The 60948-nt window shown below is 35.5% G+C and overlaps 5 long non-coding RNA genes and 1 pseudogene across 9 annotated transcripts; 1 reads left to right on the plus strand and 5 right to left on the minus strand.

The window, feature by feature from the left end:
* Positions 1 to 18564: 18564 nt before the first annotated feature.
* On the minus strand, positions 18565 to 21116 carry LOC147477415 (uncharacterized). Its single transcript, XR_015207240.1, has 2 exons — positions 21025 to 21116; positions 18565 to 18843 (listed from the first exon to the last, which is right to left on the minus strand). It is a non-coding gene; the product is annotated as an uncharacterized LOC147477415 (long non-coding RNA).
* Positions 21117 to 21535: 419 nt separating this feature from the next.
* Positions 21536 to 28914, minus strand: LOC147477416 (uncharacterized). The gene is made up of 4 exons (XR_015209357.1): positions 28775 to 28914; positions 27273 to 27357; positions 23996 to 24106; positions 21536 to 21814 (listed from the first exon to the last, which is right to left on the minus strand). It is a non-coding gene; the product is annotated as an uncharacterized LOC147477416 (long non-coding RNA).
* Positions 28915 to 30774: 1860 nt separating this feature from the next.
* On the minus strand, positions 30775 to 34526 carry LOC147477417 (uncharacterized). Its single transcript, XR_015208232.1, has 2 exons — positions 34067 to 34526; positions 30775 to 31063 (listed from the first exon to the last, which is right to left on the minus strand). It is a non-coding gene; the product is annotated as an uncharacterized LOC147477417 (long non-coding RNA).
* Positions 34527 to 34602: 76 nt separating this feature from the next.
* Positions 34603 to 42879, minus strand: LOC147477418 (uncharacterized). Its single transcript, XR_015208231.1, has 5 exons — positions 42684 to 42879; positions 41715 to 41839; positions 41566 to 41632; positions 35918 to 36089; positions 34603 to 35027 (listed from the first exon to the last, which is right to left on the minus strand). It is a non-coding gene; the product is annotated as an uncharacterized LOC147477418 (long non-coding RNA).
* LOC147477419 (uncharacterized) lies at positions 36259 to 41105 on the plus strand. Of its 5 annotated transcripts, none has more exons than XR_015208111.1 (7): positions 36259 to 36445; positions 36731 to 37322; positions 37439 to 37521; positions 38044 to 38339; positions 38516 to 38585; positions 40488 to 40553; positions 40794 to 41105. It is a non-coding gene; the product is annotated as an uncharacterized LOC147477419 (long non-coding RNA). The 5 variants fall into 5 exon arrangements; XR_015208112.1 differs by having other exon boundaries at positions 36260 to 36445; positions 37231 to 37322; XR_015208113.1 differs by having other exon boundaries at positions 36261 to 37322; positions 38044 to 38163; positions 38244 to 38339.
* A 10535-nt stretch (positions 42880 to 53414) lies between the features above and the next one.
* LOC147477420 (secretory carrier-associated membrane protein 1 pseudogene) lies at positions 53415 to 53735 on the minus strand (annotated as a pseudogene).
* Positions 53736 to 60948: the final 7213 nt, after the last annotated feature.

Below are 60948 nucleotides of genomic sequence, written 5' to 3' on the forward strand. Positions count from 1 at the left end.
CAACAACAAGAGATCCAACCCAGCAAACCCTCATACACAAAAAGAGGAATTCTTCAACTTCTTCGGGCGCCAAGTCAAATCTCGAAGAAAAATATATCAACACCATACTTCAAACCAAACATCAACAAGGTGATAGCCATACCCGGCGTCCATACACGCCATTTCCACAAACTCCACCACCACGACACCAATGATTGTTGGAGCTTCAACCTTACCTCCAAGACCTGGTGGAGGAAGGCAAATTAAAGAGTTCTTGCCGGAAGCGTCCGAGGCACAAGCTAGATGCCAAACGCCAAAGAAGCGGGGAAGCGGATCAACTCAACGATCTAAGTTTCCAGGTAGGTCAAGGCACAATAGGAGACAACACTCCTCCAATCAAGATGAGGACAAAGTAATCAACATGATTACAGACACCTCAAACGACGAAACCTCAGCTCGGGAGAAGCGCCAAAAAGTGGGAGCAATTCAAGAAATCTACCACCTCTCACACAAAAGCCGAGATGATCAACCCCAATTAAGAAGACAACGACAATTTCATTCCGCGAAGAGGATCTAGACAAAGGTGTGCCTACCTCACAATGATGCCTTGGTAGTGCATGTCAAAATCAATGGTTGGACCGGTCAAAAGAGTCCTCATCGATCCAGGGATCTCATGCGACATACTATTCTATCAAACATACAAGGACATGTACCTGCGGACTGGTTGATGATAAAGTCCAATGCACCGCTCTATGGGTTCAACGAAGATCAGATACGGATGCCATTGGAGGCGTAATCTACCGATCTCCATTGGCAAAAAAGTGGACATGGTCAAAACTTCAACACGATTGTGATCGATGTCGTCGTCTACCTGAACCATTCTAGGGGCCTTTGTTAGATTCATAAAATCCAAGCAATTCCATCAACCCTACACCAAGTCCTACAATATCCTAGTCCCGGAGGCATCATGGAGCTCAAAAAGCAACCAACTAGAAGCTTACCGATGTAATCGGGGTCGACTACGACCTCACCCAAGCTTGGTCGTCAAAGCCAAGGCCATCCAAAGAGGGGATCCTCAAACATCCAACCCTCGGCGACATCGGAAAAAGCTCAAAGGAAAACAAGCTCAAATAGAACCGGGAGAAAAAAGTCAATTTGGGCCTGGCCAACTAATGACCTAAAATTTGTTTTACGTAGGGGCTGACTTAGACCCTCAAGCTCAAGGAGCAGTTGTCAAATTTCTATCTCTCAATAAAGATGTTTTTGCTTGGTCGATATCGATATGCGAGGAATCGACCCTTAGGTAAACTTGCCCTGAAGTTAAATGTAGATCCAACCATCAAGCCTATCAAACAACGACCTAGGAAGCTAGCACTCAAGTTTCAAAAAAAGCCATCAATGAAGAGATAGAAAAGCTCAAAATGTAGGGATTCATCGAGAGAAGCCGAAGACCACGTGGCGCTTGCCAACATAGTAGTCGTTCCAAATAAGAACGGTCGTCACGGCTCTGCATAGATTTCACTAACGTCAGCAAACACTGCCCAAAAGATAGCTTCCCCCTACCAAGAATCGACATATTGGTAGACCAAACCTGCAACCATGAGCTTTTGTCATTCATGGACGCATATAGTGGGTACAACCAAATACCACTTGCAGAAGAAGATCATGAAAAGACATCCTTCATAACCGAGCAAGGTACGTTCTGCTCTAACGTCCTGCCTTTTCGGCGAACGCGGGCGACCTACAAAAGACTTGTCACCAAAATGTTCAAAAGACTTGCTATGAGACACTATGGAGGTCTACATAGACGACATGGTGGTCAAAAGCAAAAAGGCGGTGATCACATCTCCCACTTACAAGAGGCCTTTGAGCGACTCATGCCAAAACAAAATGAAGCTCAACCCGGTAAAATCGTATTTGGAGTAACCTTAGGGAAATTCTTAGGTTACCTCGTCTCCACAAAAGACATATTGAGGCAAACCTAGAACGGATCTGAGCTCTCCTTGAAATGCGAACCAACCACAAAGCAACAAATCTATAAGTTATCCGGCATGGTTTCATACCAACGGGTTCATCACAAGAGCATCGACAAATGCGACCATTCCCCGCAAATACTCAAAAAATGAGCAACTTTCACTTGGGCCGGATGGGTGCCACAAAGCCTTCACCGACCTGAAAGCCTGTTTATCAACTCCACCCGATCACATCTAAACCCGGAAGAAGGAGAAACACTAAGGCGTACCTTTGCAACTACCGACTTCACAATCACTCGGTTATCTTTATGCGAGCCTAATAAATTGAAAAGCGATCTACTACTTCACCAAAAGGCGTTGGCGGATCTGAGAAAGCACTACTCTACGATAGAAAACAATGCTTTCTCTACTACTCAAATTTCAAAAGTTCGACCTTACTTCCAATCTCACGGCATCAAAGGTCATCACGATGTTCCCATCAAACAAGTATTGAGTTCTAACAACAAGGCGGCCCGCGTGGCCAAATGGGTTGAAGAACTTCGGAGAACATCACATCGAGTTAAGTTCCCGAGCGTCTACATGAAAGGCTAGGTCGTTCTTGATTTCTTGGCAGATTTCCCGATCGAAGACATCAACTAGGAACCCGAGCCAATCACTTCACTCCATCAACAAGCCACCCCAGACACATGGCACCTCCACGTAGATGGCATATGCAATAGCAATGGTAGTGGTCTGGGGGCTGTATTAACTTCACCGAGGAGGAGCCTAGCTACAGAAATCAAATAAAATCGATTTCGCAACGTCCAACAGCGAAGCAGAAGCATTAATCACAGGCCTCCGAATGGCACAACAACTACAACTGTCAAAGCTTAAAGCTTACAGCGATTCCCAGCTAATCGTCAAGCAGATCACCAAGGAATATGTCACGAATGGAGCAAACTTGGCAAAATATGCTCAAGTCATTTATGACATAATTAGCTCGTTCAAAACATTCTCCGTAGACCATATTCCTCGAGAGGACAATCGATATGCAGACAGCTTGGCTTTCCTCGCCTCCAAAACACAAGAGGTATGTCTGACCACAGTCTACATTGACATTCTAGAATGACCTGCTTATCAGAAAGAAAATATCAACAACCTCACAGATTTCCATTACAAATCCGAAGAAGAAATCAATCAATCTTGGATGGGCCCATTCTTCAAGTTCATCTTACATGGTGAGGTCCCATCGAACAAAGCATGCTCGTGCAATACAACTCCGAGCCCCCGAAGATACCACGGTTATCAAAGGAAGACTGTCCATGAATCAATTTGGAGGACCCTCTAAGGTGCATAACTCCAAAGGAGGACAACTCATTTTCGATGAAATCCACAAAGGTGAATATGGCAACCACGCGAGAGCAAGATCAGCGGTTTTTGGCACAAAGCAATTGCCCAAGAGTATTATTGGCGGGCAAAAGGTACATTCTTAAATGCCTCCAATGTCAAACTTTTGTCACAATCATCTAAGTCCATGGGGGAATTGATCAACATAGCGACCCCATGGCGTTCCATGTGGGGGCTAGACATCATTGGACCATTCATCTCATGAAAAGAAATCGGGGCTCAAATATGTCCCTAGCAACCACCAGATTACTTCACCAAGTGGGTTGAAGCAATCTCGCTAGTCCAAGTCATGGAAGTCAACGTAATCAACTTCAATCTGCACTAATATCATCACTAGATTTGAATCTACCCACACCCTAGTCATGTATTAATGAAACACAATTTCTTTGGCATACAAGTCAAGGATTTTCTCTACAAAATGGTGCATCACTTTCGAGCATTTTCTACACCTAGATATGCACAAAGCAATGGCCAGAAGCAAAGGCCACCAACAAGGCCGTCAAAGAAAACCTCCAAAAGAAGTTGGAGAGCAAGAAAACCAATGGCGGAAAGCTTTCGAAAACATTCTATGGGCATACAGAACAACAGCTAGATCGAGTACAAATGAATCTCCTTTCACACTTTGCTTCAAAACGGAAGTAGTGATACCATCAGAACTCACAATCACAACTACACGTTCTAACATTATTGAATCAGGAGTCAATGACAACATCTTGGCAAAAGAAGTTGATCTCCTAGAAGAACATAGAGAAACTGCCACAATATCTCTAGCTTGGTATCACCAAACAATCTAACGTTCTTACAACAAGAAGGTCATCCCAAGATCTTTCCAAGCTGGCGACCAAGTGATAAATGTAAAATGAATAGTTTTACCTACGAATAAGCAATTAAATTCGTCGCAAGTAAAACTAAAACTAAACTTGTGTCTCTAAATTGTTTATCAAAGATTTTTACTCTCGATTCTATCGAAATAGAGTTTTAGTAAAGATTAGTTCCAATCCTAGTTCTTTAGAATTTGCATTTTCCTAAGATTATCAATCTATCCAAAGTTAATGAGAGTTTTACGAAATTTATACTACGATGGAAATTTAACTAACAAGATATGATTTTATACGACTACGGAATACTAAATTGATACTATGATAAAGAATTAGGGGGGATTGATTTCACCTTAACACAACTTAATTTACTAATGAAGAATCGTCAGTAATCGAATTGAATCTGCTTTAGATAACAATTGGTTCTTCCTAATCCCTAGTTGTTCATGGTAATCTCTACCAACTAACATCTAAAACAAACCTAATATCTTTTATATTGAATTTAGAATAGTAACTTCTAACTCTTTTAGATTTCATCCTACCACACATCTAATTATAGGCATGCCAATATCGGGTAATATTCCCAATAATCATCGTAAAATTACATAATAAATTGTGGATCATATAAAAAACCATGCTAAAAGAAATAATACCACCCCTAAACAATTAGGAAGGTGGGATTAACACAAGAATCAACACATAATTTGAGTGGAACCAAATTATATTAAAAAATCAAATTCAAATGCAATTAACTACGAATTCAAAATACGATTAAACGGCCTAAGTAACAAAAATGGAAAGTTTAGTAATCAAGGACGGAAAACCAATACCCCACCCCTAAACAAATTTTTGGCAACGAAGATTAGGAAATTTGTTTTAAATGTGGGTCTTTTAAAGTTAGATTCCCGAAACTTCCTAGATTACTATTTTTATGATTTGAAAAAAAAAATTACTTTTTATGAATAAGTTTTAATATAAGAAAAACGAAAAGCAATAAAGACATAATTCACACCATAGAGGAACATGACTCAAAAATTGAGAAAACATGCAAGAGTGGAAAACGTGAATTATGTTAAACGTGGACTTAGGATTCGGTACTTATAGCCACACACTCTATAGGGAGGGCCCGGTTACCTTAATGGTGCACTTACCAATATATGAAAGTGGAATGTAGCACACCGAAGAATAAAATGAGTCTTTTATAGTCAAATACTCAAGACTTTATCTAACACATATGTATATAATGAACATGTAGTTTACCATATATCAATAACCGAAATAGTTGTAGATCGTTCCATAAATAATGATCACAAGAAACACACCCAAACCATGATCAAACACCATAATTGCCCAAACGGGCTAGCGGGATGAGAGTGAATCTTGATGAATCTAGAACCTAACCTAGCATGCAAAGTCTTCTTTTTCCTCCAACGAAACGGTGGCCAAGTGAATGAGTGTGAAAAAATGGATGGTGGTGGAAGATATGGTGGATTTGGATGAATTTTAGAAATAAGGAATTGAAAAAATGAGAATGTGGGTTTAGCATAAAACTCATTTGTGGCATGAGTTGGTATTATCACACAACTGAAAATGAAAGTGTCGTCGCTCTTTAGGTAGTATTTTTCTTAACAGGAGAGTTTAGAAAATCATGAAGCATAGGAGAAACCACGAAGATCAAGGGTGGAAAGAGGGGAATCGGAAGTTTGGCGCAAAGGTAGTTCTTGATAGGGTGATTCATCACCTTCTCTAAGAAACTCGTCTAATTCCTCATCTAGCTTGGTCACATCAACATTACTATGGTATTCCTCCAGATCTTTGAGAGAAAGTCATCAATCTCATCCTCATCCATAAGATGGGTATCGACTAGTGTAGGGGACGAAAATGTCGAGTCCGAACTTCCAAAGGAAAAGAAATTTAGGCATCGATTATCGAGGAACGCGTGTTGTCGAAATAATCTCGGCCGAAGCTCTCGATCATGCTAACCTCTCTCGGCCATCGATTATCACGGAGTCTTGTTGAATTGTCTTAAAAACATTTACCTCAATAGAAAGATGGCCAAAAGGATAGGACATTAAACCATCGCTGCGGTTTATGAAGCGTGTTGGCGATAGCCAAGAAGGGGCCGTTTTAAAATGATAGGAACAGAGTTAGTGTGACTTCGTGTTTAGGATAAAGTCGGGCCGGGTAGTAAAAATTTTGAACTTTAACTAGCACGTTTTCAACCAAACCCTTAGGATACTTAATAGAACGATCCGCTAATTGCAACGTCATTTTCGTTGGTTGCATCTCTTGTAGACCGATTTGTTTATATAAATAATAAGAGAGTAAGTTAACACTACCCCGTGTCTAATAAGCGGTTGTCGTGGTGATTATCCCCAAGGTGCATTGTGCAATAGGAATCGACCGGGGTCCTTGTACTTAACGATTCCATTATTTTCAGATAGTGTTGGGAACTGTTCAGTTAAAAAGGCATCTTTAGGAATATTTGTCTTATGCCTAGTAGTGCACAACTCTTTAAGAAACTTAGCATGGTGAGGTAACTTTTTATCGCCTCAAGAAAGGAAGGCTTATCGTTAGATTTTTGAAAACTTCCCTAATCTCATCGAAATTCGTATCCTTGGTTAACATTGCTAATCTATGGGGAAATGGTGGTTTCTCTCTATATTTAGCGTATGGATCAACTAGATGTCTAACCTTGGTTTTCTATTTCTTAGGTTGTGGTTTAACCGGGTACCTCTCTGGGGGTAGGATCTTGGTTTCTACTTTGGTATCTAGTTCAATCTCCGTAGGGACTACTTATGGTGTAACTATAGGTATAGTTATATTGTTATCAACCACTCTGCCAAAGCGGAGTGGTGATGGCATTTAGCTCACATCGTTTGCATTTTCCGTACTAGTATTACCGCTTACCTCAAAGGCCGTGGTTTGCTGTTTTAGGATTAGGTATTGCTTAACTCGAAACACACCTTTGGGTTATACTTTCTCTTGTGCTAACTGTTGTAAAAAAAGTGGATGGCTTATAAAATCTGTTGTTGAGATTGCATAAAGGCATTGAAACAATCGGTTGTGGAGGAGTAGTTATTACGGGGTTGTGTGACGTAAACTATGTCACGCTGATTATTAATGGATGGGTTGTGATAGTTATTATTATTAACCGAACGATACCTCTATTAGCATTATAATTATTATTGTTATAATTATTATAATTACCAAACCTTGTCCTTGTCGTGGTGGAGTTTGGTTATAATTGTTTGCTTGCCTAACATTTTGATTATTAAACCACGGAGGTGCAACTTGTTGATTATTTATGACCGAAATTGGGGTTTTGTCGCCAAGGTGCGTTAGGTTCGCTATTATTAATGGAATAAACATTGTCCGGATGTGCGGATGGATGTTCATATACTAGATGACAATAGAGTTCGGGATGCCCGGGACTCAAACGAGAAATTAAATGGAATAAAGTTGACATTCATAACGGGGGTAGGCTTTTGATGAACGAAATAGCTTCTACCTTTTAGTGGGATTCAATTAGAGCTTTAAGCTCGGGGATCGATTTAACATCAAACATCTTGTAGCCTTAATCGTTGAAGAAGAACTAGCGTAGCGGGGATATCGGCACTACCCCCCGCCATTATTACGCTTTGTTTGATCTTCTAAAACTTATAAGCCTCCTCCGAGGCTCCCTTCTTACCGAAACCACCCCATTCATTATGTCAATCACCTCTTTGTGGTGGTGCAACAATCCCTTGAAAAGGCACGAACTAACGTGTCTTTCAGCGAGGTTATAGTGTGGACACTCTATAAGAAGATCGGTGAAAGCGATTCCAAGCCTCTGAAAATGATTCATGAGGATTAAGTCGAAAAGAAATGAATCTTGGAAAGCATTTCATCGGTCTTCAGTGGTGGGTAAAAATGTTCCATAAATAGTTGAACAAGTTTGGCCCTCGAGTCCGAGGAATTAGGCTTTGGGAAGTTAACCAAAGGCCGCCTTATCGGGCTAAAGTGAAAGGAAACACCCTCAGTTTAATTTGTTCAGCACCAACCGTAGGATGGTGGAATGTAGTAAGGACTTGGTCAATCCTACGCATGTGCTGATAAGGCTTTTCATGGTCTAACCCATGAAAAACGGGTAACAAATTAAATATATTTGGGGGGATTCGGAAATCCCCCACTGGGTCTGATAAAACGATGCAAGATTTTGGGCTATCGTTCAAGGCTTTGTAAAAGTCAGAGAGAGGAGACTCTCTTTCTTTAGCCATTATTTTAGGTGTGGTGTGTGGTATATTAGCTAGAGGTGTAGTGAGTGGTATACTAGAAAGGCGTATTTGTTGACAATGTCGGTTGATTACGTTAGGCGTTTTTCTTTGGCCTGACCTTAATCTCATGCAAGGCTAAAACCAATCTTAACTAAACACGACAACACTCCAAACAATCCTGATATACTAGTATCAACCTCTAAGAAGAGATGCGAGGTGTGGAAGAAAGAAGTACTGAATACCCTCCTTGCTTCGGCTTATGAATAACGTCTTGTATCTGGCGTGCTTTCGGTGTGTATAACGAGTTAGAAACACTAAATAACTTGAAGTAATGGAAGTTTGAACTAACCTATGGAAATCGGCGGTTCAGAGTCGAGGGGCCAGTCGGCTCGAGAATCAACCTAGGTAGGGCGCTGGTAGTGTTGAGTCCAACTCGAGCTCCAGCGCGGCCGCACACGGCGCCGAAGTTTTGCCTTGGCAAAGGCGAGTTTTCTTCGGGTAAAACTCAAGTTCCAGCGCGGTCGCGGGGGCACTTGAGTTTTGCCTTGGCAAGGCGCGGGTCGCGCTCAGGTAAAACTCAAGTTCCAGTGCTTAGGTGTGGGGGGGCGCTCGAGTTTTGCCTTAGTAGGGTGTGGGTCGCGCTCCGTGTATTCCTACGAGGAAAAATTCAGTTCTGAAACAAACAACCACAGCTAGAATCAAACAAAGGTGGATGGGTTATAGGATTTTGGAAGACTAACAATACTACAGAAAACAATACTAAAGGGAACTAAGATTGTAGCGGCGCCATTTGATAAAACGTAAAATGATAGTTTTACCCACGAATAAATTATGAAACTTAAACGCAAGTAAAACTAAAACTAGACTTAAAGTCTGAGGGTTTATCAAAGTTTTTTTCTCTCGATTCTATCTAAATAGAGTTGGAGTAAAAGATTCGTTTCCCTCCTAGTTCTTTAATATTCAATGTTTTCTACGACTCCGTGTAATCCTGCGAAGAAAATTTCAGTTCTGAAACGGATAACCACAGTTAGAATCAAACAAGGGTGGGTGCGTTTAATGGGACTTTGGAAAGACTAATTCTACTAACGAAAACAATTCTAAAAAGAACTAAGATGGCAGCGGTGCCATTTGATAAATGTAAAATGAATAGTTTTACCTATGAATAAGCGATTAAATTCATCGCAAGTAAAACTAAAACTAAACTTGTGTCTCTAAATTGTTTATCAAAGATTTTTACTCTCGATTCTATCGAAATAGAGTTTGAGTAAAAGATTCGTTCCACTCCTAGTTCTTTAGAATTCGCGTTTCCTAAGATTATCAATCTATCCAAAGTTAATGAGAGTTTAACGAAATTTATACTACGATGGAAATTTAACTAATAAGATATGATTTTATACGACTACGGAATACTAAATTGATACTATGATAAGGAATTAGGGGGGATTGATTCCACCTTAACTCGACTTAATTTACTAACGAAGAATCGCATTAAGTAATCCTAATTGAATCTGCTTTATAACAATTGGTTCTTCCTAATCCCTAGTTGTTCATGGAAATCTCTACCAACTAACATCTAGCATGTAAAACAATCAAACCCATTCTCATGGTGAACTAATTATTTTCTAGAATGGAATGAGAAATCACAACTATTCTACGCTTAACAAAAATCAAGCTTCATCAAGGCTTCTTCAACCCCCTCTAATAGAGGTTTAGCCTAGAATCATTATGCTATCATTTATATATAAAATTAAGCAAGACATGATATAAAGATTATAACTTTGCTTATTTTTACTAAATGGAAGTCTACTCATGCAAGATTTAATTGAAACTAATAATGATAAATAACTAAATCTATGAATTGAAACTATAATGATTTAATGGAAAATGAAACTAAATTATGAAGAACTAACTAACTTTATTAATCTAATTATGAAATAACAATTGATTCAAATACTAAATGAAAACTAATTAATTAATGGAGTCTAAATCTAGATCTAAAAACTATTCTCTAATGGCTACTTGCTACCTAAACTAAAAATGTTTAAGAGTTAAGTCTTGTGTGTTGAAATGGAGGAGACCAGATCCACATTTTCGTGCATGGGCTGAGAAGCCATATTTTGGGCCGGAAAATCGAGCCCAAAACCCAATTTCTTCAGTCCACAGAGGCCTTTTCACCTGGATTTGACTTCAATAGGCTTTTCGTCCACTTATGATCCTCTGATTGGGTCAAGACTTAGACCATTGGAAAGCTCTTTCCGAGCTGGTCATTTTGACATAAGGTAGGCCCAATTCCGAGGTCTGAGCCCAAAGATACGGTCTTCGGAAGTTCTGCTAACTTTTGTGTTTTGTTTCTGCCCGCATTGACGTTGACTTTTCAGCTTTGACCGGGCTTTACAAACGCTTTTTTTCCTTGAATCTTGGCCTTTAATAACAGAACTTCTTAGCAACCAACCTTTGCTCTTTTATCTCGCCAAAGTGACACATTTCTGTACATAATTGATTTCAATGCCTAAAATACATAAAAACACGTAATCAGCATTAACTCTTATTTATTACTGGCATAATTGGTCTAAAAGTATTATTGTTAAGGGGTTAAAACTACAGTTTTGGGCTCTTATCACCTAGTCCTCAAAAAGACTTTAGCACCAGCCCAAGCTCGACCCAACATGGGAGGCCCCTACATTGTTGACAAAGTTGTTGAAAATGGTGCATATTGGATCAAAACCCAAAATTTCGATGATAGAGGCCCCGACCTTGGAATACTGCTCTCCTCAAAGTGCTTTTATCAATAAGTTTTTTTCTCCAAGTACATAAAGTCAATATGAATGAAATCTCATCAACATTTTGAGTGCAACTATCATTTTGCATTACATAAGCACCTTGCATTTCACACTACGCAGCCGACCTAAAGACATCACAATGTCGCCGGATATCGAAGACGGAGTTCGCGAATCCACTAACAACAACAGCCACGCAGTGGTTAATTTCAATCAATTCAAATCAAGGTCCCCCAAAAGGAACCTAAACCAACCTAACACCAACGCCAGGGTTAGGTATGGTTCAACTGTAATTGCCACTCAAAGACCAATTATCAGACAAATTCAATCTAGGGGACCCCCAAAAGGACCCCAAGTCAACTTACAACCTCACAAAGGGTTTAAGATAGACTCAAATATAATGGCCACTCAAAGGCTAATTATATTAATCAGAAGTTCCCCCAAAAGGAACAAGTCAGGGCATATACCTAAGACAGGACGAAGCCTAGGTACCAACTACGCAAATGCATCAGGTTGTACTCAAACGATCTACGACCTGTGGCAAAAGACGACCTAGCAAAGACAAGCAGTCCATCAAGACTAGTATTACGCAGTATAGGTCGTCAAACAACAAATCAGTCAAAACAAAAGCAATCACATGCATTCTTCAAGCCAACTTCAACAAGTAAGTAATTTAAATTTTTCTAATTACAGAATCGGTTAGATACCGAGGCCCCCAGGTTATCCTGGGAAAACGACCTCAGTATCCCCATCAAAAAATAATATTGTATCAGTATCAAGAACAAATAGCTGTGTAAATATTGTTCAAAGACATCCCAACCCAAGAGCAAGCACAAGACGTTCAGAATCAGTTCACAAAAAAAGATTATCCACATTCAAAGGGTCCAGATCACCGCCCTCTACAACACCAGAGCCGGCAACCTGATCAACAACAACTTTAGAAATATCCAAATCAGAAGCAATAGAAGGAACAGCTGGAGCAACCGGTGGCACAACGACTTGGTCAAATGGCAAATCAGATGGTCTACTAGCATCTACACCAGCATCTGCAGCAGACACTGTTGCAGCCCTATTTTCAATAGACATCTTAAGGCGATCATACTTATCCAAAGCTTCAACATAATCATCCAACAACACGTACACATCGCCACTCTCCACCGTGTCCACCAAGTCGTTATATGCGCCTCTATTTCGTTCAAAGAATCGGGACGCGACCTCTTTGTACTCATCGATTTAACCTCAAGCTTTCGCGGAATCCGAGGCCGGGGTTGCAACAGAGCCACTTTACCACCAAACTGTTGCACTTGATCCCTCAGCCCTGCAACCTCCGTCCTCTCCACTTGCTATTCAGCCACCAGTCTGCTACAAGTTTGCTTGTTGACATCCAGCTCCTTATAGCGGTCGAAGATAGACGTCATATCCTTCAGCTTCCTATATATCGCCAAAACCTAGCAAACAAGATAGCAAATATAGACATTAAAATGGATCAAAATCAACAAGACCAAAAAGGTGCAAGCTCAGAACGGAAGAATACTCACAAAGCACAACGACCATTCCATCTCCATGAAGTTCACGTCCAGGATCTTACCATCCAGCTTGCGCCTATCCTCGGCAAGCGCAATACTCTCCAACAATGCCCCACCAACGAAAGGGGATTTGAAGCTACAGTCACCATTCACAACAAACTTTGGCAACAGACTGTAGGGGTCCTCATATGTAACCAGTCTATCAAGGACATCACTGTCACTCTTCTTACTTGGGTCCGTACTTTCTGACCCTTTGCCCTGCTCAGCAGCAGGCTTAGCCTCACCAACTTTCTCCTTTCCACGGGCCTCAGCCAACCCAGCATCATGAGCCAAATCAATTAGGTTCATCCTCTTCAGAGGAGCCCGACTTGAAGACGAACGACCTTCAAAAGAACCAGGTCGGTCTTCAAACTCAATACGGGCCTTCTTATCCCCCTCCGACTCAACCACTTTGGAACGCGCCTTTTCAGATTAGGCTTCGAAACTCGGTGGGTGCATCACCCTCCCCACCAAAGATCGCCACCTATAGCACCACCAGCATTTCTAGCACCTCGCGATCTCCGGAGGAGAAGCGGTTGATCAAACGATCAGATCACCGGAGAGAAGTGGTTGGACGCAAAGCCTCCCTCCACCCCGACTTAAACGTTGGGGTGCCAAACGATTTGCATCACCCAACCGAGAATGTTGGGATAGCAAACAATTTCGTCACCCAACTCGAACGCCTCTAGAAGGCGTCAACCCTCCGGCCGTCCTCCGGCTCAGAGCGGTGTTTTCAAATAATTCCCCACCGGACTTCCTAGCTCCACGAGCGGGTATCACCAAAGACCTCCACTCCTTTTCACTTCAGAAATAGGTGCTTTCTTATGACTCTCCCTCTCCATGGCAGATTCGAGGCTAGAATCGAGAAAGTTCAACCACTACCTTGCGAGCCCTAGCCTTTTGCTCCAAAATTTCTACGGTTAATTTTCTTCCCTCCATGCCTCTTAAAGTAATGTGCAACCTCCCCAACAAAGCCTCGCTTATCCTCCAAACTCAAACAAGCAAACCTTTCAATAACACCGTTCTTCGTACGAGAAGGGATAGAAACCTCTGCAAAAACAAGCCCAAAATAAATCAGAACGTCCAAATTATAATTCAAAACACACACATTACGACCTACAACCAACGACCTACCACGAGATTGTACAAAACGTATATCAATCTCCAAACCAGGAAGACAATATCTACCCGCAGCCAACAACGGCCTATGACTCCAATCCTCCTTGCTCACCCCCACAATAACAAGAGATTTCCCCTTATAAACATGAAAACTAAAGTTCATAACACCCGACCTCCTAAAAACAAAGTGCTCAATCACATCGTTTAAACAGATGTTGTAGCCCCTGTCATTTAACAAGTCCAACACATGGAGAACCCTCCAACTGTTCCCCATGAGTTGACAGGGGGCTTTCCCCAAAAAGTTTAACACCTCCACAGTAAGACGGGAAAAGGGCAACCTCATCCCAGCCTTCAACTACCCATAACAAACAACTACTCCTCCACCCCAAGGAACGTAGTCGTTAGTATACAAATTTTTCTCCCCCGCCAGACCATACATGACCACCCAACCAAACTCCTTCCTCAAAGTGGCATAACAATTCACCGACTTAGGCTTCTTCTCATCCAATCGCCTCCAACAAGGAAGAAGACGAAGCCCTCATCACCACTACTTAACCCTCTCCTCACTTTCTTCACTTATAGTTCTCTCTCCCATTCATTAACTTCAACCTCACCACTCAAACTATCACTAGTCATAGACATGGCACAATCAAAGAAAGAAAGAAAACTCAAGTTTTAAAGTTGAAAGACAAACCCGATTCAAGAAGGAGGAGATGTTTTTTTCTTCTTTTCTTTCTCTTTTTTTTTTTCTTTCACTCGGATTATTTTTTTTCCTTTGGTTGAAAAGTGAACAAACAAAACGCTTCTACAAGTCAAAAACCCCTCAACTGCCCAAACACCTCGAGACAATCAAAACGTTTCGTGTTCCCAAAACTTAAATCATTACTCGCCTACAAATCGCCGTAACTCCGGGCCCACGAATCCAACCCAACAGTTCCCGCACATTCGCCAACACATAAATTTAAAGCAAACCAGCTGTCAGACACGCGCTTTCAAACTTTACTTTTTAAACCGTTCTTGTTCCACCCAACAGCTGTCCAAAGAACAAATAAAAAGTAAATGGGGCTGTGTAAGTACCCTCCGTTCTACACTACAGAGCACGTGTCCACAAGGTAGGACGTCTTACTTCAGCTCGTCCCACAACATCAGATTGTACCAATGACCCAACACCCAGGTCACTACCAGCAGCAGTTACAGCCATTCATGAAAAGATATCAACTAGTGCAATCCTGAAGCTCAGTCAATGCAGTAATCAAGGAAACATTTACTTTGTTACATCAGAGTAATGGCGAATCATCAAGATAGCATACAAGATGGATCTGCAATCCATAAAGGTTCAAACACACATCTATAAATAGAGAAAGATAAACTACATAAGACTTGATTCAAGTTTATCCCGAGAAACTTGATACATAGGCAACTCTTATCCCAATAAGAGTGCAGTCATTTCCTATCCAACAGATCATCAGGTCGTAGTCCCAAAATAACTAACATCTACAATGCGTGAAAATAACTTTTTGCACGTGTGATCAATTATTGTGCATGATTAATGTTAGTACAATGATAAGTGAGTTGAGAATAATATTTTCATTGAGTCAACCACACCTTTAGAACTCTCCACGTCTCAGGATTTGGTAATGATATATTATGACTTGAGATGTCATGTGATAGGAAAGTATTTATTGAATGTGCCATGAATGACATGTTAGTGTATGATGGGTATTCCTTGAATGTGGCGAGAATGACCCAAGGTATTTATTGAATGTGCTATGAATGACCTAAGATATTGAAGCCCATATATGGATGTGACTCACAAGTTACGAGTTTCCAAGATGTAAATATGTTCCTGGAGCCGATATCCCCGCTTATGACATATGTCTTGTAGTGGTACTCGATGTCAGAGAGGCACACGGGTATGTGTGATTTGGCAAATGTGTGGAGTGCAAATCGTGGAGTAGGAACTAAAGGTGAGGTCAGTAAATAAGTTATTAATAAACAAGATACATTATGGAATTGAATGAACAAAAAGTATGTGAATTTGTGTGATGTTATGGATGTGAAGTGTGACTGTGAATAATATTAGTGAATGTTTGTGATTTTTTTATGTGATTGCTTGAATAATTATAACTTGATATGTTATTACTTAAAATATTAATGACTTGTGATAGTCCGAGATCTATGGTTATGCACACGAAACTTTATAACGAAATGATGTCATATGAATGACTACCCTTGATATAGGTATTATGATAACCGGTATTCCTCGAATATACAGGAATCTAACTAGGTTGTATTAATTAGACTTAAATGTCATAAATGAGGTTTGATTATGAATGGAAATTTGACTGGGTTGAGATAAATCATTTTATTGTGATGTCTAGCTCTGTTTTCTTTGGAGGGTAGGATCTATTAATTTTTTGGCAGGGATGTAAATATCCTACCCTAAGACGACGTGTTGGCTTAAAGGTAAGGTGTATCAAACTCATATTTAATTAGGTTATCATATGTGCATTTAATAAGTGGAATGTAAGTGGTATTTATGTTGTGAGTTATTTTGGAAAGTGGAAATGATGAGTCTTGTTATATGAGATTTTTAGAATTGTATATTGGGGTGAAATATTACTTGGGAAGAAACGCATGCCGTTTTGAAAAAAAAAGAACTAACTTGTCTTCCAAGTTGAAATGATTGAATAGTATATTTCTTTATTTGAAAGGTATGAACGTATTGCTATTTTATATTTAGTTCCGACTCATACCAGCAAATTCAATTTGTCGACCCATGTTTGCTTTGTTTTGCAACGTGGGTGTGTTCTTGAAAACATAGATGGTGGAGTCAAATGGGATGAGGACACGTGATTGGATTTTGCTCTTAGAGTCTTCTAGTTTAAGTTTTCTGAAGTGGAAAGTTTTGATTCGTAACAAATGTAATAGAGTTGGTTAGTTATTTTTTTTATTCGTGAATGAAAAGTTGTTATTTTGATCTAGTTTGATCTCAGATATTTAATATTATGTTTCATAATGGGTTATTAGGATTTCGTTTCATCCTGAGTTTTTAGAAGATTGAATGGGTGACGATTGAGATATTTATATCTTGGATAATTCCCTATTTTAAATTTTCTAAAAATTTGGGGTGTGACACATTATTTCCATAAGAAGAATCCTCGGATTGCAAACTATGACTGAGTTGTTTATCACTATTAGATTATTGGAGATGTAGTGACATCAAGTAGTTGAATAAAATTTTGGTAAAATTTTATCATCATTGATGTGAGTGATGGTATGTCTTCTGTAGTATGAGACCAAAAGTGTTTGATAGAAGTTTTGTGAGAACATTTCTAGCATATGGAAATGTGATTGGAGTTTCAAGTCTTTGGTTTGTTTACATTTGTTCGATATGAACTCTATTTGGATTTAGATTTTCTAACTGGCGCTCACTGAAAGCTATGGATCTGATTGGTAGTAGTTTTGAACGTTTCGTGATTTAATTCGCTGGTTAATTCGGGTAAATTTGGTTATGGTTTTTCCTAGCGTTGTATCCATCTCTTCTTGCTTTTTCCAGTAAGAGATTTTTGAGTAACTTGGTTGATGCAAATTGTCTCTCAATCTCATGTCATTTGGTTTGTCATTTGTTTTTGAGACTCATCTTGTTGGTTCAATTTGATCTTCGTATACTCTAACTCAAATGGAATGGGTTGACACCTAAGCAACCAAAGCGTAGTGCAGGGTGGGTGCGTGAGCTAAGCGTCCAAAGCCCCTTTAGCGCTTATGCTATTATATATTTAACTAGCTTTCGAACCCGTCCTATAAACGGTGCCGTTACAAATAACGTATTTGTTTTGATGAATTGAAAATTTTCTCTAATAATGCAGAGAGTGTAAGTATAGAACTACAGAAAATAACTTAGCATAAAAAAAATACAATTATACATGGTTGCAAAAGACTTAAAGTTGTGTCCGATCGACTCGTTGAGGGTAGTGAACATATTGAAAGGTATGAAGCTCATCCATGGCTATGCAGAATCTGGTGATGAAGATAAATCAACAAAGCAAGTATTTTGAAAGACTTGGGTTTGTGCACTCTTATAGAGAAGCAAACCAAGCCCCGGACTATATGTCTAAGTTAAGTGATTATGAATGTCATGAGATCTGTATTTTTACTCCACCACTAGACACTAGATTGTTTGCTCTCGTGGAGGTGGATAAAATTGGAACATTGTATCAAAAGTTATGTTTTCATTAATAAAAGGTTGGGGTATCCTTAACCCCTAACTTACTACGGGGAGGGGGAGGGGAATACTATGTGGAATCAAGAAATAGCTTAAAATGTCTGGCCTTGAAATGACATGTCATAATTTTTGTGGAATGCTTAAAATAAAACCATACTGTTTGTATGCTCGTATCATTACATTAGATGTGAACTGATTTGGAATTTACTTTTGTGACAAATGGATTAGATAAGTGGAACTAACAATAAATTATATTTCCTTTGAGTAATGGGAAAGCAACAATCATATCCCACAGACATTTTTTTTCTTTTTTTTTTTGGATCAAATGCAATACATTATTCTATAGACCACTGCCAAAAAATTTAAAAAAAAAAGTGATTATCTTATGAAACCCCACCCCAGTAAATGGTGTGCACCTTATTGAGTTATGACAATTTGAATTCCAGCCTGTTGATGTGCAATCAAATAGTTGAAAACATATCATATATATTTGATTTTTTTTTGGAGAAAAGTACCAATCACCAACTGGTATGAATCATTGGAAAATTCCGACTTAAATCAATAACCAAATCAACAATAGAATCGAAGACATTAATCTGAAGTGCACCAATTGTAATGTTCTAATTGATTCCCTTGTGCAATCAAATAGTGCTTGAAACTCTGCATCAAATAGTAGTGTTTGTGATCGAGTGAGTGCGTGATCATCCATTTCTTCATTTTAAGGCAAGCCAAGCTGCTGTAAATCCTGTAATCATGTAAAATATGTATAAGAACTTCAGTCCCATCGAAGAAGACAGCGTATAGATTTAACTATATTCCTGCAATCTAGTTTGAAGATTATTTCTAACATACTTAGCCCATGATAGCAACCTAAACTCCTAAAACAACAAAAACAAATAAGATGAATTGGACATCATATCCAAAATGTTCATCATCAATCATTACAACACAAATGTAACAACGAAGCTTGTGCACATAATTTATAGATCAATCTTCTTTAAGCTTCTATGTAACCATAAAACAAAACAATGTAGGAGGGTATATATAGTAAGTGAAACGAATAAGTAAACTATGAAAATCATATGTAGGATATAGGTTATGTGAGAGCAATTGTTACAACTCACTAAATATGAATCAAATACCGGTTTTTTACTTAAAAAGGAGATTGAGGAAGATCTAACCATCAAGAGTAGTATAGTCATACCACAAGTGCTTACTTGTAATGAAAACCAAAATAAATATATTCAATCCATCCAGTCCAACCAATGATACCATAAGTTAGGGATGTCCAAACGGCAATTTTAACCGGGCCCGAACCTGACTTTTTGGGTTTTGAATGGGTATCGAGTTACCCAAACCCAGACCGATTTTCAGCTGGTCGGGTTCGGAGTCGGGTATTTTGTTGAGAAGTATGACCAAACCCTATCCTAACCCTATATTTTGGGTACCCATCGGGCTCGGGTTCGGGTTTTGGGTAGGATAAAGCCCGGTATAAATGAAGAAAGAAGACAATAATAAACTTTATTTGAAATATATATCTACATTTTATTCCTTCTTCAGCTATCCACCAATCCTTCAAACAAAATAAAACTTCAAATGAATTTGGAAGTAATTATCACCTATACTCGAACATAATTATTTGATATGATTTAAAAATAGATGGACCCGGAATGAACTATAGACACATGATCACGTGCAATTACTGAAAAAATTGGAAATCTCAACATAAATTTTTTCATAATCCAATATATTAAATAACTCATCATTGTAAACATTGATGAGATCATAATCCAAATATTTATCTAACTCATTCTTTTATATGAGATTAGTAGTATGCAATTGAAACCGGATTTGTGGTTCGATTTCGGTCCGAGTTCGATTTTCGGGTTTTAGCCCTTTTAATGGGTTTAGGGCTAAATTATTGAGTTAGGCTCGGTTAGGTCCGGTTTAGAGAGTGTGACCAAACCTTACCCTATGTATTTCAGTTTGGGTTCGGGTTCGGGTTTTGTTAGGTTTGGGCAGGGTTCGGTGCGGGTATTTTGTTCGGGTTTCGGGCAAGATGGACATCCCTACCATAAGTGTCAATTAGTAATCTGTATATATGATGGCTAGTTCGAGGGATCCTAAGGCTTTAAGAATGTACAAATGATGGGATGAGAGAGAGTATAAATTATTTTTTGAATCAAGTTAAAGGCCATGATCAATGTTGTAGCCTGTATGTGTAGAAATTGGGAGGAGAGAAATTAGTGATGCTTTGTTATATGTAAAGGGTAGCCCAGTCTATGTTCTAGTTGAAGAGCCAAGGCTAAATGTTTAATATGGCCTTAAGTTGTGATCGATGGAATCGAGACAAACTACACGATATACAAAACTTCTCTCATTGGATAATATAGATAAAAGATGAATACCTCTCCCCACTATTTGTCAAAGGCATTATCAAGGTGATATACAAACTCTCTCATTGGATATAGATAAAAGATGAGTACCTCTCCCCAAATATGTTGTCAAAGGCGTTATCAAGGGGAGGCGGTGGACTATCCACAAACACCTATACTTTGCCTAAGTGGAGATTCTTATCGATTTTTTTAATTATTACTATAATTTCTATTTAATATAATAAGTTTTAGCAAGTCTCACTTCTCATTGTTTCAGGTTTAAACAAAGCCTTAGAAATAATAATGTATAAGCCTATGAAAGAATCCGACAAAGTAAACTCTTATTATCAGATTTTTCAAGAATACCATAAGTTTAAACTCTAGTTATGGGGACAGATTACAGAGACATTCGAGTAAGATGGAATGACATTGGAGATTATATATAACTAAATGAAAAACGGGTATTTGAAATAACTGAAAACCTTTATCAAAAAAATAATAATTGAAACTACATTAATTAAAATATTTGAAAAATGGGCATTGAAGATTACCTTTAATTGAGAAATGGGTTTGGTAGTTGTTGTTCAACATAAGATGGTGATTATGATGGCGTTTGAAGAGATGGAGCCATGGAGGAGTGCTATGTGGAATCAAGAAATAGCTTAAAATGTCTGGCCTTGAAATGACATGTCATAATTTTTGTGGAATGCTTAAAATAAAACCATACTGTTTGTATGCTCGTATCATTACATTAGATGTGAACTGATTTGGAATTTACTTTTGTGACAAATGGATTAGATACGTGGAACTAACAATAAATTATATTTCCTTTGAGTAATGGGAAAGCAACAATCATATCCCACAGACATTTTTCTTTCTCTTTCCCCCCCCCCCCCCCCCCTCCCTTTTTTTTTGGATCAAATGCAATACATTATTCTATAGACCACTGCCAAAAAATTTAAAAAAAAAAGTGATTATCTTATGAAACCCCACCCCAGTAAATGGTGTGCACCTTATTGAGTTATGACAATTTGAATTCCAGCCTGTTGATGTGCAATCAAATAGTTGAAAACATATCATATATATTTGATTTTTTTTTGGAGAAAAGTACCAATCACCAACTGGTATGAATCATTGGAAAATTCCGACTTAAATCAATAACCAAATCAACAATAGAATCGAAGACATTAATCTGAAGTGCACCAATTGTAATGTTCTAATTGATTCCCTTGTGCAATCAAATAGTGCTTGAAACTCTGCATCAAATAGTAGTGTTTGTGATCGAGTGAGTGCGTGATCATCCATTTCTTCATTTTAAGGCAAGCCAAGCTGCTGTAAATCCTGTAATCATGTAAAATATGTATAAGAACTTCAGTCCCAACGAAGAAGACAGCGTATAGATTTAACTATATTCCTGCAATCTAGTTTGAAGATTATTTCTAACATACTTAGCCCATGATAGCAACCTAAACTCCTAAAACAACAAAACAAATAAGATGAATTGGACATCATATCCAAAATGTTCATCATCAATCATTACAACACAAATGTAACAACGAAGCTTGTGCACATAATTTATAGATCAATCTTCTTTAAGCTTCTATGTAACCATAAAACAAAACAATGTAGGAGGGTATATATAGTAAGTGAAACGAATAAGTAAACTATGAAAATCATATGTAGGATATAGGTTATGTGAGAGCAATTGTTACAACTCACTAAATATGAATCAAATAATCGGGTTTTTACTTAAAAGGAGATTGAGGAAGATCTAACCATCAAGAGTAGTATAGTCATACCACAAGTGCTTACTTGTAATGAAAACCAAAATAAATATATTCAATCCATCCAGTCCAACCAATGATACCATAAGTTAGGGATGTCCAAACGGGTACCCGACCGGGCCCAAACGACTTTTTTTGGGTTTTGAATGGGTATCGAGTTACCCAAACCCAGACCGATTTTCAGCTGGTCGGGTTCGGAGTCGGGTATTTTGTTGAGAAGTATGACCAAACCCTATCCTAACCCTATATTTTGGGTACCCATCGGGCTCGGGTTCGGGTTTTGGGTAGGATAAAGCCCGGTATAAATGAAGAAAGAAGACAATAATAAACTTTATTTGAAATATATATCTACATTTTATTCCTTCTTCAGCTATCCACCAATCCTTCAAACAAAATAAAACTTCAAATGAATTTGGAAGTAATTATCACCTATACTCGAACATAATTATTTGATATGATTTAAAAATAGATGGACCCGGAATGAACTATAGACACATGATCACGTGCAATTACTGAAAAAATTGGAAATCTCAACATAAATTTTTTCATAATCCAATATATTAAATAACTCATCATTGTAAACATTGATGAGATCATAATCCAAATATTTATCTAACTCATTCTTTTATATGAGATTAGTAGTATGCAATTGAAACCGGATTTGTGGTTCGATTTCGGTCCGAGTTCGATTTCGGGTTTTTTAGCCCTTTTAATGGGTTTAGGGCTAAATTATTGAGTTAGGCTCGGGTCGGTCCGGGTTTAGAGAGTGTGACCAAACCTTACCCTATGTATTTCAGTTTGGGTTCGGGTTCGGGTTTTGTTAGGTTTGGGCAGGGTTCGGTGCGGGTATTTTGTTCGGGTTTCGGGCAAGATGGACATCCCTACCATAAGTGTCAATTAGTAATCTGTATATATGATGGCTAGTTCGAGGGATCCTAAGGCTTTAAGAATGTACAAATGATGGGATGAGAGAGAGTATAAATTATTTTTTGAATCAAGTTAAAGGCCATGATCAATGTTGTAGCCTGTATGTGTAGAAATTGGGAGAGAAATTAGTGATGCTTTGTTATATGTAAAGGGTAGCCCAGTCTATGTTCTAGTTGAAGAGCCAAGGCTAAATGTTTAATATGGCCTTAAGTTGTGATCGATGGAATCAGTACAAACTACACGCATATACAAAACTTCTCTCATTGGATAATATAGATAAAAGATGAATACCTCTCCCCAGCTATGCTGTCAAAGGCATTATCAAGGTGATATACAAACTCTCTCATTGGATATAGATAAAAGATGAGTACCTCTCCCCAAATATGTTGTCAAAGGCGTTATCAAGGGGAGGCGGTGGACTATCCACAAACACCTATACTTTGCCTAAGTGGAGATTCTTATCGATTTTTTTAATTATTACTATAATTTCTATTTAATATAATAAGTTTTAGCAAGTCTCACTTCTCATTGTTTCAGGTTTAAACAAAGCCTTAGAAATAATAATGTATAAGCCTATGAAAGAATCCGACAAAGTAAACTCTTATTATCAGATTTTTCAAGAATACCATAAGTTTAAACTCTAGTTATGGGGACAGATTACAGAGACATTCGAGTAAGATGGAATGACATTGGAGATTATATATAACTAAATGAAAAACGGGTATTTGAAATAACTGAAAACCTTTATCAAAAAAATAATAATTGAAACTACATTAATTAAAATATTTGAAAAATGGGCATTGAAGATTACCTTTAATTGAGAAATGGGTTTGGTAGTTGTTGTTCAACATAAGATGGTGATTATGATGGCGTTTGAAGAGATGGAGCCATGGAGGAGTGCTACCTTCATTTGAAGCACCATCTGTTCCAAACATCAAATTCAACTCAAAAGTCAAGCAAGGAGGCATGAAGATAGAGAGAAGGGAGATTCGATGCCTTTCAACGGAGTAACATAAGAAATAAAGAACTAACATATAATTTTTGACTTCATTTGCCGTAGGAGAATATGGGACAACAGAAGCTTATCAAAGGTGATAGACATAATAGAAATAATAGATTAAAGAAGAATGAAGTAACAGAGAAAACTCAAGGCATAATGCAAGCACAAATTTAAGGTTTTAACAAAGCATGTGAATATTCAAAGAACTTCTTGTGAAGAACATAAATTCCCGAAAAAAAAAATCACTTGCATGTACTTGTGAAGAACATAAACCCATGTTCGGACATGCGCCTCAATGGAGATCCTACTTTAACCAATGGCTCTTAGTAATGAACTGACTACTCGTACTATACATGGTGGGGCAAATGGCCATGCCTGGTGGGTTTGATGTAGATGATATGGGCATGGGTTGCGGACAAGCAAGTGAGCAATGAGGAATGAGCTGGTCCATGTTTCTAAGAGGTCAATCCATTTGTCATCCATGATGAGGAACACAACACAAATATTATACCAAGCCCGAAGAAGGTTGTCCAATCAGGAGAAAATTCACTAAACCAAGAACTCTATAAAAACAGTTTGGGTAGTCACATCGAATAAACTAAGAACCATTACAACAACACATTGCAAATGAAAGCATCAAATAATAACTTTTCTGATCCATGCTATACTGTCTCTGCCACATACAACTATATCCCAAAAGAAAACAATACTGGGCAAAATAACCCATATTTGTTAAATGTTAAGTTTTCTATTACTAATTAACGGTAACAATAAAAGCAAGATACATCCACATAATATGGGCATAGCTAGCCAACATTAATAGAATAGATCAATTTTAGCCAGTGAATTCTGCTCAATTCTATAATAGTTGTTCTTCTGACCCGATTCTAGCTAACTCTGATTCTTGGTGTCCTGAGACCTTCAATTTTTCCATTTCCATTCAGGTCTAATTATAGAGTTTAACGGAACAGTAGGAATAGTAAGACCCATTGTTTCTTTCATTACCCTTCATAATAAAAAAATATAACAATATATATACAATCAAGATAGATTGCTATCAATGCTCAAATTACATATAGGAGTTCTCGTCATGTATGCAAGTATATATAATAGTTTTTCCTTTAAAGATTTTGTATTATAGAATGTGTATGCATTAGTCAATTAATTGTAAGATCTAAAGGGAGTTAAGGCACACAAATTTATAAGGCGTGTTTTGCAGGAAAAATAGGTACCTGGGTTTAATTTGTACATCTCGTCATGTCCAAGACACTAAATCAAATAAAAATACTCTATACATGTAGATATAGCTCACTCAAAATAACTAATTTGAATAGCTTCAAAACGTTCAAGTAATTATTATCCGCTCCGAAGGCTTTCGCTTGAAGCTAGTTGTCTCTACTAATTGCTGAATTGTCTTAAAGTTAATTGGGTGTTATGTTAATTATCTCTTTGTAAGGTTCGTCATATATGTTATTTCTTTGTAAGGTTCATCATATCTCGAGAACTACAGATTCTACACCTTACCAACTGTAAAAATTGTAGGAACCGTTATAGTTTTACCGAATGATTTACTACGAACCGCAAAACACCCATGCACAGTGGAATAAGGGGTGTCACGGTTTGGTTAGAAATTTACCTTTAGATCAGCTTCTTGATATCTCTGAGAATCCAATAGCTATTAAAACAGCAACCACCTCGTGATCTTCTGTTGTATTTCTTTCAATAGATTGGACGTTGTGTGGGCAACGATCTACCAACCCCCTTCTTTCTCACAAAGCTAGAACCGATTTTGGATCAATCTTTTCTTGCCTCTCTTTTCAATCCAGATGAATAGTAATTTCGGCCAGGAGAGAAGGGTTTCTATTTATAGGTTACAACAGGGACCATGAGGAAAAATTAGGGTTGGGCCTCCTGACGAGCTTGGGCTTCTCATGTTCACCCAGAACACACGGCCCAAGTCCGTCAACAAATGGCTTATTCCACTAAAGGCCATTGTTGCACTACCGCCCTAATCCCAAATTATGTGTTACGTTTATGGGCTCCATATTATATGCTTGTGGATCTCTCCGTGTTTAAGATATCGAATGTCGTTGATTAAGTCAAGTTACTGACAACTATATCAATCAACTTCTTATGTCCTTGAGTAATACCACTCAACCTCATTGTCATGTCGGAATAAATTCACTTGCAGGGTTTACATGACAATCCTTATGAGCTCCTCAAGGGGACATCATCAACCCGACTTCCTGCGGGTCATGGATTCCTTCTATAATCAACAGTACACCTTACATACAATGTTATTACCCAATCCATCGAGTTTGTTGATTCACAAATGAATCTCACTCATTGATGATTTAAAGTAATGTACAATGCACGTAAGTGCCCGTTATTATATCTGGATTAAGAGGACAAGCATCCATAATAACAGAGGTGTTTATTCTCTTATATAGTCAGTATAAAGATAAATAACCTCACTTGGTCCTGTTCAATACACACAAAGTGTACTAGTATAATCATATAGTCAAGATAGACTAATACCAGATTATACTACAACCTTACCAATGGTTTGTCCAAATCCATTTAGGTTGTGAACGTTTACTTATACTTTATAAGGTACTGATGATATGATCTTCTGTGTGTCACCACACACCATATCATCTACAACATAAAGTATTAGACACATGCATATAACTAATAACATATATAGTATGCATAACATTTGCCTATATGATTCTCATTCAAAATATAAAGAATTAGAGTTAATACAAAAGTAATGCTTTTAATATATAACCCTATCAAAAATAGTAAAAGTGAATCTAGCTAAGAGCACGATGAACAGATGAACAATTATCTCTTGGTCAAAATTTGAGGATATACCGATATAGTTGATTACTTGATTGTTTCATAAACTCAATATTCACACATATTTTACAACAAATATGTTGTTAAATTCCTTGTGGGTTTAGATGTAGTAGTTCATTGTAAGAGTAATACGCTACTTAACATGTTTGGAAGAAGAGCAGGAAAAAAAACAAAGTACAACTTAACATTTGACATTGTACCCAAGTTTTCAATTTAACATTATTACCTTGAGAGCCACCCAACATCTTAAAGGCATTCGCAGATCGTCGGTACAAATTTGGTGACCAACATCTCCTTGCTTTGCTATGAATCTGTGAGTTTGGAGTAGAGGCCATTAAAAATTAAAGATAATCTTCTTCGTCGCCAAACCATGAGGTGATTTCTTCTTCATCAGTATATATTAAAAAAAAAAATCAATTTTTCTCAAAATTGTAAAAAAATGAAAATCTTGAGAGATAATTTTTTTTTGGGTTCTTTCTTGAGTTGAATCCAAAGTAAGTAAGGGGAGAAGAAAGAGTTATAGGCGGGGGAAGAAAGGGGTATTTCTGAGTGTTGTGACTTGAATTGGTTTTAGGGTTTAACTTTAATTTTGGAGAGGAAACCCACAATTTAGTGCATTAGGGGGTTTATTGAGTTTTTTTTAATGTTTTGTTCGATGTAAAGATTTGTTTACTTCCTATTTTTTTCTTAATCCCCTGCTAATGTGGACAACCCCAATGAGCTCCAAAAAGGACTGCTATTTATATTCATTCAATCAATCTATGACGTATTTCTGCATACTTTGGAACCCTTCTTTGTTCATTTGTAAAGCCTCAGAAACTTGGAATGAAATTTGTTTAAGAATATATATTTTTTTAAAAAAGAGAAAAAAAATAAACGGAAGAAAAAATATTAAACCTCACAAATGGAGGTGAAACTACTTGTGGTATATAGACTATAGGAAAAAGCACTATCCACATGAGTTCAGTTTCACTCACCCATCACCACCCAATAGTGTTTTCAGTGTCAACTTCTTTCTACTTATTTTGTTTTGAGAAGCTATGCACACACACTCACTTACCATTAGTAAAGAATGTCAAGAATTTAAATATATTACGATAAGCAATTTCATATAATTATTGAGCACTTAATTACTCTACATTATTGGAATATTTATTAACTAAGGAAGAAATGTTATGAAACTCGAATCATTTGTCCAAACAAATGCCCTAAAGAAGAATCATTGCAACTTAAGAGTATTTACCATATTACATAGTTTCATATCCTATATTGTGTGTAAGAAAATAAATGAAGTTAGCAACTAAAAGAAGTATGTCAAGATTCATTGCCTTTACAGTTGCATATGTCATGTTATTCAAAACGGACCCGTGAACCTACATAGAAATAGCATACATTCTAGGGCCAATAAATAAATGAACTATATAAAAGTCCATGCTAGACATTGATTCAGAGAAATAAACGGCCCTTGCCTTTTGACCATTGCTAATCATAGGTGCCAATGATTAATAATTGACAAAGTGAGCAAGCGTATCAATGCTTCGGTTAATACATGTCAAGACCATCATATCGGATCAACACTATATGAACGTACACATCCATAAATAAAATACCAATAATAAATATAATAGTTCAAGCAATATTTAAGAAAAGACGGAATAAGCAAATTTAGACGGTTGAAAATGTTAAGACTTGCAGTCTCTGTGATTGTGTTGGGAAGATCGTGCTCACCTTTGTATGTGATGATCAGCATGTTTGTGTCCTTTAAAGCTCAAACCACTTGTTTATGTAGATGATAACTTTTCACGCTACTCCACTTGTAATGTGAAGTCTATTCTATAATAGCACAGAAGCCACCTCTATGTAGTAGGAGATGGACACTCTAGGAGTTGGGAATTTCTTCTTCATCTTGGAAACCCTTGCTTGCCACACAAACCCATATAAGTCCTTATAAACTTCTGTGTAACGAACAAATTATTATAGCATAACCAAATCTAACCAAGTACTCTGATACTCCCTCTTGCAATTAGAATTAGACTTATTGGACATTATCTATTTCCCAAAAATATATAGTTCATCAAACTCGATAGACCCATGTTGTTAGAAACTTGTCAAGAAGTACATCCGGTATAAGCCTGCAGCAAAGCATCTCCTATCCAAAGCATAAAAACTAACCTAAGGTGCTACGACATGAACTGAAAGGCATGGAGTACTTTGAACAGTCAATCACTTATTTTTTCAAAAAAGAACCGTCAATTATCCGGTGAATTAAGTAGAATTTTCTCCCCGGAACAACTCTCCGACCTTCTCGTGAAAACGTAAAAGTATTATAAGCTAAAAGAATAAAAAATGCTAAAAGGGCAAACGATTACATACATCCGTATTTTTTGATCCCGCAAGATGTGGTTGAAAAACATGGTCGCAGATGTAATTGTGATTCTCTTTCCATGCACCGCGAAACTTTAAATGAATTAAACTATTCTCTTTCCTGTAAACCTTGGTGAGATAATCCATTCTCTATACAGGTAACCTAAAAGTATCTATTGAGCTAAAATATAGTGTTGGGCGATTACATCAAGTTATAGGCGTTGGCCTAAGTGTGCAGGTCTTGGATTATTCAAACTTTATCCTTTTTCTTTTTTTTTTATTGATTCTAAAGATTCTCATTAGAATTGGGTAAATGACTAAAGCTAATTAAGACACAACCTTGGTCGACTTTCTTTCAAACTTTTAACTCACTGAAGGGGTGAGTGAGTGAATCATGAGTGATGAGTTATTGTCGGCCTAATCACAGACTTACTTTTTAACATAGAGGCTATATCGCAACGTGCTTAATATTTATGCCGACTGTCCTTCATATGAAACAGATTGAGGATATATCTTGAATTTCCTACAAATTAAATGTCAAACGGATCGAGGATATATCTTGAATTTCCTACAAATGTTGTGGGTGACTAAGAGCAGTAGATGCAGACGTGCATTTACTTTCAATTCCGCCCTCTTGTAAGGATTATCACCAAAATTTGAAGGTGAAGAAGGTGGCAGTCTTGAGACTTTAAGAAAGTTGTCTGTGATAGGGAAGAAGGTGATATTTTCATACGTTCACCTGCTTGGTTTGGTACCTTATATATACTTGATGTAAATTCAGTATTATATAATGATAGCAGTAATAAATCTAGAATAAATGAAAGAACAAAGTATCTAATTTAAGTTGAGCACATGCATTCAAATATCAATAAATTGAAAGAGAAACAATTATAAAAAAAATGCAAGAGAACCATAGGGTAACTAAGGTGTAAATCTTGTCATGGGACAAAATATATATTTTAAGGAGTTCTAGGTATATCCTGAAAATATCATAAAAAATTGGGCATAGTAAATTTTTAAAAAATGCATGGGTATTAAAAATTAGGAATTCCTTGTCATTAACCTTTACAAATCAAATATTCAGCCACTTAGTAAGAAAGGAAGATGAGAATGTCTACGGGACGTATAGACATATTAAGGCTCTTTTGACTCTCCATATGAACTTCAATTAATCCCACCTCTCATCATCGATCGCAAAGCATTCATATTGTTCCTATAAGTTGTAAATAGAAAACCAAAGCTTGTAGGATACTTGAATCGACCTGAATTCTCATAAGATTAAGAAGTGGAAGTATTGCATGTGACTCAGATGCCATTGTTGGTAGTAGCAATGAACCTTCTGAGACTAAACAGAGAGACAGAGACAGAGGAATTGATGTGGATTTGATACATGTTAAGAACATGCGGTCTCTGTCACTACTACTATTAAAGTATCATTAGATGATTGATCAAAATGTTTCAATCACTAAGCCTGACATCCAGTGTGTTGATTTATATAAACAATAAATTTTATCATCCAGCTACATCTTAAAAGAAGAAGGTGACACACAGACACACAAAAAAATCTTCTCGAGTGTAAATTTAAAAGAACAAGATACATTAGCATTGTGGTCCTGCATTGTGGTCACAATGCAATACTTGTGATTCGATCATCTGCACACGATAGTTAATGTTACAAACAATACCGCCAAATTAAAGGAAGGATAGCTTAACTAAATAAGGCAATAACAATAATTAAATTTTAAGGCAAATTGCAGATCCATGCACACAACAGGGAAGGGATTGGTTACACTAATACCAAATGAATATATGCATACACGAACATGCACATACACAAACACCACACCTTATTGACATTTGTACAAACATATTTCGATCATCAAAATAAGTCTATGAATATGATGACCAAAAAGAAAAGGAAAAGTCATAACAATGCAATTATATAAAAGTATATAACAATACAAAACAAAATAAGTTTATGAATATGATGAACAAAAAAAAAAATCATAACAATTAAACACAGAAGCACTATAATCATTAGAATTGAATTGGAGGTTTGGAGGTTACTTGTTATCTTAGGAAGAATACTTGAGAAGAGTTGAAAAGAGTTTGTAGAAGAGTTGGTAGAAGAGTTGAACTTGACGATGGAGTGAAGAAAAGGAAAAAAGGGTTGGGAAGTTTTGGCTAGCAGGAAAGTGCGTGAAGCTGGCGTGAAGAAAAAGGACAAAAAGGGTCTGCAAATTTTGGGCGCAAGAAAGTGTTGTGTTTTTTTTAGGCAAGAAAGTGTTTAGGACTCTTAAAGCATTAGCAGGAAAGTGTTTTAAGTTAATAAGACTCTCAAAATATTAGCACAAATCCCGATAAAATCAAGGCTAGTAGTTAAGCCTTTATAATTTTTCATTCTTTTCAGTTTGGACAGTGCACATACATGCACAAAAGATTACATTATATGAACTAAAAATGCAAAAGAATTATTGTGAAAACACATGAATCAAAACTATTGTAGCTGGAATAAGATTGTTGAATTGATAATTGTAACAATGAAAATTTCAAAATTGAATACCTTTAGAAAGCCTAAAAATATCTATCCCATAAAAATTCAGCCTTCAACCAACAAATCATAACACCGTCTATAATAACATATAAGTCACTAAATAGAAAATTGAGTATGAAACAATTGTAAAGGCGATGGAGAATGAGACCAAACCATTAAAAAGAAAGGCTACAATAAGGTTTTGTAGGGTTTAAGATTGTAGGATAAGATACAATTACTTTTTATCACTAACGTCATGGTATCATCTGGGTGAAGAATTGAGTCATCGGCTTCTTCTTCTTCATCATAGTATTTTTTTTGGAGAGAGAGAGAGAGAGGGTTTGGGGAGTCGGCTTTAGGGGGTTTGCGTTTTTAACGATGTTTAAACTTTTTTAAAAAAATGCTCGAAAAATAGAGCAAAAAGGGTAGAGCTATAATATATATCTAATGATACTATCCAATTTCATAAGGCTCAACTACACAACTAAAACACTGTTAGATTAGATTTACCTGTAGGTAGTGGCTTGGTTTTTTGGAGAACAACAAAGGAAGAATGAATTACGATGTTGAAACATATACCCAATTGTAAATTGGTTCTAAACATTCTAGTGTTACGTGCTTGGTGAAACTCCTAAGAAGAATATGATGTTAAAATGGAAGGAACTAAAATTACTTGAGAAAGATAACTCAAAATTAAGTGGGCATATTGCGTGCATACTATTCTAGTAGCTCAGAATGTAAAAGTATTGAATATCCTTTTATTCTTTCTCTATATACATATGCAATATACTTCCACAATTTATACAACACTCAGTAATAAAAGAACCTGTCAATTCTGTTGTGATGCAAGTTCAAACCTATTAACAAATGCAATCATGAAAAAAAAAACTATCAAAGAAGAGAAAACCCGCGACCAAAAACTCAAAATAGGAAAATATAAATAAATAATAAAAAAAAAAAACTTGCTTTCAAAAGTATACAATATAAGAAGGGGGAAAAAATCACCATTGAAGTTTTTTTTTTTTTTTTTTTTTTGGCATAGTAAGCTTCTTCTAGCGCCTTGGTTTTAAAGACTAAACAAAGAAAAAAACAATCAATATATTCGAATCAATCCAGACATAACCAAATTTATGAAAGAACAAATAAAATCTCAATAGATATGGTAATTAATTGACTACCACTGATTGATAGATGATCCAAACTACATATTAATATGAGGTGCAAGAAGCATATTTGGAAATCAAGCTTTAACTATCGAATACGCAGTAGAATTAAAGATGAAAATTGGAGAAGCAATATGCCCTAGAATTATTACGTACATCTCAAGTTAGTAAACCATACCTTTATTTTTATTTATTTTTCTCTCTATGCAAAACCCAATTCAATCCAATTAACATTCAAAAACCCTTTTGAGATAATTTGGTGGGGTTATACACGAGTCGAACCGGGCATTTGGTAAGTGAGAGGAGAAGAAAAGGTTATGGACCGGGGAAGAAAGGGGTTTTTGAATGTTGCGACAATTGGTTATTATTTGGGTTTAAGTGTTTAACTTTTCAGGTCTACTTAAACTATACAATCTGAAATTATTAGTATGATGCATGTAATAGGTGTGAAAATTATGAAATGGTATTTAAGTTGTGAAACGTAATTTAGAAAGCCATCAGGTTGGTTTCTCATGATAACATGACATGAAGTCTAGCTTAAGTCTGCATACCCTACCATTTGGAGTAACCATAGGATTAGTGCTAAGCTTTTAAAATTGTAAGTGTAAGTTCCCCATTATATTTGGCGCTACACAATCTTACATAAGTCATTATCTAACACTTAAGTAACACCGATTGTCTGCATCTAAGATTATAATTACATATATGATGCACAACCTATATATATATATATATATATATATATATATATATATATATATATATATATATATATATATATATATATATATATATATATATATATATATATATATATATATATATATTTTTCTATCACACAAATTAAGTAAAAACATAAAAGCTCCTTAAGTAAATTCTTTATTAAATCCAGCTATCTTTATTAAAAGCTACCGAGTGTTTCTCAATACTAACTAATTCTTGTGAAAGAGGACTACATACCAATGCTCCAAGAACTAGAAGTCCATCCATAATCAGCGTATCTTCTAGGGTAATCACCGCCTTACCCCATAGAAACACTAATATCAGAACACCAATTAATATTCCAGTAGCCCCAAAATCATCCAATCTGCCCTTGGTCCATGCATAATTTGGAACTCATAATTGCATCGATACCAAGTTACTTCCATATAAAGGAATCTCCATAGATCACAGATAGGGGTGTTTTGATTTGTTGAATTTTGGAAGAATAAGAGATGGATGGAAGATGAGAGAGAGAGGTTGGGAGGTCGGAGCGTACGAAGGATTTTTCGTTTTTCTTTTGTACTTTTTACTTTTGACGAAGGGTTTAGTTATTTCCTACTTTGATAAAATATATAAAGTACACATTGAAAGGAATTGGGTTATATCTAAAGTAGAATAAAGCAGCGCATACCATATGTTCTATTAAACAATTGTGTCCACATACCAGTTACAGTGGTCACAATGTCCTAACCTTGTCATTTGCTCATTACACCATTATCTAGATGAAAATCATAACAAAAAGAAATGAATAATAAATCTAAACTAAGGAACATCAAGCATGTAAAAATTCAAAAGTGTGATTCTTTAGAACAAAATTAACCAACAAAAGGACAGAGATTGGAAAATTTCGTTTACGCAAATACCAAACTCAACGTCAAATAAACATGATATATCCTCTGATTTAATGTTTAAACATGGCTTCTCACAGAAATAATTGTAGCAGACCATAACCTGATTTCAGGGCACCTTTCACCATATATGCGAAGAACTTAACATATAGGAAATGCATTGGAAGCATTGCTAACTCACCACCATTGATGTTGAATATGTGAGATCGATAAGAAGTAGTCCCCCTGTTTGTGGTTGCAAACTGTAATTGTTAGGAAGCTTCAAAGCTTTCACAGGTGATATCGATCGAGCTGGTTGCATTCATATGTCACTACAAAGAGTTGTTCCTCAGAGTTCTCAATCATCTTTAGACACCCATGAATCATTTGAGGAAACCATTATGAGTTGCTATTGATTTCCCAATCTTGCCATCATATCAGTGAGCTTAAAGAAAACACTTGCATATATAGCGGAGTTGCAAAAGAAAAAGTGCACATTCAAAGCATGCTATGTAAAAGCTCATGGTTGAAGTGTTGTTGCTCAATTCTCAACCCCATAAAATTGGTACCAAAATAATAGTAAGAAGAATTTAAATCATATGTGAAGGCCCAAAATCTTCACAGTGGTATTTTTTTTTTTTCTTTATCTGTTGGTGCTTATCCTTTATCATTTCTATGTCCAGGAGCTTCATTCCCCCATTTTTCAAAGTACGTGGTGGCATGCTATGAAAGGCCTATAAAACAAAGTTATCTCCCATGCCATGTGTCCCTTTCCTTTAATCTGTTTTCACCAAATTAGATCATAAGCCTCTTCTGGAAGTCCCCCACCAAGGAATCAAATATTAAGGTAGACAATTACATGCCTCACATTTAGTATAACTTTTCAATATTATGCACTAAATCATTGAATGGAGGCAATACTATATACTTAACCAAATATTATAAGTACTTAAGTAGTTCTTACAAAATTTCAAGACTAAATTAAAAAACAACACATCATGTCCAAATAACATCATGAGATATCCGATAATGTCAAATTTGCGAGAAGCATTAGAGACCTAAAACCACATTCTTCATGTACCTTTCTATGGTCCAATAACATCAAAGACACATTAACACCACATCAACGATTCTCTTATAACAAAAATCTTTATAAATCGCAAACACAACAATGCTTAAACTCACATGAAAATAATTAATAAACAACGTGGTAAATCATTACCTCGGGTTGGTTTTTAACAAAATCCAAAAATCGAGTTCGGAACTCTTTGCTCAAGTTAGAATATCCACCTCCTATTTTCCCTTTCCCATTACTTTCCACCGCATCAATCAGCAACATAACCTCAATATCAGACTTGGTGCAACACCTAAGCTCATCAACCACATTAACCCCACTACACCATAAGGGCCATTTTCTAACGAAGCAAAAATTTCATTTGTAACACATATATCTGTTAGTACCTTTCTAACGGACATAACTGTTAGGTTCTCTGGTATCCGTTAGTATAATTCCATTTTTTGTTCCAATTATTATTACAAAATAGTTTTAATGTTAGGTGACAATTATGTCCATTAGGAAACAACTAAAAAAAACATCCATATGGGGTATACATGGAACTAACGGAAAATATTACAATTAAATAAAACAGTTTTGCACTTTTGCCCGATGATTTCCCATGCTCGTCTCTCTCAAGTGTTCAAGCCTCCATCCTCTGTCAAACCTTCGCGGACGAAGATGGAAATGAACCAAGTATGATTTCTCTCTCAATCTCTTGATCTATTTTCTTTCTCTTCTACCCAAACCCTAGCTAGCGAATTTCCAATTTTTTTTGTTTTCATTGTGCTCCAAATTAGATTTATTTAATTGTCTTCCTGATGAATTTGGCGAAATTATGTTTTGTGTGGAAATTGTAACATTGGAATTTAAATTCGTGCTCCCATTGGGGATATTTCGTTGGTTTGGGATTTGGTTGTCTAATAAAATATCAAATGAATTTCTTTATTAATTTAATAGTTTTCCTTGTTTTTTTTTCAGTGAAATCCATCTTCAGATATGGGTTGGTTTATACCCTGTTCATCTTGTTTTTTTTTTGTGAAGTGAAAAGCTTCGGGGACATTGAACCATTACTGTATTGCTAAATAGCTCAACAAAAAAGTGTAGTAGTACTTATGGAAACATTTTCAGATTCTCGAGAGCAACTCTTTGGAGTCTGTTATGATTGAAAAGGTTGATAATGATTTTTAATAATGGTCTTATCGTGTTTATCAAAGGGTTTTCAGTGTGTGCTTTCTACTTAAGAACATATACACTATAGTTGATAAGTTTCATTCTGCTTAGATGATTCACGCTTAATGCCTTTTTCAGCATGCTTTCTGAATATTTTTGTCCCCATCCTTGAACCATGAAGTGATCTACAAGACTATTCTGCTACTTTAGCCTTGCCTTTTTCTGAGCAATCACCTTGGCCAATTAATTATTATTCCGCTTATTCTTAATAGTGTTATTGTGATTATGAAATGGTCTATACTAAGTAGGCAAGGAATTCAAGACAAATTGGATGAGAAAGTTATCATCATATATAGTCTGTTCAATGGGGTTTCCTTAAAGCCCTGAAATTGAAATTAAGGTATTTTACAATCTCTTCATTTTGATTATTTTATATGCACCAACGATAAGTTGTTGATGGCCGTCCTTTTACTGGTTATTGTCTGCTTTTAATGGGGTTGTTTGTAATCTTTGCAGGTTATGAACACTAGTTCCTTTTATTGATTGCAGTTTTGGTTATTGTGGGATGCTTCGTAGTTTGAGGTGCTTTACTGATAAAGGTAGATATTTGTGTATAAATGATTTCTTTCTATGAATTGAAATTTGCACTTCAATTTTGTAATTTGGAACCAATGTTGTTAAACAATAAATTTTGTCTATACCTATTCCGTACAAGATTACAAGGTACATTATTTTCTTAAGATACTTGTAAACTATTTGCCAACCGTATGAACCGAGAGATGTATAGTGATTGTAGGTGAGAAGACTAGAGCGTACTTTTGACAAGAGTGATTCTCCTTCCTTTAGGCTTTAGAAAGCAACTTCTTCTTCTCCAGAGCAAAATTTTCTAATCCTTATGTCAAAGGAATCCAAATTGCGGGTGATTACATAAATAGAAGAAGCAATAAAATGTTTTGTAAAATGTCTGGCTTCTTTTGTCTAAGCAGTAATTTATGTCGTTGTCATTACCATATAGGCTGGAAAAAAAATTGTCTTAAAGGTTTACTTTTCTATTTATATATTATTTTTTTTTCCGTGATACTCATTACCTGCATTGAAGTTTTCTCTTCATTATGGAGTAGGCGATCTATCATGAAGCTTTCACACATATGGAGGCTTAGAAAAAATTTGTTCAGATTGATCAGAACGATTTGTTTCCTTATCTCCTTGTCAATATTGGCTTTGGTGTCAGTATTATCAAGGTACAATGCACATCGTTATCGCGGTTTGATCTATAATCCAAGAGACATAGTATACTTGTCAACCTTGAGCTGCTTTTTAGGTGGATGGAGATGGAAACTATGAGAGAATCAGTGGAACAAATGTTGGGGGGTGGTACTTATTGGGGACTAGGGAGGCTTTTAACGAAATGCAAGAGGTACTTCTCTTATTGGTTCCTTTAAACTCTCAATTTATTTTTATTTTATTTTTTCAATTTTCTTCTTTAAATGCAGTTCTAGATTTATTTACTTTCTTTGATAAGTTAAAGAACATTTTTCTCTAAGATCTTCACATCCATATCTTGTTCTAACTTGATGAATTGCTGGAGTGGAGTCAACGGGGAGACAATAGGGAAGTAGACATGCTTGTTGGAGACGTCTATGGCGGCCTGGACTATTCCTAGGTATATGTACTTTCTGTTTCCAATCCTAGTCTCACTTTATTGTTTTCTTAACTTAAAATGATATTTATATATAGGTAAAATTGTAATTTTGACTTTAGTAACCCATTATGTTAGAGTGCTACCTACTTTAGAGTCTTGCTAAGGGGGTTAAATATTGATAACTCTTTTGTTCAATAGATGAAAAAAATATACCATACAGTGAAAAACTGAGAAAAAAGTGAGTTGGGGTCAAAGTTAGATAAGAAACGCGTTGAAAAATTGAACAACATAAACTTCTTTTTTGTGAAAACTTGAGTGGGAATTGATATGCTTATGGTTCCAGTTCAAAGTTTGCGTTTTTTTATCCGAGTTTCTTATAGTATCCAATTATTAGGAAATCAGGAACATTTAGAAGCCGAAGTGAACAAGGTTCCATCACCAAGCCCAAGACCGCGACACTGTATGGGCTGAGAGGCTGGAGGGATGACCTACGCCAACGAGACGTCAGAAATTCTAGTCCCAAGTTCTTTTTCCTCTTTGGAAGGGAAACTGGTTTTGTTCTTCCATTGAAAGTGGAATCACTTGCACTATAAAGCAGTCTAAAAATGTGAGAACTCTTCAGATCCAGCCTGTGTAGGTACAACACTTAGGTGCCACACTTTCAGTTTATGCTCCTATTCCAGGAAAACTTGTTGAAAGACTGTTTGGGTTGCTAAGATACTTAAATAGGACAGACATTTATCTGCCTGACATTTATCTAGTATTTAAATAGGACAGATATTTATCTTGGTGTATCAAGTTCTGGTCCTAGTATTACCTGCTGGCTAATTCTAGGTGTTGATGTCATTTCTCAGTTTGAATTAATATGATACTAATGAAATAGTCAGCATAGGTGGTGTGAAATAGCTTGCTGCGCTCTTAAGACTTAAATAGCAATTCCGAATAATCCAATGCAGTTGACAAGGTTTTCAAATGTCAAAATCAGATTTTAGAACATAGTTCAAGTGAAGATAGAGGTTCTGGAAGAACATAGATTACCACTCCTTTTCAATTTATTTGATTTTTTCAATTGGGAAGAGTTGGTAAAAGACTTAATTTAATACAAATAACAATCCCATGTATTATACTTATATCATCTTGCTATGAATTCCTTTTCCTGGATATGCTACGGTCTGTTCTAATAGAATATTGAAATGATGAGTGACTTCATGTGATAGATTGCCTACTTGAATGCGCTTAGATTTGGACTGAAGAGGATATTCTTTGGAGGATTTTTTATAAGGGGGCATGCTTATACCATGGACACCAGGTTATGTCAAACAATGAGGAAGTGGATGTCATTAAGGGGATAAAAGTTTTTGAGTTGTAGGTAATCATATGGCTAAAGAAGCAATTTGTTTGTGTACTTATGTTTTTTTTTTTTTCCACTTCTATTTAGTAATATTTCAAGTTGCTCATCTGTTAAGGGACATGTTTATTATAAATTTAGTTTGTTCCTTATTAAATGTCAACATAAGCATATAAGGCCCAACAGGGGATATATAAGTCCATACTGAACTTATGAGCTATACACGAGGCATAGTTATTGATTTGTGCTTTTCTATCTCAAAGATTATATCTTGTGTTCATCTTGTAAGTTGTTAAAGCGCTTGATACATTAGTTGATGAATGAGAAGCAATACTTTTGTTGCAAATTTGTTAAATACTTAACACTTTCTAGTTGTGTTATGATGCCTTAATTTTTCTTTTGCATTATGCCATTAATTGTTAATTCGAAATTTAAGTTCATTGGAGAGAATGTTAAGGAAATATATGACAAAATGCTTAAGTTAGTTGAAGGGGAATATTCACCTCATAATAGTGAGGTCATGGTTACTTGAAAAAGTATGCTAATCGAGATGTCATTGCACTTTTTTTTGCCAGATTTTATGGAAGGCATGGAGATTTGTGAGCTAAATTCCTCTAATTGACTATGGTATGCTTCTCAAGGTATATATCACTATCTTTTGCTTTATTTATGTAATAGTTAGATTATCACTTTTATTTTCTTAATAGTATCATGCACCATTTTCTTCTTAAACCTAGTACAACATTCATCATCTTTTAAGGTTGGCTTCATGTCTATATGTGATGTATTGTTATAAATGACAAATTATGTGAGAGCCACTTTCTATTAAATGACGAGTTAGACTTGCTTGTTAAGTGTTTTATACTATTGTGTGTATGTAGGTCTTGTGGAATCAGCTTCTAATGGAATTACATGCAACAATCGATATGAAATTCTCGTTTTGGGAATCTCTGAGTTATATTCAAGCATTGTACTACTTACCATTTGCTAGTTGTTTTTTGTACAATTTGGTATAGCCTGTGGATGAATATAATGTTTTGGTTAAATACATGAGTTTTTGGATGAATAAAATACACTAGAAGTATTGTTTGAAGTTCATCGTTGAGGTTGTAGTATATATATTTGTTAAATTATTTGAATGGTAGAGTTGGTGTAATTTGTGGATGAATATAAGTGGTTTTAAATTGTTATTATTTGGTTGATTTTTATTTATTTTTTATAAAAGTTGTCTGTTTCGTAAGATTTAGTAGAGTGTATAGTGGATGCCAACCCAAAGTCACGTGGAGTACTAACTGTTTCTTGTAGGGGGTACAAGTATCCCCAAAATTAAAACTGATTTTTTTTAAAATATATCGACCATTAGTAACGGATATTTCCGTTACAAATAATAGTTAAGTAAATAGCACGTCTATTACTAACAGATATATCCGTTAGAAATGACAAATTTAATCGGGCCACCAACAGTTGGCTATCTGCTACAAAGAATTTTAGTAACGGATATAACTATCACTAAAATTATTATCAGTGACAATTATATCCGTTACTAAATTTGGCATAAGTGAGAGTGACACCCCAGAGCTAACAGATATAACCGTTAGTAAAAATATAAGTAACGGATATACCCGTTCGTAAACGCCTTTTCTGGTGTAGTGCCCTCTTCAATTCAATAGCCCGAGGTAAAATGTACTTCATTTGTGCTAAATGTTTATAACTAAACCTCCTAAAACAAAATACATAATCACAATCAAAATCAAAATTTTATCTATGCCCATTGAAAATTATAAAAAACCAAACTAAAATACATGTCTAATAATGATCCAACACCCGGGCAAATGTTAATGAAGTTCCTCATATCAATGTGCCCTTCAGCTTGAACAACCGATACGTTAATTGCTTATCATCAAAGAATTTAGCTAGTAACTCAAACCTGTAAAGAAAATAAAACAAAGCCCATATCAAATACATAACCAAAAAAAATAACCAAATAGTAATTTTAACTAAAAAAACAAAAAGATGGAAGTTTTTAGGAAGTTTGATTAAACTTCTGGGCATCTTCTTTTCCTAAGATTTCCGTATGGTGTGCTTGATTAGATGAAATCGAGTGGTGGGGATTCATTGTTGGATTTATTGAGCTCTTAAGCTGCTTGGTTATAAAGTTGGATAGTGTAACACATTGAGTTACACATAGACTCTAACACAGACCAATGGGAACCAACCTAGAGGCCTTATTATAACAAATTTGAAGAAAAGGGTATTTGCAAAAATGGCCTTACGCAATAAGAAACATCAAGACTGGTCTTGATTAGTAGGTGGAGGAGAAGTGTGATGATGATGAGCTGGTGAAGGAAGTGGATTAGATACTTTAATGAACCAACCAAGTGCAAAAAAAGGACACCCCAGCTAGAATAGTAGTACCCCAAGCATGAGAATACCATTTACTATATTGTCTTACTTCAAACCTCCATTGTTCTCTAAGTGTTGCTGCATCTGGTATTTCTGCTTCTCGTGGGTTTGGGAAATGGGTCTTTTGACCCGGATACGATGAACCCAGTTTATTTACAACGTTGTTGTTGTTTTGGTTTTTTGAGTCAAGTGGGTTTGAGTTTTGAGGTTGGTTCGCCATCTTTGGTTTTCTTCTCTGTTTCTGCTAACTCTAGTTTTAACTTGTAGAGTGTATACACAAAGTTCGGTAAGTTTGCTAGTTTTAACAGTCGGCCAAGTACACAATTGACTATGGAATATAAGCATATCAAGAAATAAAAGATGTTTACCTTTGAAGAAGGCATGAAGAAGATGCAAGATGAGGTTCGATTTTCTCATTGGCTCCACCACCGAGTAGTTTGACTTTGCCGAAAGAAATCCGAATCTGAGAAGCGATATAGCGAGTTAAATTGATGTTTGGGGTTCGCGGAGAGAGAGAAGAGAAACGTATTTTTAAGAATTGGCAGAGATATCTCTGTTTCGGAGAAAACTAACAGAGGGAAGAGATGGAGTAAACCCAAAAGATAGTTTCCGGTTTAGTGTTTTGTTCGCCCTGTGAAACTGTGAAAGTTTTATTTTCGCTTTAGTCTCCTGATTTCTCGTAATCCCCCTGGGACGTGGACACCCTTAGAGCTCTCCAAAAAAGACTGCTATTATATATGGGGATACACCCACGCAACCTTTAGCCACACATTATGGGCACAGTGAATCCGGCCTTTCATCTGCTGCAATCCAACGGATGTGACCAAAATTTGACCGAAGCAATCATGAGTTCTAAATCACGAAATATGAGAGGGTATTTTAGGAACAAAATTTGACCGAAGCCAAAATAGAATTTATGCTCCAAATAGAATCGTGATTGCTCTCTCCTCTCTCTTACTCTCTTCTGAGAAATTGAAAACAAAATTTTGCAAAGTGCAATCTATAAAGGAGGTTCAATTGGTATTTTGGGTCTTAAAGGTAAATGCTTAACTTTTCTGTAATTTGCCTACTACACTTTAATGACAACTGGCGAGCACTTCCCCGACTGACGATAGAGAGATGAAGAAGCTCCATGGGGTTGATCTAAAGGGCGTAGTCCCTCATTTCGAGTCATTAAGTTAGCCACACGCATGAGCTGCCTCCCTCATATCCTTATGTTTATGTTTATGAATCATGGGCTATATATAATAAGGCGGCATGCACTCATCACGTAATATATGGTGAATAGCGACAAAGACACTTCGGGACTATAGAGAGCGCCCGAAAAGCAAATCCGAAGACTAACTAGCTCTTATTGGTGGTCCTTTCAATGCCTCCCCGCAACTATTATAGTCATAGAGCCTCCTTTCATGTGGTTCGGCCCTCCGGTAAACATCTAGCTAGAGAGACTTCTAATGAAAGATTTTCTCTCTCCTATGTGGCACTCTAATATGAGAGTTAGTTTTTTCTATTTCTTATGTGGCACTCTAATATGAAAAATAATCTTTTCTAATAACCTACAATCTCATATATATAGAACCTCTTTGGAGAGTTTGAGTGCATTTATAATTCTTATATTTTGAGAGCTTGAGTGTATTTCCAATTCTTATATATTTTATCAAATAAAAAAAATAGCTAAAAAATATGTGATTTGTAAAAGGTAATTTCCTCTTACGAATCAAACACTTTTAGTGTTCCAATTCTTATATATTTGATCAAATAAAAAATAATTGCTAAAAAATACGTGATTTGTAGAAACTAATTCTCTATTACAAATCATACAATTTTAGTGTTTATGATAAAGCACCGACTTATTTCGAATATATCCTTAACACGGCCTCACAAAATATATAATAGAAAATGGAAAAAAAAATTAAAAAAAAATAACGGCAAAGCAATAATGACAAATATTTTAAAAAATACATAATACTAAATGAAACTAACATAAAAAAACAATTAATGGGGAACCGAAAACTGGATGCAAATGCATCGAACTAACCTCAAATAATATTTAACGGGAAATCGAAAACTGAATGCAAATGCAAGCATTAAACTAATCTTAAAAATTAATTAATAGAAAATTGGAATATGGATACAACTGTATTAAACTAACATCAAAGAATAATTAACGGAAAATCAAAATTTGGATGCAAATACATCAAACTAAGATAAAAAAATAATTGTCGGAAAATCAGAAACTGGATGGAAATGCATTGAGCTAACCCTCAAAGATTAAATTAATGGGAAATCGAAAACTAGATGCAACTGCATTGAACTAACTTCAAAGAAAAATTAATTATAAATTGGAAACATGATGCAAAATCGTTGAACTAATCTTAAAAAAATAATTAACGAAAAATCGAAACCGGATGCAATTGAATTGAACTAATCTCAAAAAATAAATTGGATGCAAATACATTAAACTAACTTCAAGAAATTATTAACGGTAAATCGAAAACTGGATGCAAATTCATTGAACTAACCTCAAACAATAATTAACGAGAAATCGGAGACTAGATGCAAATGCAACTTTATCAAATAATAAATGAGAAATCGAAAACTGGATGCAAATGCATTAAACTAATCTCACAGAATAATTAACGGGAAATCAGAAACTAGATGCAAATGCATTGAACTTACCTCAAAGAACAATTAACAGGAAATTGGAAATTAGATGCAAATGTATTGAATTAACCAAAAAGAATAATCAACGAGAAATCATAAACTAACTGGATGTAACTGCATAGAACTAATCTCAAAAAATAAATAATGGGAATTGGAAATTGGATGCAACTGTATTGAACTAACCTCAAAATATAAATAACGAAAAATTAGAAACTAGAAGCAAATGCATTGAACTAACCGGCTTCAAAACATAGTTGGGTTATATGTTGTGGGAATGTCTCGATAAGTATAATTTTGTATTTAAAATGATGTTTATCTTATCTCTTTCCGTATGATTGGGAACTCCTTGCTATTCAAGTAGCTTCAATATATATGAACTTCACCTTATTAAGCAATCTTACAAAACTTCAATCAAACTTCTATTATTAAACAACAAAATGAAGTTGAAGGGTTTTATCAAAGGTGAGTTATTTTTTTTTAATAGAGAGTGAGGTTTTCACGTTATAAGAAATTTGGTTGAGTGGTCAATATAATATTAATATATAATAGTTCTGCATATTTGCAAATATTTTTAAGAATAATTAATATAGCAACACCCATTCGTAGATAATCTTTGAAGATTCCACATAGTGAGTCAATGCATAATTTAAAGAATAATTAATGGGAAATCAGGAACTGGATAATCTTCGATGATCCCACATAGTAAATCAAACATAATTTATTTTTTATGTCATGTTTGCAAGGACACTACTGAGATGGATCAAGAGAAATTGGTATTACATACATTAGATAATTAAAAGGAAATCGAAACTGGATTCAAATACATAACTGAGCTCAAAAAGTAATTAACGGGAAATCAGAAATTTTATGCAAATGCAATAAACTAAACTCAAAAAGTAATTAACTAGAAATCGGAAACTGGATGCAATTGCATTAAACAACCGTCAGATAATAACTAATAGGAAATTATAAATTGGATGCAAATCCTTAAAAAATATTTAATGGGAAATCGGAAACGGTATGCAAATACATCAAACAAACCTCAAATAATTAATTAATGGGAAACCAAAAACTGGATGCAAATGCATTAAACTAAATTCAAAAAATAATTAATGAAAAATCAAAAACCGAATGCAACTGCATTGAACTAACCTCATAGAATAATTGGTGGGAAATCAGAAACTAAATGCAAATGTATTGAAATAATCTCAAAGGATAATTAACGGGAAATAAAAAAATCATATATAATTGCATTGAGCTAACCTCAAAGCATAAATAATCAGAAACTAGATGCAAATGTATTGAACTAACCTTAGAGAGTTATTAACGGAAAATCAGAAACTAGATCCAAATGTAATGAACTAATCTCAAAGACTAATTAACGAAACATTAAAAAATGGATGAAACTGCACTGAACTAACCTAAATGAATAATTAACGGAAAATTATAATTTGATGTAACTGCATTGAACTAACCTCAAAAAATAATTAACGGTAAATTGAAAACTTGATGCAAATGCATTAAACTAACCTCAAAGAACAATTAACATAAAATCGGAAATTGGATGCAACTGCATTGAACTAACCTCTAAGAACAATTAATGAAAAACTAAAAACTAGATGCAACTGCATTAAACTAAAATTAGGGATTAACTAACAGGAAATCAGAAATTGGATGCAAATACATTAAAATAACCTAAAAAAAATAGTTACCTGGAAATCGGAAGTCGGATGTAACCAAGGCCCAAAATATCGATATCGATGAATATATCGGTGTACCCAAAAACCGATATATATCGGATATATCTATTTTTTTGGTAACCAGTCCAAACTATTTAAAATATCGAAAATATCAGATATATCGAAAATATATTGGAAATATCGGATTTATATTAAAAAATGGTCAAAAAGTCAACCGATATATATCGTAAATATCGGATATATCGATTATATCGACGATATAAAGTTTTATATCGGAAATTCCAATATATATTGGAAAAAAATAGTTCTATATTTAGTGGATATATGTCGGAAATATCGATATCGGTGACTAAAATACCGATATATATCATCGATATATCGGATATATCGACAATATTTTGGTCCATGGATGTAACTACATCGCACTGACCTCAAAGCATAAATATCCGCTTTTTTAGCCTTCTCACATGAGTAATTATGAGTAATTAGGAACCCAAAAACGAAAGTGAGTTTATAAAAAACAGGACTCTTTACATGTATGCAAACCGTATAGAAATTATAAACTATCGAAATAACCTAGAAAAATAATTAACGTGAAATCTGGCCGGATGCGGATGTATTGAACTAACCTCAAAAAGAGTAATTAATGGGAGATTGAAACACGGATGCAAATGCAATGAACTAATCTCAAATACTAATTAACGAAACATCAAAAACTGAATGCAACTATACTGAATTAACCTTAATGAATAACTAACGGGAAATCATAAAGTGGATGCAATTGCACTCAACTAATCTCAAACAATAACTAACGGGAAATCGGAAACTTGATGCAACTGCATTAAACTAACCTCAAAGAATAATTAATGAGAAATTTGAAACTGGATGCAACGTACTACATTAAACTAAACTGAAAGAATAATTAATGGAAAATCAGAAACTTGATGTAAATGCATTGAACTAATAACCCTAAAATATTTTTGTATTATATGTAGGGGGAATAAATGCCTCGACAAATACAGTTTTTCATTTTAAGTAGTGTTTATCACAATTCTTTTATTGTGATTGGAAATGTCTTGCTATTCAAGTAGCTTCAATATTATCTTCACCACATTGGGCATTCTCACAAAACTTCAATCAAACTTCTATTGTTAAACCTAACAATAAAAAGAAGTCGATGAATTTTATCAAGGTTTGATGTTTCCATTTTATAGAGAGTGGTGCAAGAAATTTAAATGAGTAATTAATATAATTTTCATATCTCATAACTATGTATAGTTGCTAATATTTTTTAGAATAATTTAATATAATGACACCCGTTCGTAGGACACGTTCATGTGATAAATCTTTTCAAGTGGGAGTAGTATATTCTTCGAGGATATGAAAACAATCAATCTATTTTAGTGATTTGTACACATTAGTACGTAAGCCGAACGGTGATGATTTACCACTAAATCACCATAAATCTAATAAAATTATTATACAAACTAAGCTAGATCGAGTTTAAGATAATTCCATTTGAAAATTACGGATTAATATCCTAAACCACAAAGTGAAAAGGCTATCTCAATTTGATCCATTAGTTTCCAAGTACTTATGCACCATAATCGCTACTCATTAACGTATTTCGGTTTATTTTCAATAAAAATATATTATGATTTGAAAATTTTCCGCTAAATCACCATAAATCTAAGAAAACTATTATACAAGCTAGATCGAGTTTAAGATAATTCTATTTGAAAATTATGGATTAATATCCTAAACCACAAAGTGAAAAGGCTATCTCAATTTGATCTCTTAGTTTCCAAGTACTTATGCACCATAATCACTGCTCATTAACGTATTTCAGTTTATTTTCAATAAAAATATATTCTGATTCGAAAATTTGCCGCTAAATCACCATAAATATAAGAAAACTATTATACAAACTAGATCGAGTTTAAGATAATTTTATTTGAAAATTATGGATTAATATCCTAAACCACAAAGTGAATAGGCTATCTCAATTTGATTCCTTAGTTTCCAAGTACTTATGCACCATAATCGATGCTCATTAACGTATTTCGGTTTATTTTCAATAAAAATATATTCTGATTCGAAAATTTGTGTGAGACATTTTGTAAAGCCTTTTCAGTACACAAAATATTTAATAGATCCCGAGCGTATGCCCGGGTCCAAAATCTAGTTAATGGACTAATATTGAGAGCAGAGATTTTAGCATTTCTTCTTTTGAGTGAAATTTGGAAATTTGAGGAGTTGGGGACGAAGTTAAGGGATTTGGGTTTTGAGGGGAGAGCTTGAAATTGAAAGTGGTCGTTTGGTTGGAGTGGAAGTGAAGAGGTTTTAGCAGTGACCGCCATTTTCTGTTGGGTTTATGGTTAAGGTTTAACGGTTGGAAAGATAAAACTTCATTTCCTCTTCATTTGAATATTAAACTTTTTTGGTATGGGCCTGGGCATGTGCGTGCATGAAATTATTTTGGTTTTCTTCCTAGCTACACAATATTTTCTTCTGGCGTGATCCAACAGTATTATATGGTTGAAGAGTTGTAGCTCTAATTTTATATGGTCTTTAATTTCTTATTCATATTTTCAGAATTGAAGAAAGGTGCACCACTTTTGAAGTGTAGACGACTCTCTCTCCAAAATATGGACGACTCCATATTGATTGATGAAGTTGGAGAGCAGGAAGAATATGGTTCGGGTGAGCAACTAATGTTTCATTTTATTTTCGATTTCTACCAACGAATTTAATACTGTATTATTGTACTGTGTTAGTTTTTTTTTTGGTAATTGATGTGGACATATTTATTTACAGTACCCGAGCCTTATACGGCATGTTCTTCCTCTGTTCAACCTCCGGAGTTTGAACTCGAAGTGGAAATTGTGAAGCCACCATGTTTGGGAATGTGTTTTGAAACTCTTGAGGCTGCAAAACAATTCTATATAGATTACGGAAAATTGTTTGGATTTAGTCCCGTAATTCGAAGCTCGGAAAAATCATATTCTCGTTCGGATGAAGTTAGTAATGTTCAAATAACTTGCTCGCGTTTTGGGATTTATAGAGATCGAGGAAGCAAAAATATGAATGTGGATGGAACTGAGAAAGAAGTGAGAAAAAGAAACACAAATACAGTTAAATGTCGGTGCCTTGCTTCAATGAGGGTGACAAAGCAGCAAAATAGTGGAATTTGGAAAGTAGTGAAATTTACTTGCGAGCACAATCACAATCTGGTTAGTCCGCAAAAGGATCGTATGCTGTTAATAGAAATATATGCTACACTAAGATGTTGATTGACTCATTTAAGTGATGGTGGTGTACCTGTGAATAAAGTTGTTGATATACTTGACGGAGTACAAACTGGTTTTGATGATGATAGGGATTGTTGGAACTATTTGGGCCCCTCGAAAGAATACAAGAAACCGGTGAGAGGTGATGCTACCGCGGTGCTTCATTTTTTCAAGAAGAAAAGTATAGAGGATCCTAATTTCTTTTATGCAATCTGAGATAGATCATGAAGCAAGGGCCATTAATTTTTCCTAGAGTAGATGGTCGGTCGCATTACCGCGATATCAATATTTTGGTGACGTGGTTTTCTTTGACACCACATATCGTAAGAATGTCTATGAGATGCCATTCGCCCCATTTATTGGAGTTAACCAGCATATGCAATCAATCCAATTTGGTTGTGCACTGCTTTTGGATGAAACAGAAGATTCTTTTCAGTGGGTTTTTGAGACTTGGCTTGGAGCTATGGGCAGACGTGCCCCATCTGCAATTATCACAGATCAAGATAGAGCTATGACTCTAGCCATTGGTACGGTATTCCCTAATACTCGACACAGATTCTGCCTATGGCACATTATGAAGAAGTTCCCTGAAAAGCTTCCGAATTATTATTACAGGAAGTCAAAATTCAAAAAAGAATTCAAACAATGTATTCGGAAAATATTTATTCCTGATGTGTTTGAAAGGAGGTGGGCAGAATTGATGTCTAGTTTTAAGTTGGAGGAGAATGAATGGCTTCAAGAGATGTACAAGATTCGACACAAATGGGCTCCAGTTTATCACTTAGATACTTTTTATGTCGGCACTTCGACTACCGGGCGTTCTGAAAGCATGAATTCTTTTTACAAGAATTTTTTCACATAGACGACAACTCTTAGAGAGTTTGTAGTGGAGAATGATAAGTGTTTGATGAAGATTGTTGAAAGAGAAAAAAAAAAGAGGATTATATTACTGAACACTCGAATCGGATTGTAGGCGGTAATTCCTTTCTCTTGAAGAGTGCAACAAGTGTGTATACAAGGAATGCATATGATAGGTTCAAGCAAGAATTCGAGGTAGCTGAAACCGAGTATGTCCTGCATGATTATGAAAAAGGCGACATATGAACCTACACTTATAAATTCGTTGAGTTCTGGTGACTTCCTTCATTACTACATCTCATCTACTTTTACAATGAAACTCAACCTTCATTACTACAATGTAACTTTCCTTCGTTATAGGTGACGAGCGTGAATGGAAGGTGAAGTTCAACCCAACGACAAAAGAAGGTAATTGTGAATGCAAAACTTTTGAGTTTCTGGGGATACCTTGTGGACACCTCATAAAGGTATTTCAGAGTCGTGATATTGAGATTCCAGAGTACTTTATTCTTAAGAGGTGGATGAAAGGGGCAAATCGATATAGAGGTATATGATCGTGGACTAGTAAGTGGCCATGAGAACTCTGAGATATCTGAACTGCTCAACTTCAAATGGTTGCTAATCGGTTGGTTTTATGAAGGCTGCGAAACCGATGAGACTTACCAATTAATGTTGCAAAGACTACAAGAACTGTCGATGGAGCTCAAGAAAAAAGAAGGAAGTTGGCCCCGTGTTTACATTGTTAATTCATGCACCGTTGGTGATAGTTCAGTACCGCCACTTGACGACCCATCCCAAGTTTTACTTCAGAATCCTAACATCTCTCAAACAAAAGGAAGAAAAAAAGTCATGAAGATTTATAAGAAAACTAAGGCCAGTGGTAGAATAAAAGGGGGTCTTGAACAAGCATCGCAAAAAGCCAAAGCAAAGACAGAGAGGAGATGTACATGTTGTAACAAAGTTGGTGTTAACCATGACAGACAAAATTGTCCCGAAAATCCAAACCGAAAGAAGGGCCCAAGTAAGTATAATATTGCCTCCTTAAGCTTAATTAAGTAGTATCCTATCTTATCGCGAATTGCCTTTAAAACTTGATGTTTTCATTCCTTTTGCTTTACAGTAGTAGATGTAGAGTTAGAGTTAGAGGGGCGAAGACGAGGGCGAGGGCGAAACGAAAACGAAGACGAAGAGGAGAATGAAAAAGAGGATGAGGCTTAAGATGATAGGTTTGTGGACCTATTCTGTGTGATAGGTTTGTGACTGTTAGAGCATTAGTTTTAACCTGTCAGAGCTTGTATTTTGAAGCTGACTATTGTGGAATAGGTTTGTTATTGGTTTATGTGGAACAGGTTGAAGCTCACAAGGGAGAAGTTAAGCTTGCTAACACGGGGAAAATGACATGTAGTGTCTTGAGAATTTACTGATTACTTGCCTATTACTCCTTCCTTGTAGTTGAGTTGTTAAAGGTCTTGGTGGTCATGGTTCATTCTCCATGCAAGTTATCACTCTATGGCGGAAACTTGGTGAGGAAGACCGTTGGTTGTCGAGAGCACATAGCCTAGTATAGACCGATTTGAGTTCATTTGATATATGGTTATAACGAACTTGTTTCATCCGGGGAAATTGAAGCGGTCTATATTTGTTGAAAGAGATAATGAGATGGTAGACATGAAAAATGTATCCATTGCTAATTCTAGTGCCAAAACTGTTTAATCAATGCATTTGTATAAGTTTTATAATAGCAAAGCGAGGGACTCAATTGAAGGAGCTCTGCAATAGTAGGAATTATAGATCCCCCGTTTGAGATCATTAGGCGTTTTATAGAATGCTAAAGGCTCTTAAGATTGCTAGAAATAGCTTGAAAATAAATTATTTGTATGCTAATATTGCTAATTCATAGATCTTCCGATCCTACAAATGTCTACTTGAGGTTGAAATCTTTGAATGAAGTTTGTTCTTTGTCTCTCAATTTAGTTTTGACAAATTTTGTTTTGCAAGTTTTTCTATAATAGATGTGCCAAATTTCTTTTTGAATGTTGTTCTAAATTCTAACCATTGTTAAGTCAAGATTCGCGGTGACAATTCTTTCAAAAGCATTTGGGCGAAGTTTAGATTAGAGACTTATTTGTTTGCTTTCTCGAGGTTATGCTTTTATATATAATGGATTCAATGACAATAACATGAGAATACGGGTCAATTGACATACCTCTCAAATCTCTAATAAACCTTTTCCCTCTCTATTTTATCTTAATGAACTCACCAATTAAAGTGATAAATACTTCTTTTATGGAACAACAACATTTACTTTTCACATAACCCGTCAAAGCTTGTATATATTTTCAAGCAAACCAATATTATGAGTCATGACTGTAGTGTGTTTCTAACTTCCTTTTAAAACTTCGATTTGTCCATAGTACACTATGAAATAGCAACATCAATGCATGAGCGAAAAAATAAATCATGTAAGCTATGTAACACGTGTGACAGGAACCTCGACTTAGGCAAGATAGTTATATATGTCTTCTCTAGTGAAAAGAAGACATCTTCAATCCATCTATATGCTGGTCTTGTATGTTGTCATATGACATTATATTGCTGCCCTCATAGCTCCTCTTGTTGCATCCCGTCTCATCTCTGCAGCTTTACCACTACCTCTGAAATACATGTATACTTGTTGAATAACCCAGATGTTGATCACTGATTCCAGACAGAACAATCCAAATCCAATCAAATAGAAAATCCCAACCAAAGCATTGCCACTGAGCACATCTATTGCAAGAAGTATACCTGTCAAAGATTTCCCTTTAAAACTAATAGGTGGAGCTATAGCAGCAAAGATGCAAAAGCCAATATGAAGCAAGTAAAATAGGAAAAACCACCCAAACTTCAAGGCACTATCTGTCCTCATGGCATGATAGAGGGGCGGTACCATAAAACATAGCCTCCGGAACTCCGGAGATGGCGTAAATTATATTATAGCAATGAAGAGAAAAACTTAAAAATGCATCACGAAGAGAAAAATTTCTGCGGTCACCAACAATTTTACCTTCAATCAATAGAACATTGCCAATGAGTTTAAGATAGGACTCATTCTTAAACTGTCCCGCATTGGTATTTCCACGAAACATAAAAAAAAAAAAAGTATATAAAAAAAAGACAACTAAGAACACCGACTAAAAAAACACAAGTTAACATAACATAGCGCAAGTCTCTATTGCATGCAAGTTCACTAAAAATGCAACGAAATACAAAGATACAAAGAACTTTCCATTACAATAAAACTAGAAATCACCCCTTCATTACTACCACTCATCTAATTTTACAAATCGAAACTCAAACTTTTTGACAAACCCTCATCACAATTTCAAACCTAATTTTCACTTTTTATCTCTTTTTGGAAGATGGGAAGAGGGGAAAAGAGCTTGAACTTCATTGTCGACTCAATGTTGTTCCTTAACATAGCTAACAACTCTTTCCAACCATTGAAATCCTTCCCACACTCGGTGCAATTCAAAAAAATTTACCTTCATTTTCAATCTTCTTCATTGTCGTGTTGACCTTTCTAAACCCTCTTGAAATTCACTTGTCTGCATCTTAGATACTCGGAGGTATTACCGGCGATGCTCTAACGTCTTCCAACCATTGGAAGTCTTTGCAAAAGCAGCGCGGGGTCAAAAAAAAAAATTACCAAGAGATTGAGTTTGGCTCGACTGTTTGAGGTCCCTACTTCAGCGACGGTTTGAAAGCAACATGGTGTGGACAACCAACCACATTTATCGATGAATGAGTGTTATCACCACACCTATTGCACATAGTTATTTCCATCTATAGTAACACAAATTCAAATCTAACCAAACATCGAATTAGCTAAAAACTGTTCATTGAGAGCTAAAAATAGTTATATCCATCTTGTAATAGCAACATACAATAGTTAAATATATGATTCTATGCTACTTCCATTTACTAATCGAGGGGAACAAAAATTGAGGATCAACAAGTGGAAATAAGCGAGTGAAGGATACCAAAGTACCCTTTGGGGCAAATCAATTTAAACTTTTTGAAACATTTATGTGGGGTGAATTCTACATATTGCATTCCACATTACATCACATTTTAGCTTAAACAAATTGGAAAGCGATAAACCTTAAGCCCAAAATGCAAAAGGACAATTACACCACTCTTAACATAAACCCCTTCTAAAACCCTTCACATACACATATTTCTAAGCAAATCAATCAAACAATAAAATATCAAGAAATGGGAATTGTGGGTAAAAAAATATTAAACCTTTTGATTAGCACAACCGCGAGAATAATTTCAATATAAAACAATAAAAATGTATATACATACAAGAGAAAATAAAAAGAGGACTGACATGCGGGTCTACATTGATGAAAGCCAGGAGTATCAGGACGAACCCAATCAACAAGGTCTTTGAACAAGGGCTTTTTGAGATGGTGTTAACACAAAAATTACAGAAAAGTTAAACAAATTACAAAAAAGTTAAGCATTTACCTTTAAGGACCAAAATGCCAAATGAACCTCTTTTATGGATTGCACACAAAAAGTTTTGTTTTCGATTTCTCAGAAGAGAGAAAGAGAGAGGAGAGAGCAATCGCGATTCTATTTGGAGAACAAATTCTGTTTTTGGCTTCGGTCAAACTTTATTTCCTAAAATACCCTCCCATATTTCTTGATTTAGAACTCTCGATTGCTTCGGTCAAATTTTGGTCACATCCGTTGGATTACTTGCCCAGATGAAAGGCCTTCCGCGGTGCACAAGGGGTGTATCCACCCCTACCCATTATATATATATAAAAAGATTAAATTTAAATTTAATTCTTTTTACTTGAGTTTTAGTTCAAGAGCAGTTGAATTCACATATTTTTTAAGGTATTTTTTAATAGTTAAAAAGATATAGGGGATAAACCCGCTAAAGTGATAGTGCTAGAGTGATTTTTTACTCCCAGCGATACTTCCTCCAAGCCCAATGAAGAGCGAACCATGTCTACAATGTTTAAACTTTAAAGATCCAGCTAGCAATAAACAACTATTTTCTTAGACTTACAAATTTGTCCCTCGTCAAAATTTAAAGAGAATATAATATTAAAATAAAATATTTGCTGAAAAACAGGGAAAGAATTTATCAAATGTGGCTATCTTCATCTTCTGTGCTAGACTCATGTTGAGTGATTCCCACCAAGTTTTCATATAGTTTGCTAGTATTCTTTTTTCAATTAACAGTTAGATTTTATCATCTTGATTATTGAAGACAAGAACCTAAATTGATTTTAAATGTGATTCATCTGTTTGGATTAATTTAGTATATCAGCTACTTATTATGAGACTCAATTACTGGAACTAGTGGAACTTAAATCCTCTCCTTAATACATTATCATTGACCTATTTAATAGTATTATATGTTGAAAATGACTATTCATGGAAAATGATATATATTGGGTATGTTGATGAAACTAAAGAAGAAAGTTTTGACAAAAATAGACCATAAAGAGTCGAGGTTAAACTTAGAAAAGTGCATAGACTGCTCTCTCCAAAAAGAAGAAGATGAAGTGCACAACATGGCAACATGCCGTTTTACTATTTGTCTGTTTCCAACTTTTTTCTGTTATGCTTAAGGGTAAACTCGGAAGTTCATATTCTGATTTTTTGCTAAACTGGATCTTCAAATTTAGTTGACACTAGATTTTGGACCAGGGCATACGCTTTGAGGGATCTATTAAATATTTTGTGTCTTTGAAAAAGCTTTTACAATATGTCTCACACAAATTTTTCGAATCAGAATATATTTTTATTGAAAATAAACGAAATCGTTAATGGCAGTGATTATGGTGCATAAGTACTTGGAAACTAAGGGATCAAATTGAGATAGCATCTTCACTTTATGGTTTAGAATATTAATCCATAATTCTCAAATAGAATTATCTTAAACTTCGATCAAGCTTGTATAATAGTTTTCTTAGATTTATGGTGATTTAGCGACAAATTTTGAATCGAGAATATATTTTATTGAAAATAAACGAAATCGTTAATGACCCGGCGATATGCAGATTATGGTGCATAAGTACTTGGAAACTAAATGATCAAATTAAGATAGCCTCTTCACTTTGTGGTTTAGGATATTAATTAAGTAATTTTCAAATAGAATTATCTTAAACTTCGATCTAAACTTGTATAATAGTTTTCTTAGATTTATGGTGATTTAGTGGCAAATTTTTCGAATAAGAATATATTTTTATTGAAAATAAATCGAAATATGTTAATGAGATGATTATGGTGCATAAGTGCTTGGAAACTAAGGGGATCAAATTAGAGATAGCTTCTTCACTTTGTGGTTTAGGATATTAATCGTAATTTTCAAATGAAATTATATTAAACTTCGATCTAAGCTTGTATAATAGTTTTATTAGATTTATGGTGATTTGATGTAAATCATTACAGCTCATCTTATATACTAATGTGTACAAATCACTAAAACAAATTGATTGTTTCCATATCCTCAAAGAATAGACTACTCCCCACTTGAAAAGATTTATCATATGAGCGTGTCCCTCTGAGCGAACATGGATTATATATTAAATTATTCTAAAAATATTAGCAACTATGCATAGCTATGAGATATAAAAAATTATATTAATTACTCATTTAAAATTCTTGCACCACTCTCTATAAAAAATGAAGCATCAAATTAACCTTGATAAAAGTCATGCGACTTCTTTTTATGTTAGGTTTAATAATAGAAGTTTGATTGAAGTTTTGTGAGAATGCCAATAATGGCGAAGATAATATTGAAGCTACTTGAATAGCAAAGGCATTCCCCAATCATAATAAAAATTATAATAAACACTACTTAAAATGCAAAACTATATTTGTGAGACATTTATTCCTCCTACATATAATACAAATATGTTTTAGGGTTATTAGTTCAATGCATTTGCACCAAGTTTTTGATTTTCCATTAATAATTATTCTTTGAGGTTAGTTTAATGTGAATGCGTTGCATCCGGTTTCCAAATTCTCATTAATTATTTTTTGAGGTTGTTCAATCACGGTTCATCGTGTTTCGATTTTACATTAATTATTATTTAAGGTTAGTTCCGGTCTAAGATTGCATCCACTTTATGATTTCCGTTAGTTATTCATTAAGGTTAATTCCGATCTGGTTGCATCCAGTTTTCGATGTTTTGTTAATTAGTATTTGAGATTAGTTAATTACATTTGCATCGAGGGTTCCAATCTCCGTTAATTACTCTTTGAGGTTAGTTCAATACATCTGCATCCAGGTTTACGATTTCCGATTAATTATTTTTTAAGTTGGTTCAATAGTTTACAATTTCTATCTGGTTGCATACATGTAAGAGTCTATTTTTATGAACTCACTTTTAGTTTTGGGTTCCTAATTACTTTCGTAATTACTCATGTGAGAAGGCTTAAAAAGCAGACATTTATGCTTTGAGGTTAGTGTGATGTAGTTACATCCGACTTCGAGAGTTTGATTAACTACTTTTTGAGGTTATTTCAATGCATTTACATCAATTTACGATTTCCGTTAGTTAATCTCGATTTTTAGTTTTAATCTGATTTGCATCAATTTTTGGTTTTCTATTAATTATTCTTTGAGGGTTAGTTCAATCTTGTTTTATCGAATTTCAGATTTTATGTTAATTGTTCTTTGAGGTTAGTTCAATACATTTTGCATCAAGTTTTTAGATTTTCGTTAATTATTTTTTTTGAGGTTAGTTCGATGCGGTTACATCAAATTTATAATTTCTGTTAATTATTCATTTAGATTAGTTGATCTGGGTTTCATCCATTTTCAATATTTAGTTAATTAGTCTTTGAGATTAGTTCATTGCATTTGGATCTGGTTTTTAGATTTCCGTTAATAACTCTTTAAGGTCAGTTCAATACATATCGCATTTTAGTTTTACGATTATTTATGCCTTAAAGGTTAGTTTGATGCAATTATATCAGGTTTCGATTTCGTTAACTATTCTTTGATATTATTTCAATGCATTTTGCATTTAGTTTCCATTCCAATTATTCTGGGAGGTTAGTTTAATGCGGTTTTACCTGATTGCATTAGATTTTTTGATTTTACATTAATTATTTTTTGAGTTTAGTTCAATGCATTTGCATCGATTTAATTTCCATTAATTATTATATGAGGTTTGTTTGATGTATTTGCATACCATTTCCATTTCCGTTAAATATTTTCAAGGATTTGCATCTAATTTCTAATTTTTCTTTAGTTATTATCGGCGTTAGTTTAATGCAATTGCGTTTGAGTTTCGATTTCTAGTTCAATTTAGTTAATTCTTTGAGTTTAGTTTATTATATTTGTATAAAGTTTTTCGATTTTCGTTAATTACTCTTTTAGCTTTCGATTATGTATTTGAATCAGTTTACGATTTCATTTTAATTCGGTTCTTTTACAATTCTCCAAAATAACTTTGCTTGTAAAAGCGGTATTGTGGTCTTGAGGCAATTCGATTCCAAGTCTTCCACTTGATTTTGGGTGGCAAATCTTGTTCGGCATATATAATGGATCTTGTTTGTGTTTTCTTTTGTTTTCCCCAAAAGAAATTTGCATTGAGAGTCGGGGGTATTGCAAGTCGATGTTGGTAGCGGGAAAAGCGGACATAAGGTGAGAGGGTATAGCCGAGGTGGCGGCTTTAATGAGGGTAAGCTTCCCGCTTGGGACGGAGTTTAGCTCTCCACCCTTCCATTCTTTGAAGAACCCTTTGTATGACTTCATCAAACTCAGTTCCACTTTTTCTTCGAGAGAATCAAGGGTGCACCGAGATATTTTTTCATGGGTGATTGTTTTTTCAATCTCAAGGATGTTTTTGAGATCTTGTTTGTTCGAGTGGTGAGTATTGCGACTAAAGAGAATACCCGACTTTTGGAAGTTTATCTCCTGCCCGGACACATTTTAAAGGTCTCCAAAATATCTTTAAGGTGATTTGTCTCGAGAGGTTGGCTCTGCAAAAGATGAAGCATGTCATCGACAAAGAGGAGGTGAGATATAGGTGTGTCGGCTCGGTGATCTTTACTCCATGTATTTTCTTTTCTTTCGGCTTTGGTGAGAAGCCTTGATAGAACTTCCATGCAAATGATGAAAAGGAAAGGTGAAAGCGGATCTCCTTGTCGGATGCCTCTCTCGGCGAGAAAGCACGTAGGTGACCCATTGAGCTTGAAAGAGAGAAGTAGTAGAGATGCATTGGTTTACCCAATTTCTCCACTTTTAAGCAGAAACCGAGGGCTTCCATGGTATCAAGAGAAAATCCCATTCTACTCTGTCAAAAGCTTTGCTTAGGTCTAACTTTAGCCATCTGGGTTTGAAGCCTTTTTCCTTTTCAAAGTTAGACTATCTCATGAGCAATGACAATATTGTCAAAATTTGTCTTCCTTTTACAAAAGCACTCTGGGATGGGGATATAAACTTTTCGAGGAGAGGTTTGATGCGGTTTGCAAGAATTTTTGTGATAATTCTAAGGCTAACATTGTAGAGGCTAATGGGACGGAAATGGTCAAGAGTTTCTGGTTTCTGGCATTTAGGGATTAGGGTGATATTTTTATGGTTTATCTCAGTCAGGAGGTAGTCAGAGTTCATGAAGCTTTTGATGGTGTTTAGAAGATCAGGGTGGATGATATCCCAGAATTTCTGATAAAATAAAGGGGTAAAGCCATCTGGGCCTGGTGCTTTGTGAGGGTCCATAGAGAAGAGAGCATCTTTGACTTCATCTAAGGTGATCTCTTTGATTAGGCCCTCGTTATCATCGTTGGTAATAACAGGGTCAATGATGTTGAGCTCGTTTATTTTGCTAACAGGGTTCGACGAGGTAAAAAGATTTTTAAAGTGTTCTTCAATGACAGTACTGAGAGCATGTCGGTCTTCGGCCCAAGTTCCATCCGTCTTTTTCAACTTGTTAATCTCAATACGATTTCTTCTAACAACTGTTGATAGGTGAAAATATCGAGAGTTTGTGCCGTCACAGTGTAGCATAGTATCCCTTGATTTGTCTCTCCATAACTTTTCTTCAAGCTGCATCGCTTGGTTAAGTTCTTCCAGAAGCCTACTTTTGAGGGAAGGGCTAGAT

Source organism: Coptis chinensis, chromosome 9 (genome assembly GCF_015680905.1).
Source record: "Coptis chinensis isolate HL-2020 chromosome 9, ASM1568090v1, whole genome shotgun sequence".
Lineage (NCBI taxonomy): Eukaryota > Viridiplantae > Streptophyta > Magnoliopsida > Ranunculales > Ranunculaceae > Coptis > Coptis chinensis.